General features: G+C 35.2%; 1 protein-coding gene across 1 annotated transcript; it reads right to left on the reverse strand.

Moving 5' to 3' along the window:
* Positions 1–7,002: 7,002 nt before the first annotated feature.
* On the reverse strand, positions 7,003–49,880 carry PPP1R3A (protein phosphatase 1 regulatory subunit 3A). Its single transcript, XM_080818768.1, has 4 exons — positions 48,988–49,880; positions 15,136–15,194; positions 14,899–15,023; positions 7,003–12,979 (listed from the first exon to the last, which is right to left on the reverse strand). The coding sequence occupies exons 1-4, from the start codon at positions 49,773–49,775 to the stop codon at positions 10,598–10,600; spliced, it is 3,354 nt and encodes a 1,117-aa protein (XP_080674894.1). The 5' UTR covers positions 49,776–49,880; the 3' UTR covers positions 7,003–10,597.
* Positions 49,881–72,089: the final 22,209 nt, after the last annotated feature.

Raw genomic sequence — 72,089 nt, forward strand, 5'->3', positions numbered from 1 at the left:
GAATACATACATAGAATAATAATTAAGTTCATAATATAGTAGATTACAGAGGAAGTGTTATCACAGTTCAAATAATTGACAATAAATCATATTCTATGACACTAGTCTAGTGTAATTTGACACCAAAAATCAGAGATCATTAAGTAAATTAAATGTCCTGTTAAATAACACATTCATGTGTTAAATTCCAGTGGGAATTATGGGAAACAGGAAATAATTAGAAGTGAATGGAAAATTTAAAAATATTATATATATATATGCATATATACACACGCATACATGTTTTGAGGTTTAGATAATTATCTCAAGACCAGTTCAATTCAGTTAAAAATGTTAGCTTTATTTTATAGTATTATATGAATCTTTAAGAAAAGGATTAAAAAGAACTAGAAAAGGATTAAAAATAAATGAGGTATACATTCATCTCAAAAAAAAAAAAACCAAAGAGGGGCGCCTGGGTGGCTCAGTGGGTTAAAGCCTCTGTCTTCGGCTCAGGTCATGATCTCAGGGTCCTGGGATCGAGTCCCGCATCGGGCTCTCTGCTCTGGCAGGGAGCCTGCTTCCCCCTCTCTCTCTGCCTGCCTCTCTGCCTACTTGTGATCTCTCTCTCTCTCTGTCAAATAAATAAATAAAATGTTTAAAAACAACAACAACAAAAAAAACAAAGAAAAGGATTAAAAGTAATACAAACTAGTTGTACTAATGTGAGACTTTTTGCAAAATGCATAAAGAATATCAGTATGAAAAAATCAATAATGTTCTTATACACTATTGGTATAACTAACAAAATATCAAACTAATAACTAATAGAACTGGTGAGAGATTTTGGCAAAGTAATTGAATAAGTGACACATAAAAATCAAGTCTTACAATATATTAATAATTTCCCAAAAGAAATATAATAGGAAAAAAATAATTCATTCACAATAGCACCAAAATCCATAAAGTATATAGGAATAAATCTAATAATAAATGGGCAGTGTACTCATGGAGAATATTATAAATAATAGTTGAAAACAAAAAATACACTTTTTATAGAAGGACTCAATATTTTTAAAATGTCAATTCTTCTCTAGTGTACACAGAAAAAAATCCATTAAAAACAATTTTTCATGAAACTTGATAAGCTGATCCTATAATTCAGATGGAAAAGCAAAGAGCCAAGAGTTGTAGAATTTTAAAGAACAAAATATAGGAAATTCACCTCACCCATATAAAGATCTTCTTTGCTCCCCCATATCAATATCTACTATAAATCTATAGAAATTAAGGCATTATAGGAGGACCCTTGTGATGAGAACTGGGTGTTGTATGTAAGTGATGAATCACTAAAATCTATACCTGAAACTAATATTACACTGTATGTTAACTAATTGGAATTTATATAAAAACTGAAACTAATATTACACTATATGTTAACTAATTGGAATTTATATAAAAACTTAGAAAAAAAAGAAATCGGGGCCTTATAGGCCTACAAAAGGAAAAAGAGAGGCAAAAATATATCCACAAAAATATGAAATTGGCGCATTATAGATAACACATTACAAATCCCTACTTACCCTTGAGAACTTGAAAACATTTCCTTTATAGGAAGTCCCCATTACTTTCTGCCTCCAGTTACTGGGATACAATGGATTCCATCTAGAATGAACATTTTATTCAGTTGGAGCCAAATGAATTTCTGTCTCCTAGGAGTTTAGAACTGACATCCAGAAAACTCTAACCAGTTAACTTTTGGACATTTACAATCAGGTTGTAATATTGCTATTGGAGAATTCTATTTTAGGAACCACATATATAGAAGAGTAAGTCAAAAGAGAAAATCCACTGACCAAAACAGAAAAATGAAGTAGACGTGGGGGAGGAGGAGTTGGGAAAACACAAAATCCAAAAGAAACTCCATTTTTGATGGCTTTTCTTGTTCCTATTGATGCCTATTTTCACTCTAGCCCTGGAGTAGTTGTCTTATTTCCTTATGATACATTCTTCTTTTTTTTGTTCCCCCTTAAACTACTTTGAGGGGTTTTGGTTATTTCCAGACAAATCACTTTGAGAGAATGAGATTGACTATTATCAAATTCCCTTTGACTTTAACAATTAAAAAAATGATGCCCAACTTTATAAAATACTAAGATCTCTACACCTTCAACAATAGAACAGCTTTATAGATACATGAAATTGACCCCAGTGATTTTTTTTTTTTTTAATGAGGAGAGAATATATATAGAAAGACCAGTATTCAAAACCTGCTCCTCTATGTCTTATGTGGGCTGAAGTCAGTAAAGGCACAGCTAAAGGCTTTTAAAGCAAGTATGCTAACCTTTTGCCATTCATTCAGCAGGAACATATCTTGTGGTCTTAACTTATGATAGTAGTTCTTTAGGTAGTATTGCATACACACATCTCCTAAGCAGAAGTGAAAGAAATGCTTCCACTTGAATCCATTGCCATTCACTGTCCTAGCACAGCACACCTGTTTTGAAGTGAGACCAAAATTTAAGGTTATTGCAAAGACCAAACTAGATGGAGGGACACTGGTTCTGTCTTCAAATGTCTTCGTCTCTCACTGAGTATCTCAGGTCATTTGTTTATATTTAACTTATTTTGGCTATTATAATGCTATTGGCTTATGTCATGTTTGTTAAATGCCAGTAATATGGTCTAATTTGTTTCCACAAAATTTTTCTTCCTCTTACAGATAATGAGAAGAATGTATACTCATAATATAGCTTCCTACAACATAGACTATTATAATTTTGAGTAACATACAGTGGCTACCATAGCTTTTGTAAAGGCTTCTTTTATCTTGATAATTCTGCTTTGGCTATCATGTATAATGGAGTTATCATATCTTGAGCCCTCTGAATAGGGTACAGGCTATACTGTCTAGTTCCACCGTGTTATAATAATCTTGTGCCAATAATGTAAACGACATCTTTCCAAAGACTTTTGACCAGTGCATTCTTTAAATAAGTCCCTGCTTTTGTCTTTTAATCATTGCTCTCAGCAATACTGAATCAGCAAAAATGTTGCACTTCTTTACCTATGTTGACCAGGGGCTGGTATATCTGAATTATATTCGACAACCCTATGGACAAGAATTTTGTCTGTAGATTATAGAGGTATTCATATTGGATGCTTCCCCTTTTAGTCATGTGACACAGAGTGATTTATACCTACTAGCTAGGATATTTTATTGGATTTTTAGGCAGAACTTGTAATTTTTCAGTCAAGTCATGTGACTTTTGAAAATGAAAATAGTACTATTAATAATTATAGTGAGACATCAGGCAAAAATAAGCACTATACCATTCATATCAAGATGTATCTTCACTGTAGTTATTAAGATTGTAAAACTTAATTCTAATGGGATATTTGGAGGGTCTTATTGTGATTTCCTTGATGCCTAAAACTATAGTGTTAAAAAGATGGCGCATCCCTGAAATCCTGTTTACAGGACCAAACAGTCCTTCCTTTGTGCCACTTCTTTTCCTAAATCTTACCTGTATTATTGAACTGGTCACAAGATTGCAATTGCTGATTTATGTCTCCATCTCCTTTGCTCACTCAGACTAGGTTATGACAGGGGACTGGTGTATTTCTTGGGGCCTGGAAGAGAATCAGTGTATATATATATTTTTTAATTGAGGTCATCTGAATAAATTGGAAAGAACAGAATAGTTTTAGGAACTTTTTTTTTAGGAGCATTAATAAAGATGGGATTATCTGTGGAAAAGATAATGTGTTACATGTAATGTTTTCATATACAATTTAACACCATGTAGCATGTTAGAATATAACTGTGGTTCATACCATAACTTAGTATATCTGAATTGAAGGAGCAACACAATACAATGGTTAAGAGGGTCAGCTCTGGAGAAAGTCTACTGGAGTCTGAACCTAGACTCTGCCACCTACTAGCTGTGTGACCTTGGAAAAACTAGATTCTCATTGTATTTACAGATAGAAATGTATCCATTTCTATCTGTAAATGAGAAGGTAATAGTATGTACTTCTCTCATGAAGTTGTAAACATAAATGAGTTTTTGTACATAAAGGACTTAAAACAGTGCCCAATTATTGTAAATGCTTGAGAGCTGGCTATTGCTTTATTGTTATAATAACTCTTACTATAATAGTTATAGTAAGTGTTATTATCACTACTATTATTATTAAAGATGAACTTCACATGCACAGATCAATAGAGCTATAGATGTAGATATTATACTCAAATATCCAGACTAGCTTGGTACTGAGCAAGAATGATTTTTCATTCACATAATGAAAAATAAATATGTTGCACTTAAATTAAATACTGGTTTAAGGATGGGGATAAGATAAGACAAGGTAGGCCAAATAATTCACATGGGAGAAAATAACTAAGTAAAACTGAAATCTGTAGGATTTATTCCAAATATTGAAGACAGTGAAATGAGGGACTTTGTATGAAGGACATTTATAATCTCTTATCTTTACTTCCTATTTCCCTTTTCAACTTGCAAAGAATAGAAATGTATTTAAAATATTTCCACTTATGTCTGTGAAGGTGGGAAATAAATTATCTTTTCCTTAACCTTTATTCCTTCCTTAGGTAGGAGTCAGAACTTTTTCACTTTAACATGGAGTTTTATGTGCATAACGAAAATGACAATTGAATTTCTCAAAATTCATAGATTAATTGGGAAGAGTCATTTGATGTATAGAAAGCATGATATTAATATCATTTTATAATGTATGTATAAACATTATTTAAATGTGTGATATTTTCATAAATGCTCCATGCTAAAAATATTTTATAAATTGAACATTAAAAGGCTCCTACATGAAACTATTAAAAGTAGAATATGGTTTATTTACGTGTTTAGAAAGAGAATGTCTAACCTCTTAGAGTGATTTTTAAGCACCACCTCTCTGTTGTTTGATATTATGTTTTATAGAGTGTATCTTTAGGAAATTTTAAATCTGTTTCCACTCAGAACCAAATCAATACATGATATTGATGAATTCTACGATATAGTAAATATGTATCTTATTTTACTTTTATGTCTTAAGAGACTAATTTCTGATGATCTCAAGCTGTTACATGACATGATACTACATTTGTAGGCCATACACTGCTTTCCTTTAGACTCTGCTGCAAAAATAGGCATATTTTTGTGTTACAATTTTAATTTCATATCGAATATATAAAATGAGTGTCTTCAAGGGAAGGATAAATCTTCTACATGTTATGTCGTCTGCTTTACTACACATTGTGTTAGTAGACTATGTTCTCTGCCATTCCTGTTATTTGTCAGATGTTGGAATACCCACGTACGTTTATATGTGTGTGTGCCTGTGTGCCTACGTGAGTGTATTTGTGAATATGTATACACAGACTCTTCTATATGTTAATATGGCAAATGTTTTCTTTTAAAAAAAAATCCAGTGACTGTTTTTGCTGGTTGTGCTATTTGCTTAACCCGAAAAGTTGACATGCAGAACAGGTGTGAAATTGAGAGATCAGCCATTTTCAAAGGGCATGGCAGCGGTTGAGAAGATTGAGTTTCTTACACTTTATACCTTGTGATGTTTGTTGGTTTTTAAGCTACTGCACTACTTTATCTGAAAGCAGGTCTTGTTCTATCAATTTTTACTTCGGTGAATTAAGGTATACATTATTATTCTTTTAATATACAATCTGTGTGTTATTTCCCACGAAATAGAATGAAGAGAATGTTTCCTGTGCTAAGAAGAATTCATAAATATAGAAAATCAATTTAATTATTAAGGGAAATGGAGAGAAAGGATTGCTTGTCTCTTTTCCACATCCCAAACCCACTGCATTACTTTGTCTTGTTATTCTCTTTGCCCCTTTCTATGTGGTCTTTGAAAGTTCACTAAACTATCCTAACTTTGTTTTGACTAAGTTTACTCATTTTAAAATCAGACCTCAGAGTATCTTGTCTACATTTTAGAAACAAGATAGGAAGGAGGCATTACTGCAATTCAATTTTATCCATAAGTACTGACTGAGGATTCCTTGTGAGATGATGGAAGGGAAGAAGAAACCGTTGTCCCTGTCCTGAACAAGCAGGCAGTCCAGTTAGGATAATTACTCAAATGCCCACCGCATGCAGGAAGATGAGTGTCAAAAGAGATCTGAAAACAAAGATATCCCACAAACTGAACTAGGAGGAGACTTCAAAAGAATAAGGGTTTGAGGTGTACATAGAAAAAATGTACAGAGTTGGACTGGGAGAGTAAAGATACCTGAAAGTGCCCCAGACAAAGGGGTGTACAAGAGCAGCCACAAAGGAACAGATGTGCATGGCATGTTCTTTTTTTTTTTTTTTTAAGATTTTATTTATTTATTTGACAGACAGATCACAAGTAGACAGAGAAGCAGGCAGAGAGAGAGGGGGAAGCAGGCTCCCTGCCAAGCAGAGAGCCCGAAGCAGGGCTCGACCCCAGAACCCCAGGATCATGACCTGAGCCAAAGGCAGATGCTTTAACCCACTGAGGTGCATGGCATGTTCTAAGGACAACATGACTTGCTTGACTGACAGAGGACTTCAGGCAGAAAGCAGTGGGAAATAAGGGCTTGTGGTTCAGGTGGAGTGTTAAAGATGATGCACTAAACCAAGAGCAGTAACTTGAATAGGCATTGAATGAAATGTGTTGCAAAATCAAATCGTGGAGGCATCTCAGTCAAATAAAATTGATTTACCCATACCACTCTTTATTATCATGAATATAGAGAATTGGATATATTAGGGGAAAACTTAGGGAATTTTTCCTTAAATTTTTACATAATATATTATTTCACTTTGAAAAATGAAGGTGTGGCGCCTGGGTGGCTCAGTCAGTTAAGTGTCCAGCTCTTGATTTCAGCTCAGGTCTTGATTTCAGGGTCATGAGTTGGAGCCCCCGTATCAGGCATTTAAAAAAAAAAAAATGAAGGTAATATATATGTATTTAACAAATACAGAAATGACACAAAACAAAAATGTTGAACTTTTTAAAGAGTCGTTTGTTTAATAAGTTTTTAGCATACTACGATGACGACATTTCATGAAAACACGTGATTGTTCAAAGCTAGGCTAGTGAAAATTTAATTTGCTGTTCAAAGAGGTTCAGATAAAGTTATGGAAATGTATTAATGACCAAACCTATTTTTAACAGATGAAAAGTAGATTATGTTGCTATGATTTTTATTATGAACTATTTCTGAAAATAGAAAAGGCAACTTAATTTAATTAAATAAATAGAAGTAACTTTCTTAGTTGTTCTCTTCACACATGTGTACAACTGTGAAGACACTGGAAAAGCATGGTCTCCCATGTTTCTTTTCATACTTTGTTGTAGAACCAAGTTTGACCCTATTCCTCAGTTCCACAAGAACTGGCTGAGGCAGGGTTCAAAGAACAAAAGACAGTGCGTATTGCATAGTTGAGTTTCTGTATTCACTCTGAAAACTTGAAAGAAAGAGCAGAGATTCTGGTAACAGGAATCAGTGGATGAACTGGCCCTGGGGATGACAGTCCTCCTGCCTGCATCTTTACTAGTTCTCCTGCTAGTTTGTTCTTGTTTTACTTTGTGTGCTTTTTTAATTTATTTATATGCAAAAATTAGCCTAGTACAAAAGACAACAGGCCTCGTGAGGTGAAATAACATTCATGACTGAAAAAAAATTATCAAGAAAGTGCCATGAATGCTATTTGGAAAAATGAAGTAGTTTATATCCCCAAATTGGTCTGGATATTTTTAAGTTTTCCGTTTACCCAGTAGACCAGTTTAAGATAACAAGTAAGAGATGATCCTGTTTCTCTCACAAAACAGTGACACTGTTTCATTATCAAAATATTAGAACTCAGCAGGGAAGCATAACTGCATTAACCCAAAGTTCTTGAATGTTGCAAGGTGAGTTCTTTCACTGACTCATTTCCATTTATGTGGAAAATCTATTGGGATATCGATGACATACAGATGCGATTTTTAAGATAGTTGATTTTACTACCTATACTTGCCAATTAATTTTCAGAATTTTGTTTCTAATAGTCAGAAGCTCAGCAAAATAAAAGGTGATAGTTATTATATCACATTTCTTAGGCACAATAGGAGGCAGATGTGTAATGCAGTTCTCTGTTTATTTTTCTGCCACACCCTCTTTTTGCCCTTAACCCATACTTGGAGGGGGACACAGTGAAGGCATCTATACTTACAAAAATTACCTTGTCATGATGATTCACAGTCGAATCTTTATTAACCAGGGCCTCCCACTTCTTTCTGTGATCCATTTCTCTTGCTCGTCATAATGTTGTGATCAAAATGGGTTGCAAAAATCTATCTCTCCACCTAGCAACACTTTCCTAAGTTCTTACGACTTTATTTCAAATTCTTCGTAAGAAATGTTTGGAAAGTCAGTTAAATCACCCGTTATTTCTTCACTGCATGCAGAGAAATACACAATTAAATATTTTAAATTCTTTGAAACTTCTATTGTCATATTACAAATACATAATGAGAAGGTTTAGTAAGTTAATGTTACCAAAAGTTAAGTAAAAGAAAAAAATTCATTCTTTATGTATAAGGGAATAATTATAGTTCGGGCACCTGTGTTAATAAAGTAATGTAGTGTTCTTTGCATTTATAAGATATGGCATATTGACCGAAACTCTTAAAGGTAGAATGCAAAAACCAAGCCATTAAGATCTGAAGAAATACTAACCTTAACTCTGCTGTAATTTAGACCTGTCAACAAAATTATCAGGATAGCAATTTTAGAGATAATATTCTAGGTATGGCCCTACAGTGTTCCACTTGTATTTAATGAAAATGTGCTTTTTCAAACAATCAAATATTTGCCCTAAGTTCTACTTCAGGATGTTTGTATTTGTTCAACTAAAAACTTAAAGTCAAGCATTCAATTTCAATGGGACTTGAGACGAGCATACAATTAGGGATTTGGAAATAGTTGTGTACCTAATGAAAATTAGGGAAATCATTTACTACCTCATGAAAGTCAGTTTAAATGCTTTGTTCTCATTTTTCATTCCCATAAATGCATGTTTCTTAGAAGCATGGGATGATATATGCAAGTTTTACTCATTGAATTTACCTTTACAGATAAATAGATTATCTTTTCTCTCTTAAGATCATGTTACATGTTCTATGAAGGAAGTTCCTATGAAAAAGAAATCACCCCAATGGACTCCCTCAGTGTTACTCTCTTCCATATTCCTGGCCAAGTCAAAAGTATCAAACTACATACCTATGCATCCTCCCTGAAAACTAACCATTCAGGGTATCAAAGGAAGTACTGTGCCATAGACCAGAGCACGGGATTTTTGCATCTAACAGTCATTTAATAAATGGTTGTTGAAATCTTATATAAAAATCTTTGCATTCCAACTATGTGACCAAAATGATTAGTTCCATTATTTCACATACTTAACCATAGATAATAACAGCAGCTAAAGTCACTGCTATCCGGGATATTCATTTTTCCCTGAGTAGATTTCCAGGTCTACTTATCTGCCCACTAAAACTATGAGTTACCATCTAACAACCTGATGATTATATAACAATCACCAATGATTAGTTCGTCTCTATATGCACCTTGGAAAATAATTCATTGTCTTATAAAAAAAAGATTAAAAAAATTTTTTGAAGACAAAAAATACTACCAAGTAAAACAGCTCATTTGGAAATTTTTTTTTAATTATTACCATTTAATACTTGATGCTTTATAGGTACAAATTCATTCTGAAGCAATGCTTGTGGAACTTTTCATTTAAAATTTCAACTGAATATTTGACATTAAAATTGTTCAGCTATGTTATACTTTCTCTTCTTGTAAGAGAAAAACATTGCTTATCAACAAGCCACCCACAAAATTTTGTAAACTGAGAGATCATCTCCCAATTGTTTCAGTCTTTGTCAGATTTGGCTTATGAGTGCTCTAACTTTGTAGGTATATAGGAGGTAAAATATCTGTGTATAAAGTATTATTCAAGCAAAAAAGGTCTTTCTTTAAGTTTATGCATTTCAATATACGTGGATGTTCTTAAAAATATGAAATCGAAGTTTAAAGATTTGATCTATCAAAATGTGCTGATAAATGATAAGGGATAAATGCAAATTTCATGGTCAATACCAAAAGACAAAAAAAAAAAAAAAAAAGTCCTCTGCCATTGTTCATGTTTTATCTATTTTTTTAAAAACCGAAGAAGGAAAAATACCCTGGGGTGGGGGGAGGGAATTGAAGCTTTACTGCAAAAGAAATGAATGCAAGAAATGGTACTTTAAGTAGTGAAGAGACATGAAGCATTGCAACTTCATAGCCTGCTAAGGAGCAACAGCTGTACCTAATTTCAACTTGACGTGCTTCAGATCTCATATTCATATAGGTATTTAATGATCCAAACATAATGGTCCTATATAGAATAATTACTTATATGAAGGAGCAAACTTCATACGCATTCCTTTTTAAATGATCCTTCAAGAGAAAAACTGCACTGGCTCTTTGAACAATGAATAGTCTCTTTCACCAATCCAAATGTTTGGGGCTAAAAAGCTTATCTTTTACGAGAAAATAATAATAGTGGTGAAGTTACTTCTTTTTGACAGACTCTTTTTGTTTCCCCCCTTCCCAGGATAGCCAGTACAATGAAAAAAGGTAGAATGCCAGGCCAATTATTAAGTCATACTGGTAGATGGTTACAAGAAATATCAGAAACAAAAGGACATAAGGGACTTTAGAGTTGGTATATTTCGAAAGCAGAGATTCGCTGCTTTCAGTTTGACCTTCCTGGGCAGGGAGACTAGCGGAAGTAGAGCTCTCAGATTGCTTGTCACCGGAAGAGCACAGTGATTGTCCAGAGGCTACTCCTTCATTTTCATGCCTTGCCTGTTCCACATTCTCAACAGCTTCGCTGATGAAAATCATTGACCGCAGAGATTTTTCTACACCGTGTTCTCCTTGTTGAAAAATCTGGCTTTTAAATCTTTCTCTGCTACTACATGAGGTCTCTGTTCCTGAACTTTTAGAAACTTCTTCAGGTATAGAACCAAGATGAGGGTGCTTCTCAACACCCTGGATTTCACTTGTTGGATTACAATTATATTCTGATTTAGTAGAAATAGATTGGAGAGTCATGGTAGTAATTATATTTTCTACAGCAATTGCCTGTTCATGAGATGGCACTGAGGTTTTAGCATGGTGATTGGAAACGTGAGAGCCATTCTGAGAAGCTCTGTTAGTGTCTGAGTTTAAAGCAGAATGAATAAAAGCATCTCTATCTGTTTTCTTTAATTCTTGGACCTGTTTATGATCTTTATTTTTTGGAAATGTTTTTTTGTCTTTTGGTAACATTCCCAAATGTAAATCCAGTTCTGATGCTGCTTTTTGATTGCCTGTAACGACCTGTAAGGATTCTTCTACAGATGTGAAATTTCCAATGCCACATTTCTTCCTGTCATGTGTCTTCCCAGGATTGTACATAGATATGGTTTCTTCTTTCTCCATTTCATCTACATGTACATTACAAATACCTAAACGTGATTCCTTTTCAAAATCATTGTCATAAATTACACCTCCTGTATCTCGTTGACAAAGGGTATAATGTGAATCATCATTTCCCCCTTCATGTGGATCAAACGCTGTTTCCTTTACCTCGATGGGCCTGTCACTTCGTGCTGTCTCTTGAGGTACCTTAGCAATTATTGCTTTTTCTCTAGCAGACATGCTTTCTAGAGCACTTTCTGATGTTGTCTTAATTATATAAGCTGTACCTGCTTCTGCTTTCTCAGTAACACCATGATCAGCTAGAGAAGACAGTTCACAGCTCACTGTTTCTTGGCAGGTAAACAATTCTTCCGTAGGAGTAGCTTTCAAACTCCTTGTATTATCTCTTTTTTCCCACATGTCTTCACAATCTGCTTGTTCTTTGATCTGTTCTGTCCTATTTGTCTTACTTTCTCTTGCTTTTCTCTGACTTTCTAGAACATTCCAACTTTGTTTCTGTTGTGCATTCTTACTCTGATCTTCACGATTAATCCAATCTGATTTTTCTTCTTCAACTTGGAAAAGGCAATCATTCCTCAAAACATTTCCACTTCTTGGTGAACAGACTTGGTCACGCATCCCTCCTAAAGTAGTGCCTTCACTAGTCAAGAGATCATGTTCTGGAGTTGTTAACACAGCTTTTTCCCAACTTAGACTTATTTTTGGTGAATGAAACATATCTGCTCTGATTGCCTGGTTGGGAATTGTGGTGTCTTTACTCAGCTGAATGGTTAGGTCTCTGTTGCTAGCTGCTGCCCCTCCCGTGCTGATTTCAGAATGGCCCATCTTCCTTTCTTGGTCGTGTAAGATTGAATGAAAATTTTTGCTTTGTTTTACATTAACACCTAACTGTATTCTTTGCTCCTCCTCCTCAGTCTTACCATTGTCATAACCTTTCTTAGAAGACCCTTTTTCCATTAATTCTTCTGCGTGGAAATCTCCTCTTAAACATTCCCAATCTTTTATTTCAACTTTCTCAGCTCTTCCTTCATGCTTTTTATTAAAGTTGTCTGCAACTAGTTGATCTGAGGAGGGACAAGATATTTGCACTCTGACTCTCCTTTTGGCTGGATTAGCATTATCATCCAGTACTTCTTTGCTGCCAATATGTAATTGCACTAATTCATTACTACTAGTATCTCTCAATGGTGGCTTGATTTCTCCTGTATCTGTAGTAATTTCCTCTGAAGGTTGATGTCTGCACTTATTTTCTGAGGAATATTTTTCACTGCAGTAAAAATCTCCCTTTAAGGAGCTTTCTGCTGATGAACTTGGAGACAAAGACCTTTTAAACAAGTCAGGGTGTACTTCACCATGGATTTGCTTCTTCTCTAACCCCTCAGCTTTATTTGGAAAATTGACCGGATCTATTGCAAATGTATTCTTTTCATCTCTGGAAGCAGTACTTCTTATTAAGCATTGATTTATCTTAAGGGATAAAAAAACAAAACAAAACAGATAATGATCAAATGATTTTAAATATGCAAAATGAATTAGATAGATTTCATTAGTTGGGCTAGCAATTAACTGGTAGATTCCCTTGATTCATTTCATTTGTGGATTTTGTATAAATTCTGAAAGCCGGATGTTTTGGGGGGATCCTTTTAGGCTATGACTTGTGAATGAGATTAATAAGAAAAGGGACCAAAATTAATCACTCTCCTTCCAGCTTCCAAATATCACATTGTATTATTCAACTATTCTTGCTTGTCATTGCACTTTCTCCTCACTTAGGATATACACATTGATAGCTCCATGCTAATCAATTAGAGAGCAGCTTCCTGGGTGCCCCTTGCTGCATTTACACTTGCTGTAGGTGCCCCTATTACAGTTTCTCTTATTAATATGTTTTCTGCAAAGCCTCTGCAAACTATTAATAGCAAAACGTCACTCAAAGAAAAGTGAGGGAGTTAATGTCTCTGCAAATTCTGTTTTAATGACCCTCTGCCAACTGGTACTCAAATGTATTTGAGCTCTTCAGTGATGCCAACTGTCAGGATTTAACAGTGAGATGCCTGTGTTTTTTTTTCCTCCTCATAACTGACATTTGCATGATCTCAATAATTATATGCAAATCTTACGTTTTCCCCTTCTTCTCACATAAGGCTCATGTTACTTGTCAACTGCACAGCTGTCTTGTAAGCCAATGCCTGTGGGTTCCACAGATTTGGTTGTATTTCCATCTATTATAGAGCTTCATTGTTTTATGCATTAACGTCAGCATGGAGCAAATTAGCATCTAAATTACAGCTCCCTGTTCATTTATTGGATGTACAATCTGAGTAACTTCTAAACAAACTTTTATATTTGAGCCTGCTCATTGTAATGAGGTGTATTGGTGAAGCATGTGATTTTTCAGGGCCCTTTCATTATATTCTGTGGTTTGAAAAAAAAAATGGCGATGTTAACTTTCAGCTGGTGAGAATTCTCACAATGGGTGACAACTTTGTAGTTTCTTAAAGTTGGAGCAAAGTAAATTGCATACTTTAGTGATGCAGCTTCCATATCACTATAGAAAAGGTGGAAAATGTGGGGAAAGAGATGAGCTCTATTTCTTTTCTGTTTCAGCACTGACACTTGAAGAGGCAAATGTCATTTTAATCTTGGATGATTATGAATCCATGTATCCTAATGATATGAGCTCCAACCAAATACAGTAAAGGATAAATTGCATTATGTGACTCATTTACTCCCATTTCTTCCTTTGTGATAAAAATGCTATCTAAACCATCCCCCCAAAATTCCAAATAGATTGAATGTTCACCAAGTGTGAAATTTATGATAACAAATTTAATACTAAATTGTACAGTACTGAATTTGTTTCCTGTTTAAAAAATATAGCACAGGCTATTTTCTCCTCATTTGGTAATTTAATACTTCCTAATGATATAGAACTGTGAGATTCTCACAAAGATGGAAGTAAGTTTTTTTAAAAATGCTGTTAAATGCAGGATTCAGACATGAAAAGCTGGACAGACTCTAACAATCATCTAGTCCAACCCTCTCATTTTACAGACGAGTTTATGCTAAGTGTACACTTGTCACAAAGATTAGAAATGCACATCAGGATAGTGCTACCTCTTCTATAATTCCTACAAACTATTACTCAGAGCCGCTGGTGAAGAGATAAGAAATGAATGTCATTAATTTACCACTGCAGAGACCAGAAGCAACATACTGAAATCAAAGTGCCTTGTTGATCAAGCTAGAGATGCAAGGACAAAATAGGCTGTGCTTTCACATTTGCAAATTATATTAGTTGAAACTATTGAAAGGCAGGCATTGCAGCATCTTTGAAGCATAAATGGATTCATTCTCTGTAATACCGTGGCAACCAGAACACTTACCATCAACTCTAATTCTTTTTCATTATGTTCATCATGTTCCCTGTTTACATCTTTTACGTTTTGATTACTGGTTTCCAAGTCTTCCTTGTCCTCATGAGAACAAACAATTGTTGGGATATAGGTATCTGCAAAGTTAATAAATTTGTGTCTGTGTAAGATCGTTATCATTGTAGGTTTTAACAAAAGACACAGATTTTGTTTAAAAATTAAATTAAAAAATCAAATAAAAAATATTACCTGTAATCTTTGAATTCTCAAAGTTATTCTCATCTGATGTTGTTAATGATTCTTCTTTACTGTCAAATTTAAAAGAGAATGTTATAAATGTTTTCTGAGACTACTCTTCTAAGTATTTTTGTACAGGGGAAAATTCAAACAAATAACAAGTCAAATATTATATAACCTTTCATATTTTCTTGCTTGGTATGCTTTTTAAATAAAATTAATCTCTTAGAATAATTCAGTAGTAATTCACTAGTAGTAGAAAAATTTTTAAATAATTTCCACAATGCCATATTTATAAATAAGATTGTGTTGTCTATATTTAAAACTTACATAACCAAAGTAAAAATATATGTAAATGCTGATTATTCCATCATGCATGAATTTAATCTTTGCAAGTGAGAACATTTTTCTCTTGGTTTAAATGATAAAGTTTTATGAGCTGACAGTCCATTTGTGGTCGTGGAAATTGCTTTTTAATGTTCCAATTATTAATTTTTTTGTGTTGCATTTTATTCAAAATTCTTTCAGTTAGGTGGCTATAACATTAACTCTCTCTCTCCAGGAAAGGGGAAAAAAACAAACTAAAAACTGAAAGGCAGGCTAAATTTATACTCAGTTCAAAGACTTGATGTCTGTATTGCCACAAGCTAATTTTACAACCAAGACTTCAGATTGCGCATATGAAAGCATGTATTTTCTTTCTTTAAAATGATTTGGGTTATACTTCCTTTATGATAATTTTCTGCATGGTGATTAAGGAAGACAAATACATTTTTCTTTCAAATGTACTCTATTTGTAGGTATATTTGTGGCTTCGTTAGAATTTAGATTTGTCCATGACACTCAACAAACAGGTCAATCTATTGGAAATGATTGGGCCAGTGTTCACATTTTCTTGTATTGTCTCAGCTGAATTTTCTTATGATGGCTTTTCTCAATGACTTTTTCTCTTTAATAAAATGCATCTAGAAAGTTGGCAATGGCTGATAAAGTTGTGTAATAGAGTCTACTCTTCATTGCATGGATAATGTTGCTCCAAATCCCAGGAAAGCCAATCTTTTTTCAATCATGAGAAAACTGCAAATTCTTCCATCTGGACTAAACAAGAAGGTATTTTATGTATATATTTATAAGTTTTTTATACATATTTTGCATATATTTATAAGTTTATAAGTTTAATTTAACTTTACCAAAAATATTTGGTATTTTCCAGTGGGTCCATGAAGAAAATGTTTCTACATAAATATAACATCACTGGAAAAATATAGTAGTTACATAATTGATACTGAATCTATAAATCTGTATTGTTTAATGAGGCCAATAATTATGCAAAGAATTATTTTTGTGCAATCTAACTGCAAGCTGATGCATTTTTTTCCTTCTCCAAATACATGATATATAGGGACTTAAAAATATATAAACCATCACACACCATTTAGTTGTTCTTGCTTCCTCTTTATCTCCATAACAGTGTTGAAAATCTCATTTGTAGAGGGAAAAACAGCCACTTAAAGCCTTCAGTTTTTGACTTAACCAAAATGCAATAAATCATTTTTCTAATTTAATTCTCTAAGATACTTCAATTTTTAAAAAATGATTGCATCAAAGGAAAATAAACCTGCTTTTAACTAATTTGAGGGACAAAAAATTGGTACTAAAATGTATCTTATTATATTGGAGTCTTATAAAACATGTAAATACATAAAATGGGAGAGAAATCTTAGATTCAGGGATAAATACAAGAAAGAAAAGCTGAAATACATGAAATTTCAATATTATACCAAATATCTATGAAGAAAACTAATAGAAGATGTGTAAGACTCCTACATGTAAAAGAATAAAGTTGTATAAAGAAATAAGAAACCTAGAAAAATTGAGATACATACCATATTCATAGATAGGAAGAAGATATATTAAAGTATTAATTCTCTCCCAAATTGATCTAAGATTCAATCCAATTCTAATCAAAATTCCACAACAGTTTTTGGGGCATCTGGGTGTTTCAGTCTGCTAAGCATCTGCCTTTGGCTCAGGTCATGATCTTGGGGTCCTAGGGAGGAACCCCACATCAGGCTCCCTACTCAATGGGGAAACTGCTTCTCCTTCTCCTTCTACCTCTCTCCATGCTTGGGCTCTCTTGTTTGCTCTCTCTCAAATAAATAAATAAAATCTTTTAAAAATCCACAACAGTTTTTTTTTGTTTCTTTGTTTTGTTTTTTTACAAAATTTGAAAACACTATCTTAAAGAGAAGACTAAAGGACTGAAGATAGATGAAATATTTCTGAGAAGTTGCTATGAGGAGAAACCTGTTCTACCTGATTTCAAGAAATCTTATGAAGTTTTAGTTACTTAAGACTGTTATGCTGATGCACATATCTAGAACTTGGGTATATGGCAAACATGGTATATAACATAGCAGGTAAAAAGAGCTTGTTCAATAAATGGAGATAGGGAAAAGAGCTGCTTCTATGAGAAAAGATGAAATCAGCACAACATATATTCAGAAATCAACTCCAGATGGAATAAGACCTGAAATGTCAAAAACCTTGAAATTCTTTTTTTAAAAAGATTTATTTATGGGGCACCTGGGTGGCTCAGTGGGTTAAAACCTCTGTCTTCAGCTCAGGTCATGATCCCAGGGTTCTGGGATCGAGCCCCACATTGGGCTCTCTGCTCAGCGGGGAGCCTGCTTCCTCCTCTGTCACTCCACCTGCCTCTCTGCCTACTTGTGATCTCTGTCTGTCAAATAAATAAATAAAATCTTTTTTTAAAAAGATTTTTTTTTCAGATATATACATGCATTTTAATTTTAATGTTTGTGGCCAATACTGTGCAAGACCAATGTTTATAGCCTTACATTAACTTCTCCAGCAGGACCCATATGTAGCAGCAGTGTTCATATTGCTTTTATTTCTGCTTGTTAGACTAATAGTATCCTAAAATAATTTAGCCACCTGGAACCATACTTATGCAAAATATAAAAAGAATCTAGATGATTTAATTGTATTCAGTATTTCTGTAATTCTATATTAAAAAATCATAAGAGAACTCACAATGTAATTTTTCCAAAACACAGCTTTTATTATAGCATACCCTAAATTAGATATACTTCTCTCTGTAAACATTGTGCATGTTCATGAAAAGCCTGGTTTCCTGAATAGGTATAATGAACAAATATAAGCAAAGTTGTTCAAGAAATTTACCTTTGAAACTTAAATTAACTATTACCATCTTTGAAACTGAAAAATAACACAGAAATGTTCTGCTATGGAATGTTGAAATATAAACAATCTGAATTTTAAAGTCATTTATTCTTTTGAAAATATATTCCTGTTTTAAACAACCAAAAAAATCTAAGATTCAAATTTGTCCCTATGAATAGGTTAAGCAATACACTAAATCATACTTACTTAGAAGCAACAAAAACATTGGCAGTAATGCAACTAATGTCTAATGAACCCAGAAGTTCAGATAAAATTGGAAGTCTGTGTATCCTCTATAACAAAACATTTCCTTCACTCAGAAAAAAAAAAAAAATCTAGCATCTGATTTAAGTATATAAAGCCAAAATATTCTCTTTGCCAGTGCTCTGTTGAAATGTGAAGTTTATATACAACCAGTTTGATTAAATTGACCAGTAGAGGTTTATTTTTACTCCTATATATTTCTGGTATCTATTTAACAGGTTTTACTTTGATGGAATGCCATTTTGAGTCATGGGATTGTCATTAAGTTACAATTGTCACTGACCTAGTTATCAGAAGTATGGTCAGTATCAACTATTTATTTAGAGAGCACAAACAGGAGGAGGGGCAGAGGAAAAGGGAGAAAAATCCTCAAGGAGACTCTACACTGAGCATGGAGCCCAGCGTGGGGCTCATTCTCACTATGGTAAGATCATGACCTGAGCCAAAACCAAGAGTCTGTCGCTCAACTGGCTGTGCTACCCAGGCACCCCAAAGCCTTGAAATTCTTAATAGAAAATATATGCGGGGGCATCTGGGTGGCTCAGTGGGTTAAAGCCTCTGCCTTCTGCTCAAGTGATGATCTCAAGGTCCTGGGATTTAGCCCCACATCAGGCTCTCTGCTCAGCAGAACCGGCTTCCTCTTCTCTCTCTGCCTGCCTCTATGCCTATTTGTGATCTCTGTCTGTCAAATACATAAATAAAATCTTAAAAAAAAAAAAGAAAATACATTTGAATATCTTACAGACTCAGAGTTGGAAATGTTTTCTTAAATAAGAAGGGAAAAAAGTGACTATAAAAAAAAAGATTGTCAGTTTAACTATGTTGAAATTTAAAACTTGTTCATTAAAAGGCAGATTTATAAGAGAAAAATAAAAATTACAAACTAGTATAAAATGCATGTGTTACATAAAATCAACACAAAAAAGCAAGACCTTTCACTGAAGAGAAACTACATATAGCCAGTAAGCACAGAAAGGGATAGGCAGTATTGTTAGAGAACAGAGAAATGTAAATCAAGACCACAAGGAGATACTATTTTAATATCCATTTAATTGATAAAAATTGCTATCAAGTATACAAACTTGAAACAATCCAAATGCCCACCAACAGGAGAGAGACACAAAACTATGGCATAACATAAAAAGGAATATTATATAGCACTCAAAATCAATAAACCACAGAGACATACAACAATATGGATAAATCTTAGTAATATAGCATTAAATGAATAGTCCCAAAACATTACATCAGAAGATGTTCCTTTTTTATAAGCTAAAAACTACTAAAGTAATTTGAATATATATATATATATATATATATATATATATATATATCTCAAGGAAAACAGAATATACTAAAAAGACATATAAACAAGGAAGCTTGATTTTCAAGATTATGGTTATATCAGGTGGGACAAGTTCGGGTAAGGGATGAGGAAAGGAAGTGATTAGAAGTTGGTTGTTTTGAGGGTAGTTTTTCATGTGCTTATTACATTATTTAAAATATCTAGTTAAATTCTAATTTCAGATAATTTATTAAGACAAATGAGTTGCTCTCTGGCTTAGATTAGAGGATGTCTTTAGATAAATCCCACTCTGAAATTCAAAGTGCCAGTCATATGACCAATTATATCTAAAGAGTATAATTAAAACAACTTTAGAAGAATTGAGGAAAAAAACAAAGCACTTGATGGTTGATGATTGGGCCCAGAACTATACGCAGTTGTCATAGAAAGGCAAAGCACTATTGAATATTTCTAGTCTCCCTTTTATGTTACCTGAGCCTTTTAAGCAAAGAAGTTTCATATTTATTTGTATTCCCAGTGGCTAACAGCGTCTGACCCATACTAGTGGCATAACAAACGCTGTTGAACAAATGCACAGCATCTTTTCTACTCTTACCTTCTCTTTACCTCTTTGTCTTATAATGCTGAAAGTTTCCCCTCTTCCAAAGCTCAGGACAATGTTTTTAATTATGACTTCAAATAATTAAACAACATTCTAAAATCTTATACACTTAGAAATTAAAATGTCAAAAAGATATGTATTTTGTGGAGAAAATTTATTTCCAGCACATCTTAAATCATATAATATAGTCTTTTGTATTATTTAATCATAAGGGTCATTCATTCTTCTAGAAGATATTTTGATCACCCACTCTCATAACTTAATAACAAACACTGGGAAATCAAAGATGAATAAACTATAATGTCTTAATCCCCTTCATTAAACTCCTTAATCCCCTTCACCTATTTAACCCATCTCTAAGCTCACCTCCACTCTGGTAACCACCAGTTTGTTTTTGAGTAGATTTTTTTCTTTTTCTTTTTTTTTCAATTTCTTTTCAGTGTTCCAGAATTCATTGTTTATGCACCACACCCAGTGCTCCATGCAATACATGCCCTTCATAATACCCACCACCAGGCTCACCCACCCCTCCACCCCCTCCCCTCTAAAAGCCTCAGTTTGTTTCTTAGAGTCCGCAGTCTTTCATGGTTTGTCTCCCCCTCCAACTTAAAAGGGCTTAGCATGCTAAGCAGAGTGGGGCTGAATTCTTTATACACTTTTTAACCACTGCAGGGGTTGGTGGGAAAAGGGAGTTCAGTGGGAGAGAGATATGGTCAGATGTCCATTTCAGAACCAATCTCTGGGTGTTCATTTAGGGTCTTCTCTAAGGAGAACCTGGATAGAAGACTACAGTATTTCAGGCGCAAAAATGATGAGGTTTTAAGATGAATGGCAAGGAGGAAAGAGGAGAGGAATCAAATTTGAGTTACAACTTTTGATGCGACAACAATATGATTTGTTGATAAATTCCCTGTAGATAGATTTTTTTAAATGACTTTCTCTGCCTGACCTTGGTTGCATTAATGAGATTTAGAAAACTACTATTTTCACTCCTAAGACCTAAGCAAGGAAGAGTTAAATCTGACAGTTAACTGGGGCCCCTGCACTATAAGTCAGGAAGGTGTTGAGTTAAGCTGCAGTGTGGTTTCTGATCTTTTATGGGCTGGGTGATCTACATCTCAGGTACCCATAAGAAGCACCTTCTTCCTTAATCTCACATGCTTGGAAAGGGAACCCACAAGTTATGCTTAGGTTCCTGGTTTTTATTCTAGTCCTTCACTGGGGAAAAATAAAATGCCTTTCCATCCACACTGTTCACCTCAGTCCATAACATTCTAAGTGGTTATTAGCCAGCCTGCAAGTAGTAGCCTACTAGTTTTGCTAGATTTGGGCATTCTATCTAGATGAATTTCTAAGGAACTAGAGATCAAGCTCATAAAATAACTTTAAGCACCTCTACTGTTCGGGACCCCTGATACCTTGTCCCTCCTTTCTCCCGTGAACACTATAGCTCTTGATATAACAACAGTTCCCCAAAGTTCGCCTTTCATATCAGAAGCACCAGATCTGATCTCTAAGTTTTAAATTAATAGACCTGCACATGGAGGTGAGGAAAGAATGGAGAATGATAGAGTTGAGAAACTCCCAAGATGATTTTGATGTGAGGCCAAATTTGTAAACCCCGATAAAGATGTGATGTATCTCAGTGGACCGAGTCTATCACTGCCCCTTCCCTCGATGATAGGCAGTGGGAAGAATCATTTCTCTGCTTTAGTTGGCCCTCCTGGTCTCAAACCTGGTCACCCTATTCCATGTTAGTTTGCTATGACTTTGTAACTTGCTTTCCTGCTATCTAGAAAACACTTAAGAGTGGAGAGAAATAAAGGCTAATGCAGAGGCATCTAGTTTGAGAATTTAAAAGGATGGAACTAGCATCGCTTGAGATAGAGAATTCAGGAGGAGAAACAAGGTAAAGGAAAGCAATGAGTTTCATTGAGAAAATGTGTTAGGCTTAGAGGCCTTTGGGCTTTTGACCAAATGGGAAGGGAAAATTAGTATTTATTGAATCGAAAAGCCCAGATTTTAATGTTTTTTCCTCTCATAATATCATTGCACAAAGGCTTGCATGTTCTTTACAATTTAAATTTTCCCCCACTTCCAAGAAATGGGACATAACACTGAAATTTTACGTGATGGCCCCAAGTAGATAAAAAATATGTTTTGAGTATATAAAAAAACTAATGGTTTCCAATCGATAATGATCCATATGAAATATAATAGTAACTTAAAATACATAGCAATCAATATTTATTAATTCAGTCAGTCATCATTTAACAAATATTGGAATGCTCACAAATTTCCAAATTTTGTACTAGATCATTGCAATGAATAAGACAGAGTTCCTGCTGTCAAAGGGCTCACAAACCACAGGGGAAGGCAGACAACTAAATAAAGGAATAACCCAGCAGTGTAATAATTGTGTGCTCAGTGGGCGGTAGTATGGGGCATGAAAAGTGCCCAGGAGGGTTTGCCCTTTAATTTGAAAACTAAACAAGAAATAACACTTGTTAGGGAAGAGGGGAGCAGCAATTCTAAGCTTAAGGCATGTACAAATGCCTTATCAGTAAAAAAGTTATTCTAAACTTGTCAAGAAATTCAAGATACAATTCAAGAAGAATGAAAGATTGAAACCCATGGTATTGATTGGTGGTCAGCCAGCTGAAGAGGCATAAACTTTAGTGTGGTTGGTTCACTGACCTTCTATGTGAAAATAACCTGGTACTCATTACAAATACGGCTTTGGAGGCCCAAAGCCAGATCTGAATCAGCATGTCTGGCGTGGGGAGTAGGAATCTGCATTGTTTAGTAGAAGCTCAAAGATGTTCAAGTGTTTGAAAACATCTGATCTAAGTGCTCATTCCTATCAGGGCTATAGGAAAACACTCTAAGAATCCAGGAAGGTAATACAGGAAGTGCCTCTTTATGTCTCTGAATTTTCAGCAATTCACATCCGATTATGAAAGGAGGGCTGCAGTTCTATGCACAAAGGAAAATAATTGTGTATGCATCTCATATACCCATAAAATAAATACACTGAAAAATAGACCAATTTATGTGCCTTGGAGAATAAAATGATGACACATTGATAAGGTAGGAATTGAAATGTATTTGCAACCTAATAAGTTCACAAAAAAAAGAGTAATTTGTGTTTCTGACTCAGCAGTTAATCACTCAAAACTTGAGTCAGTTCTATAGACTCTCTACCTCTGAGCTTCATGTAACTTCAGAAAGTTTACATTACTTTTTATGCCAAACTCCTCCAATTCACAGGATCTCAGATCTATAAGAGGCCTCATACTTGGACAGTCCCAACCCATCATATTACAGAGAGAGAAACTGAAGCCTAGTTAAACAATATGGCAGAATCACACACACACTAACTAGTTTAGTAGCTAAACTAGAACTATATGCAAGTTTCTTGGTTACCATGTCAATGTTGTTTCATAAAGGGTCGGTCCAGAGTGAAAAAGAGCAGAAAGACGGGGATGTAAATCTCATTCTTTCCTATTATTTACCACTTACTAAGCCACTTACTAGCCACGTGACCTCAGACTTAATAACCTCTCTATGCTTCAAGTCGCTCCAAGATATTGCCTCCTCCTTATACAGGGCAATAATTTAGCATAGTTCTCAATACATGGAAGTGTTTAATAAATGTATCATTATTATCACTATTGTTGTTATTATTGTTATTAGTGATGTGTGGTAAACACACTCTACACTACCATGGTACCCACGTGCCATTCTTTTCCTTTCGCTTGCAGTTACCTGTAGTTTTTGATGTTTACCTTATATGCTCTCCTATCTTTAATTTACAAGCTACTTTCAAGGGTAAAATTTGCAACCCATGATAGCATACTTGCTTAGCTCTTTTTACAGTGCCCTTCTCAGAAGACCATCCTCCAAAGAAAAAATCACTAGATCTTTGGTAAAAGTAGCCTTTATTGAAAAATGTCCTCTCCAAATACAGTGTGTACAGGAATGTTAATCCACACTTTACTTACTCAGTGTCAAGATTTAGGCACCATGTTAATACTACTGTACCACTCCAGTTTCTGGGTATGTGGCACTTCTGCTTTTGGAGTTGATTTTAACACTGTTGAAATGTAGTTGTTTTTGTATAAATAATGATATGATTTTCCTAAGGTCTTGCAATACCTTTGTGCTAAAAAGCTCATATGTCTCTTAAGTGAGTGAAACCTCTCCGAGACCTGTCCCACACAATCTGAGTCTGCTGTGATGGAATTACCCAGCCAGTCCGGGTAAATGTCAAGATTGGGTTGTAGGCAGCAAAAGTGTAGCTCTGTTCCACAAGGAATAAAAAGGTTGGCATAGAAAAGGATCATTTCCAAAGCGAGTCATGACTTGTATTTGTGTATCCTTAACACTGCTGCAAGGTGTTCAGCATTGCTCAAAGAGAACCAAACTTGGAATTCTCGGGCACCACCTTTCACTCTGAAACAGCTAAAAAGTAAATAAAAGTTGAACTCCTCAAGCATTTCAGCCTGTCCTCTTTGGTCTCATTTTGTTTCCTCTATCCTCCTCCTTCCTTAAAGAAAGAAAGGAAAAAATGGAGAGCTTTTAAATTAGAAAAAATAGTACCTCTTTGCGATTTTTTAAGACACTTAAAAAGAATACATTAGCCTTGGCATTGGCACTGACAAATTGCTACTTCTAGAAAGACTGAAAAGGCTTTCCTAGAATAATAATTACATCTTGTATACTATTTATTTTCATAATTTTATGGTGATATTTTCCTGAAAATTCACCTTCTATTTTTTTTTAAGCCACTTCTGAATTAGAGGATGGAAGAAAACAAAAGCTTATACTCAACAAGAAGTAATGTTGATAATACATTAACTACTGGAGCTACTACAATACCAGTAGTCTTCTCTTGATCAGGAGTAAAACCAAAAACAGAAGCGAAATATTTGATCAAAAGACAGAGAAATAAAGAGATAAATTTCTAATTGTGAGCAGAAGTATCTAAGGAAAAAAATTTAATGACATGATGCAGAAGGAATTTAGATTGAAAAGACAAATTACATTCAGTTCCTTGATGATAAAGAAAGGATAATAAAATAAAGACTGCTCTGCATTATTAACAGGGATTGAAAGAAGCAAGAAATAATCTCAGAGAAAAACAGCAACATTTTTAAATGGCTTTATATTCCCTTCAACGCTGAATCTGGAGACTAATAACTAATATGGTAAGGAACATGGTTTTTCGGGCATCACATTTCCTTATCTTCAAAGTGAAGGTTCTGGATTAGATTAAGGATATCAAATACAATACCCTCATGCTGGCCTCTCTCTCTAGCACTCATGGCAAGCACTGATAACAGATCAAGGAATTTTCTTGCGGAGACCAGATTCAATTCTATGAACCTTCTCCACACAGCCAGGCGGCCACTACCCATCAACCCTTTTATTGCTCAAATTAGAATGAATTTGCCCTTCTTAGTTTTGCTATGAAATAACATGTCTTCCAGTTTTAGAGTTCTATATTTATATAAATAATAGGGGTATCTATGAATATAATTTGAAATGTTTAATTTGGAATTTTCTTAAACTATTTTTTTTTAAATAAAATGCTAGAAAAATCAGTACAAATAGCTGCTAAATTAAAATTTCAATATAGTCAAGAATAAACTTGGTAAAATCTTATGGTCAGCATTATCAGTTCAAACTGATAGAAGTCCTAGCTGCACAGTTTGTGAGCTGATCCTGTATTATTTGTAGTAAAGATTACAGAATCATTTGCTTCCAATTCATCTTACTTATGTTCAGGTAAAACTTTTCAAATAACAGAACATTACGCAAATCACAACTGGTTGGATAAACAAATGTATTGGATAATACCTATCATATAAGTTCATTTATTACTTGTAAAATGTAATCATAAACCATGGCAAACCACAAGCCCCTTGAGTAAACTCTAGCGAACAGCTCAAGCATTCAAGGAACTAAGCACATGCCACATTAGGGACCAGATGGTTTTATTGAGTCATTTTCCTGTTTTCCATAAAGCTGAATTACTACATTTCTAAAAATCTTTTCTATTTCTCAATTAGAGCATTGCCCATTGCCTTGGTGCTTGATCTTGAAAACATACTGAAAACAATGGTACTATGCCTTCTCAATAAAGGAAATTTCAATAACTGAAAAACATACCTTTGTTGAAGAATCCTTTGGTAAGTTTCTTTTCCAAAGTTTCTTCATTTCGTGACTTGGTTGCCTACTAAGGATTGCCCATTCAAATCTGCCTTGCCATGTCAGAGTGCTGGATGCTATTTTTTCTTGCTCACCTGACCGTATAGGAATCAGGACCAAAAAAAGACTATTTAGATTTAGTTCTGTGATTGAATCTGGGCAGCATGTGCCATTTTGTGACAATGTGTATTTCCTAAAGAGGTACTACATTGTGAGCATCCAGTGAAGAATTAAGTATCCTCCTGGAGGTCCAAGTATGAACCAAAAACTGGAGGTTGCTTTGGGAGGGGATATAATTATAAGCAGAATCCATTAATTTTAAGTGAAGAAGACTTCTAGGTAAACCTGGCTCAAGGGATACTCTGCCACAATCTGTCCGTTATATTCCATTGAGAGAGAAATGTGAATGTTTTTAAACAGTGAGTACTGGAAAAACTCAAGAATACATAACAGAGGGATATCAGAAAAAGTTCTTAAACTTATTGGCCCCAAAGTCTTATTTTACTTGAGTTCTTAAAGGAAGTAATTGTCACCCATAGAGTAGGTGGGTGACAAGAAACTAGTGATTGTTCAGCTGAGAGTCCTGCTACTTCAGAAGTCTGACATCCTTATTCTCCAGAGTTCCCCTGCAAAGTAGCTGCTTAGAGTTTTATACCATCTCCATCTTCCAAAAATTACCAGAGTATTGTCATGTGTATTTTTTTCCCAAGAATACGAAGTTGCAGGCATTCTTTTTTTCATAATGATGTTGATTTATCTGTGGTTGTGTAAAAAGTTACTATCACAGAGTTACAACTACTGAGCAAGCTAATTGAAATTACAGAAACTCTGATTAAACACATTTTCTTTGTGGAATCTACATGTAAGTATTGCTAAGCTATTTGGTTTGTTAAGTACTGAGCTTTGACATACAACCTCCTTAGCACTTGTGTTACATAATTGTTTTGAAACTGTCTTAAGAAAAAATAATTTAAAATGTAAATTGATATATCCAGTGTATTTTGGGAGGGCTTAGGAGGCAGAGTCAACACAAAGGAGCAAGAGACTTCCAGACTTTGAAATCAAATCATTCAAGAAGTGACCCTCTCAGAAAAAATTTTTGCCAAATGGAGGGTGACTGGTATGAGATCAGTAGCTGCTTACCTGAGCATCTTTGCCCTCAATTGTACCTCAAAATAGCAATGTTTACAACTGGCTGTTCGTTTGTTTTTTGTTTTTTGTTTTTTTTAATGGGTATCAAAGTGCTAGGAAACTTCTCCAACTTTTTCCCCCAGCTTCTACCCATTCCTGTCTCTTGACAAAGAATTTCAAGCATGTGTCGATACTCCTTCCTTCATCTGGAAAATAAATCAGGTGAGATGGTGTGTAATTCAGTAGAAATACTGGAAGAACAATTCTTCAGTATTTTTTTTATAGGAGATCATAGATTTTATGTTTGCCAAAAAAGCACCAGATATTTTAAATATAATAATTGGGACCAGCGAAAGTCAAGGAGTACCAAAGCAAGCTAGAAAAGTCAAAATAGTGCCTTCCTGCAAACCTTGAATTGTTAAATTTAAAAGTTACAAAGTCATTTTTTAGGTCATTTCTTTATTGCTTTGAAATTAATGTATGTCTGCTATTTGCTCTTTATTTTTAATTTTTTATGTATTAGCTGCTGTGTTAGTTCTAATGAGTGTTTATGATATGAAATCTATTCTAATTCATTTCCATGTTTAAGTAATTCAGTTTCACAAACATATTTCCAAACTAGCTATTCTACTTATGCTAATGACAGCATAAATTGATATATCAGGGAAAAGAGAAATATGGTAAATTGGGTTGGATGGTTTATGTTAAAATCCAAATAAGAATCCTATTATCCAACTGGATTTGTATTTAACTGCATTTGAGAAGTTTCCTAGGCAGAGGAGTAAGACTTAAAGCATTATTTCTGAATTTAATGCTTTTGTGAACTTACGTCACACATTAAAATCATCTTAATGCACCTTTTTGTCAATTCTCCACAATAGTGTTACAAAAGGAAGGGAGGAGAGGATACATTTAAAAAGCAAATGAAAAAGAACTCAATGGGAGCCTATTAGGCTACCTGTTGATGAGCATGTAAGAGAGTCATTAATATGCGGCTCATTGACATGATAGGCCATAATGACTCCTCCAGGGACGGTTCAGTCTATTGTGTCAGAGACTAGTTAGGGATTCATTAACGGGAAGACTCATGACTTCTTAATATGCAAATTATTAATGCAATGCACTGAGGCATCCCTCACAAATGTCCACATTTTGCATTACATGTCTTTTTTGCCACCCTTCACCCACACCTTTTGTGAACTGTCTTCTTTTTCCCATCCTCTGTTGCAGATCTCTTCACAAAAGATTCCATACTCCTGCGGAATCTACCACTTTACATTCAAAGACCCTTCAGCCCACATTTCTGGGATTTAATGCAGGTTCACATATACAAACCCCTTGAACATTCTGAATAAATCAGTAAAAATTCAGCATAAAATCTGATTTAATATATTTCTCCAATGTCAAATCAGTTTTTGGCTAAAGGCAGGGCAGCATGAACAAAGTGGTTGTTTTTAAGAAATGAGACTCTGAAACATGAATAGTATCATTTATACTGAAGGTGGGAGGGGAAAGAGAAAAAGAGAGTTGAGAAAAGCCCAACAGAGAAGGCACGAGAAAAAAAAATTTTTAATTAAACGAGGTAGGAAGAGTAACTATTCATACCAATGTAATACATTAAATGAAGAAATGAATTTAAGCCACTCAATGTCTGGCATACAGCAAGCAATCAGTAATTAGTAGCTGTTATTATTATATTGGCATTTTGAACTTTGCACAAAGATGAAGTTAATATCCTCATTTCCTATTGAAACGATAAGAAAAATGTTATTGAGTGAAATTTGTTCCATTTTTAAATTAGAATATCATAAAGAGGGGATCAATTTTTAACAAAATTTCTTTATTTCTATAGCAGAATTAGCTACAACATTCATGGAGAGGTACTCAGGTATCCTTTGAAGCTTATCCACATTTCATGTATAGAAACTACATTTTAATACAATCTTTCATGTGGGACTTTATATACTACCTATATTCATTTTCTTGCTACTCTATTATTCTAACCTTGTCTAAAACACAATACCTTCTTTGCTAAGTTTCAGGAGAAACAAACTCTATTTCTAATTTCCATTAGCCCTCAACTCTGTAGTAGACCTACAAGTCTATTTATCATAAAATCCACATCTCCATGCAAAATCAGTAATGTTTTTTAAAGCTAACAACTTTATCCAATAATGATATATATGCCATAAAACTCATCCACTTTAAGTGTACAATACAATAATTTTTAGTGTATTTAGTGTATTTTCAGAATCATGCAGCCATCACCAAAATGTAATCTTAAAACATTCCCACTACCCCAAAAAGAAGCCTCATGTCCCTTAGAATCACACCTCATTTCTCACCCCCAGCCTTAGAGACACTAATCTTCCTGTCCCTATATATTTGCCTAATCTGGACATTTCATACAAGTGGAATTATGCACTATGTGTCCTTTCATGTCTGGCTTCTTCCACAGAGCATAATGTTTTGAGGCTCGTCAATGTTGAGGCATGTATCAATACTTTCTTTTTATTGTTTAATAGTATTCCATTATATATATATAACACACTTTGCTTATTCATTCATCAGTCGGGCATTTGGATTATTCCACCTTTTCCTGTTTGTGAATAGTACTTCTGTAAACATTTACATTTGTGTGGACCTTGGGTAGAAACCTAGGTGTGAAATTGCTGGGCTATGGTAATCCCATATTTCACATATTGAGAAATTGTCATATTATTTTCCTAGAAAATGGCTGCATCATTTTATAATCCCACCATTAATGCATGAGGGTTTTAATTTCTTCAAGTTCTCACCAATGTTTGCTATTACTTCTTATTGATCATAATTATTCTAGTGCACGTGAAGTGATACCTCATTGTGGTTTTGATTTGCATATTCCTAATGATGTTGAGTATTGTTTTATGTGCTTATAGGTCATTAAAATAGCTTCTTTAGAGAAACATCTATTCAGATGCTTAGCTTATTTTAAAATTGAGTTCTCTATTATTGAGTTGTAAGAATTCTTCTGGTTATAAGTCACTTAATGATACATGATTCGTAAATATTTTCTCCACTATGTGGATTGTCTCTTTTTTTTAACAATTTACTTATTTATTTGAGATAGAGAGAAAGAGAGAGAGAGAGAGCACAGCAGGGGGAGGAGCAGTGGGAGAGGGATAAGCAGACCCCCTGTTGAGTGGGAGCCTGATTCAGAGCTGGATCCCAGGACCCCAAGATCATGACCTGAGCTGAAGTCAGATGCTTAACCGACTGAGCCATCCAGGTGCCCCCTATATAGACTTCGTTTGATTAAATTTCTTTAAATAGGAGATAATATTTTTAACAAAAATAATCTTTATTAATACAATTATCACAAGCACCTAATTATACTTCACAATCTTCTAATGTTAATTTCAAATACTAAATGCTAGAAAATGTCCAATGTTTATGTTCTACATAAGCATTGGACACTTATGTAGGTTCTACACTGAAGTAGATATAAGCAGATTCAGAAATGCTGCAAACACGTACATTCGAGGAAAGAAGTCCACCTGATTTAGGAAGCTCACAGTACAAACATTATCCTATTTTTCTCTGGAGCCTACAGCTGGACGAGTTAGAGTAATTAGGGAGGAGCTCATCTGTGCCAAGATTACTATCCCAGTTGAGGGCCTTTAGATCCCTGATTAAATAGAGCGAAGTTTATTCCAGGAAATCCCAAGTAGATAAAGTGAGAAGGGCTCAATAAGATAAACCTATGGTTGGAGATCAAAACAAGAGCAATAGGGTACTTGGGAAGGACTAGTTGAGACCCAGATATGAACCAAAAGGCAAGGAGACTTTTGACTGAAGACACTGGGCCACAGACTGGGGCTGCAGAAGGACTCCGGTACAAAAGCCAAATTCTGCTGAGACCCAGCTACATTGCCAAAGATGAGGATCTCTGCCACACCCTTAGCAAGGCAACAACAGACTTTGCAGTCAACACTCTGAAGAATACTTCTATCAAGTGGGCTTAAAGGACTCAGTCCTTCTATTGCACATCATGCTAATTCAGAATAATGTTAGACAAAACTCAGTGTGTATTCATTCAACAAATATTTAATATTTGCTAGGCATCGGACGCCTAGCGTCCCTTGAGCGACTGCCTCTGGCTCAAGTCATGATCCCAGCGTCCTGGGATAGAGTCCCACATCGGGCTCCTTGTTCAGCAGGGAGCCTGCTTCTCCCTCTGCCTCTGCCTGCCACTCTGTCTGCCTGTGTTCGCTCTCTCTGACAAATAAATAAATAAAATCTTAAAAAAATATTTGCTAGGCATTATACTAGAGTTAAACCACGAGCACAAGCCAAGATTAAACAAACTCTGCCTTCATAAAGTTTGCAGTCTAAAGAACTACAAATACAAACCAGCAGTTTAAAAATCACAATTGTACTATTCAGAGCTGGGGAAGCATGAGGTCCTACAGCAAAAAATACTAGGAGCACTACCCCAAACTCAAGGAAGGGAGGAAGCCCAGGAAGGCATTTAGACTTCGTTCTAAATGACAATTAACTTTACCCTTAATGTTCCCACTCTTGCTTAACCCTCTCACCATACCTACAAAAGCGTAATTTCATTTAGTTTTACTAACTTTCTTTTTGTTTAAATAGTATTACTCTTTTGATATGTACTAAAACTAATGATTTCCAGTTTTTAAAAATAATTATAATTCAGAACACCTGTGTTTGGGTCTTATTGTTTACACCAGTTATTCTCAACCCTGGGGTACATCAGAATCACCTGGAGAGTTTTTTTTTAAAATACCTATGCCTGAGCCCTGCCCCAGACCAATTCAGTTAGTCTTTGTAGTAGGGCCTGCATATGGGTGCCTTATTTTTCCTTTTCCTGGGTGGAGTCAAGCTTGAGAAACATCGGTTTACACCACTATACTACCCTGGCTTTTACTCTATGAAGGTAAGGGTAGTGGGAAATTAAGTCCTTCAGTAAAAATACTCTGCTATTAAGTTTCCATGCGGTGGGGAGAGAAGAAGATATACGTAATGAAATAGGCTGGCATTAATGTAAATTTTACTCAAATTGTACTTCTGCTACTGTTAAGTCTATAAAACAATTAATTTTTATTCATCATGGGGATTACCCACCCATACTTCAGTGCATTTAAATTTACTTATTTTTAACTGAAAAGAAACCTACATGCTGTTTAGGATAAGAGACATTCATCATTTCTACTTTAACAGCTATATAGCTCATTATAAAACTGATAGTGTTTGTAAAGATTTAGACCTGAACTAGTAAAACGTTTTCCAGTTGTACTATGTGGCAAATTGTCCAAACAATTACTGCAGATGCAAACACCATAAAGTGTATAGCAAAGGACACTGGTCGGTTAGATCCTATAAAAGAACAATTAGAGTCTTGAGGTAAAAATAATAGAAATGGGATGACAGTCACTGAAAAAGGCAGAAATTGCAATATAATAGTTTAAATGTAAGTTTGTGGATAATGCTGATAGCTTGATGTATTTGGGGTTTATCATGTGTTAAGAGAATGTTTCATACAAAAATACCACAACCTGGTCTTCATTTTTCCTGATTTGATATGTAAGTGAAGGCACTTGCTATCTTTGAGGATCAGCATTTTACACCAGTTTGCTTCATTTATATGTATATAGAGTTGATTTTATGAAAAAAAATTCTTTTTACATGTCTCAATTTACATAAGCTTATTCCATATGTATAATACTAATAGCCTAGAGCCAGGATAATCAAAATAGTTGAAAATAAAAATAATGATAGGTACAACTATTTAGTGCTTTTTAACTCCAATAACTCAAATGTTGAATTCCTTCTTTGATTAACTGTAGTACAACTCCATCTTCACTAAAACAAAATTGCAAGGCAGTATGCCGGTGGAAAAAAATGGACCTAGAAAGATAGGAAATGAAACTCTGGGAAGCCAGAGAGCAGCCAGAAAAAGGAGAAAGGGATCCTTAACAGGTTTGGTGTCAAAGAGAAATGGTTTTCCTGCCTTTCCTGCATGAGACCATATGGCTAGTTAGTGACTGGTATGCCCAAGAAGTCTATAGGAGGCATAAGGAGCATGGGAATCTAATGCAAACAGAGGGGAAAGGCCCATCACTTGAAACTGCTTCAAGTGTTGCCCTTGTGACTTTGTTCAGCATGGAGCCCTGTTCTCCCAGATGTCTTCATGACTGACTCTCTTCATGTCTCTGATCAACTGTCATTTTCTCAGTGATGTTCAATCTCTACTCATCCTTCTTGTCTGGTATTGCATTTTATACTCTCAATTGCACTTGCCATTTTCTGGCATAACATTTATTCTTTAAGTTAATTACTTATTAGTTTTCCCTCCCATTAGAATACCAGCTAACCAAGGAAAGAGATTGTCATTTATTCACTAGTGTATCCCCAGTGTTTAGAACAGTACCTGACACATAGTATATACTCAATAACACTTCTTGAATGCATGAAGACACTTTTGTCATTTCTCCAGTCACGCTTGGTTTTTGGTTTTTTTGTTTATTCTCTGTCAATGCACAAGCTAAAGGGCACAATAAGAGATTTGCCACTGGTACCTTGATGATTTTTTTTCTTTGAAGTTAACTAAGACCCATACTTTCTCAATCTTGAGGGCATTGGTATTATAGAAGGAAGCATACTAGTGTAATTTTCATGTACCCATCCACAAGGATAAACATTGGGATGCCTGGATTAATCTTTCTCACTAAGTTAAAACATAAACCTTCGATTTTAAAGGAAGAATTTGGATCAACTAATTGCAAAAGGAAATTTTCCCTGAACATGACCAGAGTAGTAAAATGAATCACTCACGAAATAGGTATAAGAATACCTAAAAATGTGTGCCGTCACACACACCTGCTTTTTATATTAAAGGTGACCTATAGCAAAATTAAATAACTAATATTGATAATGAGGAAAGAATAAAATCTGTAGGGGCACCTGTGTGCCTCAGTCATTAAGCATCTGCCTTCGGCTCAGGTCATGATCCCGGGGTCCTGAGACTGAGCCTCACATTGGGCTCCCTGCTCAGTAGGAAGCCTGCTTCTCCTTTCCCACTGCCCCTGCTTGTGTTCCCTCTCTCACTCTCTTTCCCTCTGTCAAATAAATAAATAAATATCTTTTTTTTTAAAAAAAGCTTTAATAAAAATAAATAAAATTCAAAAAGAATAAGACCTGCATTTAACCATTCCAAATACAGAAAGAGACAGTAAAAAATGGTTAAAAATGGGGCACCTGGGTGGTTCAGTGGGTTAAAGCCTCTGCCTTTGGCTCGGGATCGAGCTCCTCATCGGGCTTTCTGCTGGGCAGGGAGCCTGCCTCCCCCTCTCTCTCTGCCGGCCTCTCTGCCTACTTGTGATCTCTGTCTGTCAAATAAATAAATAAAATCTTTTTTAAAAAGTGTTTAAAAACCCAGAAAAGGTTTCTAAGCCATGAGACTCCCAAAACACAAGCAGAAGTACAATGGTGTTCATAAGTGCCATAAGTAGTTTTTCAAGGCAATAAAGAATCTTTCATAAAACATGATTAGTGGAAAAGTATGTTAGGAGAGAAACATCAGGGAAATTATGCTCAACATTTACAATCACATCAATCCCATTTCTTATAGTTAGCAACCTAGTTCATACTTTTCATTAATTTACTCTGAAAATTTTCTGAATTAATATAACTAAAATACTACTTTATCCTTGAACAGGGAGACTGAAGTTCAAATTTCAGCCTAGCAAGAGTGTACAGTTCTTTTCCATCTTTGTTTTTCAAGTTTGACTTCCACAATTATGTCTGTTCTAGGTGATCTGATTGACTAATAAAATCCCCAAGTTGTCCTTTGCACTGCCATTCCACACATATTTTTTACACTCTGTAAATACTCCCCTGCTTCTTCTCCACCTACCCAAGTTTTACCATTTCAAGGTTAAGTTCCGTTCTTCTGTGATGCTCTTCCTAATGAGGGCAGCCTGCAGAAAAGTCCTTTCTTGAATGCCTATTGCTCTGTATCTCCTACGATGTTCTCTGAGTATGTGTCCTTCTGTTGGCACACGTTACACTGATAGCTAACTTTTCATGTCTATAAATATATTCCTTAACCAAATTCATGCTTGAAGATAGAAGCTACCTAGAAGTGTCCTACACAAAATAAGAACCCTATTATTTCTTTATGAATAAGTGTCTTATTGAGGCATTATGGTTCAGAGCCATAGGAGATTAGAGAATTTAAATCACAAACCCAGTTTCTCCTCTTAAATATTTTCTGGACTTGATCAAATAAATCCCCGTTGCCTAAATTTCTTCTTATGTCAGATGGGGCTGGTGTTGCTTACTATAATGTATAAAGGTGAGCTAATGAGAAATAACTTTTTATCATTTAAGAAAGGATGATAGATTTAAACCACGTATTCCTTAAGCTTATATAATTTAAAGTTTCTAAATAAAAGAACAAGGTAACATTAAAGTAGTAAATATCATAGAATTATAGTTGTCAAAAAGGTTTAGTCCTACATGACATGCAAGTTCCTCCTAGTTTGGCAACCAAGTTCTAACTAATGTAACAGATCCTTAGATACCAAATTAGATGAATGAAAGGAATTTCATACCTTAAGTGGTCAAGGAATTCTCTAGGAATTGGAGAAACACACACACACACACACACGCACCCCTGGCCTTTATAATCATGACAACATAATTTTAAAAAGGATTTCCAAGGGGCGCCTGGATGGCTCAGTGGGTTAAAGCCTCTGCCTTTGGCTCAGGTCATGATCTCAGGGTCCTGGGATCGAGCCCCGCATCGGGCTCTCTGCTCAGCGAGGAGCCTGCTTCCCTTCCTCTCTCTCTCTCTCTGCCTGCCTCTCTGCCTACTTGTGATCTCTATCTGATAAATAAAATCTTAAAAAAAAAAGAAAAAAGGATTTCTAAAAAATTAATTTTCTTAGAGGTTACAATTAATCACAGACAAGCACATTCTATTGTACTAAAAAAAAAAATAACCCCCCATTTCTCAGCAGCTAAACCTTACCCAGAAAACATTTACTTCAGTCTCACAAATAACATTTTCATTAGGAACCCATCTCCACTTGTTTATTGAAAATTAATTGGAAAACAACAAATTTAAATGGTAAAACTTTAATTTCCAGACAACTTCATTTAAAAACTTCTTAGAAAGTAAAAAAAAAAAAAAAAAAAAAAAGTAATAATCTATTTACAAACGCTATGCCTTACCTACCTCAATAATACATTTTTACTTTGGGTTGTAACTTTAGGTTTTATACTCTAAAGTTCTTTAGGATATTAGGAAAATTATAGTAAAACTCTTAATGAAAACAGTGAGATGTTAGTTGAGGGTGGTAGTGTAAGAATTAATTGCTATTCAGTATATGGGAGGATCTTATTTTTGCCATAAGAAATATAATTATTTATGCTAATTTCCTAAAATACGTTTGTTTCCCAATTTTTACTGCCATAAGAAGAAAAATAATATAATTTTCGAAGTTTTAAAATTTTTTTAAATTAGAACATTATAATGTCTGATGACAGTACTACATCAGTTTGAGTTTAACATTTTCACAAGATATTTTGAACGTATTTTATATCCTGCAAAATCAGCAATTAGCTCCAAACTAGAAAGTTACCATTGCTTAAAGTTTTCAAAAGTTAAAGCTCTGGCCTATAAGAATCAATGTAACTGGACCCCGCTGTTATATAGTTTTAAAACATAAGTATACAGGAATATGGGAAGTCTTCATATTCTTCCTGCAACTCTTCCTTAAATCTAAAATTATATCCAAAAAAAATTGTAAACAGTATTCATTAGAGTGTAGCAGATCCATCACACTACCTTTTTGTAAGTTTTAAGGTTCAACATTTAAACACATTGCATTACTCCTCTTAAATACTTTTGTTTTTTTGTTTCCTGGAAGGGAAGACCAAAAATACAATCTCAAGACAGAGTTGACAGTACTGTATGACATAAAAAAGTTTAGATTTAGGTACACAGGAGGGATCTGGTAGGGGCAAAAGGCCCAGTCGAGAGAAGACATTAAGATAAAAAGAAAAGCAGATAAGACAGCAGGCAAGCCCAGAATCCACAGGTGTCATAATCAGGGAACACCATATAAGCAGCAGTAGCACTACTATGAATACTGGCTGTGATCCTGGCCCTGGCAGAAAGGAAGGATGAATGGCTCTGTTCTGATCAGTAGACATACAATATCTGCGTTTGGTCTTTCATTATTCAGCCTGTTAGATTCTTCTGGCTCTGGTTCCACTGGTCTGAACTGTTGTATGTAGAAAGCCAAAGGCTAACCAGTGAATATTTATTCTATTTGAGATGTTAAGATTACTTGTTATTACTTCAAAGTAATATTATGGTGACTCCATGAATCAGCTCTTTAGAAGACTTAGGATAGAAGGAAAGACAATAATGAGAGCATCCCATCGTAGGCTATGTTAATTTATTTCTCAATTTGATCTCTTGTTGATACCTTGATAACTGAAAGTAACCATCTAAATTTAGATTATCGGGACGCCTGGGTGTCTCAGTTGGTTAAGCGGCTGCCTTCGGCTCAGGTCATGATCCCAGGGTCTTGGGATCGAGTCCCACATCGGGCTCCTTGCTCAGCGGGGAGCCTGCTTCTCCCTCTGCCTCTGCCTGCCTCTCTGTCTGCCTGTGCTCACTCTCTCTGACGAATGAATAAATAAAATCTTTAAAAAAAAAAAACGAAATCTAAATTTAGATTATCTATAAGATGTTAGAATGGTTAATGTGTTCATTTCTATATTTAATTTTGAGTCAATTTAGACAATAAATACATGGTTATTGCAGAGACAAATTTCCTTTTTCTCTGTTTTTATGTTATGTAAATATAGTCTTTCTATATTTTATTCTATTTTTAATTTTTAAAGTAATTTTTATTTTTGATCCAATGAACAATCATTACTTCATGGCTATAGAATATAATGTGGGTATAGAATTCATATGAACCAGTAAAAGAGAAATCAGTTATTATGTTGAAGATTTTATTTACATTGCAGGGAGAATGACTATGATTTTAAACAAAATATAGAATAAAGGAAGAAGAGTTAGGATTTGAGGAGAGATGTAACTTTGGTGTGAGACATTAAGGGAATTAACTTGCCACCTGGATATCCAGATGGAGATGTCCAGAAGACATCTGATTTTTAAAGATTGTGAAAACAATAAAAGCACTCATCATTAAAACTATAACAAGTATAATTCATTCTTCAATTATTCAGAAGGTGCTTTTGAATTTTACTAGGCCTCGGGGTTATAAATGAAAAAACCAGTTGCCTTTAATATTAATTTTGAGAGCTTTTTATATGCAAATACTTTTATTAGTTACAGTGGGGAATAATGTTTAGACAAATACATCATTCCTGGCCTCAAGGAACTTGCAGACCAGTTGGGAAGATGAGACACACATAGGTTTTTTAAAGTGCAGAGAAAGGCCACCACTATAAATAATACCTTCGTAAACATTTTGACTAAACAGATAATAGAGGGCCATATGATGGAAGTCCTCTTCCTTCCAGACATATGAATATCTGATGTTAAATGTTAATTTATTTGCCTATAGATTAATTGCATCAGATGCAAACATGGTAAACAGCAATGCTTTCATTTAAGGAAAGCTATTTTATTTTGTACCCTTGAAGTAACTATTCCGTGAGAAAATATTGCCAGAAATATTGTAATTTAAAGGAAGAATGACAAAGCAATATAAGGACAAAGGCAATCCCATAATATGGATAAATCGGGAATAGGACAAGGAGCCTTGTTGAACTACATGAGTTTAACGAGATTTGTAAACAAATGTCTTAAATGTCCCTACAACTAGTATTACCTAAAAACTTGGTTTGCCAAAGTTAGCTTTAAATGAGATATTATTAATACAGAAAATAGAAAATATTAGAAAATATAAGAACTATCTGAACAATGCGTTTCTTATGTGTATTACACACACATACACATGCACACAAATGAGATAAGGTTTAAGTAAAAAGCTGATATATACAGATGTGTGTGTAGTTTTTCCACACAAAAAGGTAATGCATTAAGAATAATTCAAATATAAATGAGCAGTATTACTTAACTAGTCCCTAGGTTCAATTTACTAAATAAATTATGAACTGGATTGGCTTCCCAGTTCTCTGCACATATTCATTGATTAGAACAAATAGCTTTTAGTTAAAACTGTATACACACACAGGTTCAAGAAATTTAACATATATTCAGGTGAATTCTGCTTGTGGTTACTATATTAAACTTTACAAAATGATATAATTAGAACCAATTTAAGTTTCAGCTGATCTATATTACATTTGATTTTTACAAATTTATTCAAGATTTCTTCAGTGTCTCATACAGTTAACATTCTTGAGTGAAATTTTATTAAAAATTAGTTATCTAAAAAATAAAAATAAAAAAGTAAAAATTAGATATCTAGAATATAGTGTACATAGCTATTCTAAATTATTCATTATTTGTCTAAGAATTTTAAAAATTCTAATGGCTATCTTTTTAGGTAGAATTGAGAAATAAACTGAGTAATCTTCTCAAATATTTTGAATTTTGTAATTTCTCTTCCCTCGGCCCCATAGAAAGTACAGTAATAACAACAATCCCTCCAGTACTCAGAACTCAAAACTAATGATGGCAGGATTGGGAGAGCTCTTTAGCTAGTCTGCTATTCCCTGCAGCCCCTGGAATGTTAGTGCCCACAGTGCACAGTCTTTGTAATAGTCATGTCATTCCCCCGTTCAGAGAATCTAGTTGGCGGTGAGTTTTTTTCCTCTCTCACTTTTGCATTAAATAATACAAACTAATTTATTAGCTTACTAGTTAGAACCCCAGGGCAAAAATCTAAAGTTATTAGGTTGGTTTACCTGAAAAATAGAAACAGTCACAAAAACAATATGATTCTGCTTAACCTTGTAAGGATAGGGACTCCAACATTTAATTCAACTGAGAATCAGAGTAAACAAATGACAAGATTAAAGACATAGAACAATATGAATGGCTACATAAAAGACCTAGAATTCCTGACAGAATACATTACTGAAGAACACGATCTTCCTAGAAGATGATTCAAAAGAGAATATATAACCATTTGGCTTGGGTAGTTTTTAAAATAATTCTGCCTCAAAGCAAAAAAACAGAATTAAATGGTATTTTCTACAACAATGATTTATTGAAAATGATTCAGAAATCAATTGTTGTATTAACACTGGAAACAACGATTGAACTTTATTTACACCAAACACAATAGTCTTATACACCCATTAGAATATGTATGAAGATTACATTTTTTTACTGCATATAAATGTGCTTTTTAAAATCTGTGTGATATTTCTATTGGCAAATACCCAGAAGATTTAAGTTATAACAATACATTTTAAAATCTTCTGTAAGTATTTATCCTCAAAAGGAGGTACTAGTAAGATGTGAGTATTTTTCCTAGCTTCATTTCATTGTATGTCTTATGAAGCTAACATTTACCTGCACAATTTTTTGTGATTTTTAATTGTGTGAAGACATCCACAGTAATTTTCAGGAATGAAAGTAAGCTTAGGGTTTTTCCTTACAGAGTTAGTCTATTTGATTTGTATCATGGCTTAAATCTGTAAAACAAATCAGAATACCATCAGTGTCAAATGGGTTATAAAATCTGTTTCACATAATTAAGAAAGGAATCTACTATTTAGCATGCTTTACGAATACAAATTTGGGGGATATTTTATCTTTTGGTAAGTAAAGGGGTAAGTAAAATTCAAGTCCACAACCACACATAGAGTAATCATTGTCTTATGATGGTAGCATTCATTTCTCTTTGTGGCTTGAATAGCACTTAAATGCAACACAGACAGACCATTTTCAGACCCCCTCTCCTCACCTGAGGGGGAAGGAGTAGCAAAATTACGTAAGAAAGCTTTGTTTAATGTACAACTGATCTCTGTCACCAAGCAATGCCATAAAACAGTACAATTTAGGAATTACTATTTTGTCATAAAATCTTTAAATAGCAGAATGATATGATTAAGGCTTCAAAACCAGTTATTACTTAGATAATAACACCATACCATTTATCCAAGTATAACTATTTGAGAAGCAGAATAAAAACCTGAAAAGATTAGAGACATATGTCCTGAGAAGCTTTTTCTTTTTTATATAGTGGTGAGGCACAGAGAATCCTTTAAAACAAAGGAATGACTGAAATGCGCTGGTGTATAATATATTTTCTTAGAGGAAAAGAGTTATGTAAAATTCAATTTCATCTTACAGGTATAAAGTGATGGTACGGTGAAGTTGTGTGCAACTATCTCATTTATTTAGTCCAAAAGAACTATTTTAAGAACTATCTTAAGAAACATGTTATAGTTTTTTTTTAAAGTAGTGTTCAACTTATGAACAGGCAATGTTCCAAAATTTTTTGTAATCCAGAAATTGCTGGAATTTGGGAATTATTTTCCCTATAGCAGCAATGGCATAACTTTCTCTGGTAATCTTGTTGACTCTACAATACAACTAATTTTGAAACTTTTTTTTAGCCTGGGTCCTGGCAGCAGAAATGATACTGTGGAAATAAAGCATTCTTCCATTAATTTTGTGTGTAGGACTAGTCATATAGAAGATTTTTAAAAGCAATATTTATCACCAATGCCATTATGAATATCTATGAAGTATCAGCAACTGGGAAAGATGCTTATATATATTAGCTGATGTAGTTCTCATAGCACTTCTGCCAAGTAGAAATTATTAACCCTATTTTGGCCTTTGTAAAGATGACACAAAATATAATTTATCTAAGTTGACACAGTTAGTAATTAATTAGACTGACAGCCCAGATCTGCCCCAATTTAAAGGGTGTGCTGTTTCCATTATGCCTCATTGTTTATGGAATCCACCTTTTCCCCTAAACACACACACACACACACACAAACATTCACACACACTCCAGACCCCCAGAGTCCTCATACTTCTATGGAACCCTTACTGCAAACTCTGTACTCAAACCTGGTTTTATCCCGTAGTGCTCTCTCCTCTAAAATTATCCATTTCCATTGGGTCAATCCAATCTTAAAGCCCCTATGTGCAACCAACCTTCATCGGATGTAAGATAAAGATAGCCCCTGCCATCCTGAATGTGTCTGCATTTAAGGAAGGGGAGAGAGAGAGAGAGAGGGAGAGAGAGAGTGAGGGAGAGAGAGAGTGAGTGTGTGTGTATACATGTATATAAAAATGTCAGGCATGGTTTCAAAGTGAAGTGTCAGAGCATAGAAGACAGCATAAGTCTGTCAGTTTACTAAGCAGTCAGGCCCACCTCAGATGTCTTCTCCTGAGGTCATTTATCCTGCATTATTCCTCTTGGGGTTTGGGGGTAAAAACTTAGAACGGAGACAAGAGTCACAGTCAGCAAAGTTGGAAGAAGTTGAAAAACTAAGTGTCCCAGTTCATAATCTTTCTTTTTTTCTTTCTTTCTTTTCTTTTCTTTCTTTTTTTTTTTTTTTTTTTTTTCCCCTAGAGCCTTACTGGCTCAGAGTGCTTGGGCCCTATAAGAAATTTTTACAGGCTTGGGGCGTCTGGGTGGCTCAGTCTCTTAAGTGTCTGCCTTCGGCTCAGGTAATGATCCCAGGGTCCTGGGTTTGAGCCCCACATTGGGCTTTCCTGCTCAGCAGGGAGCCTACTTCTCCCTCTATTTCTGCTGCTCCCCCTGCTGGTGCGCTCTTTCTCACTGTCAAATAAATAAATAAAATCTAAAAATAACAATAAATAATAATGATAATTTTTACAGTCTTGCAGATGGGCTTCCGGTGGGAAGTTAAAGTTAAAGTTGGAGATCCAGAGAATCCATGTAAGGAATAGGATCCATAGTGATTCCCTTCAGCCAGAGCTTGAGAAACACCCTGAATGATGAGACTCTCTTGTTTCCCTTCTCTTAGAAAAAGTTACAAAACTACGCCAAGGAGTCTAGGCTTCTAGGGGTATGGATTTATAGAAAACCAGGAAGCCGCAAAGCCCTGGTAGATCTCCAAGGAAACTAAGCTTCTTGGCTCCTTGCTGTCAACCAGCTGGCAGCTTCCAAACGGTCCTCTTGACAGGTCCTGTGCAGCTGCATTTTATGTTTCCATATGCCCTTGCCAGAGGTCCCCACCTTAAGCAGACCTGGCTTCCACAATTAGTACGGACTCACAACAAGTTAGTTATGGAATACATTAACTCCTAAAGGCCTCATGGGGCTATTTACACCTCTTTGGACTATTTCCAGGATCCCAGATTATACTGTAAGTGTAAATTAAGGAAGTCTCACAATCCAATGGCTCTGACTGGAACATGCAACATTACCATATCTTATGCTTCATTTTCCAATGCTTTTCTTGGCCTCATTTTAGCAATTTTTATACCACCCTGAAAGGTAAACTCTCTGTAATCTTAAAATCATGCTTTAGAATGTATTTCTCTCTTTTCCCTTCTTGAATATGCCTGGTTCTATTTCTCAGGTACAAAAATTGAAGACTGATCAATTTTCTCCTTTGGCATTGAAGTCTTTCAGGAATTTATTTGCATTCACCTGGCCAAGTTATAAATACCATCCAACACCTATATCATGCCATTTCTTTATTTAAAATAATAAATTGGTTTCACTTAATAAAATACAAAACCAGATGAAGTCAGTCTGTGTACCCAACGGTTGGAAACATACATTTAGCAGCTGGTGAGGGAAAAAAAGATCACTCCCCTAGCCCATGCACGAGATCAGTTATAGATCACATATTCTAGAAAACCTGAAACATAATGTAAATGGTTCTTATTTTAATTTTTATCCATGGCTTCCATTGTATATCCAAAGTACTGGAGTTGATGTTCTTTCTCTGTCCCTTTCTCTGCTCTCAGTCCCTGTGAGGACTTTTTCCTTGGGACCTCTCTTCATCTTCACAGGGTCATATTTCCAGCCATGTTTCTCATGGATACTGGTGCCTAACAACACACAGGTCCTTAATAAACACTTGTTGGATGAGTTTTGGAACCTGAACAAGGTAGACTATGATATCTGGAAAAATAATGCAAGTCCAAGAATCAGAAATCAGTTAGCTGAACAAGGTTTGATAACGATTATGGCAATTATAGGTGGTTTTTGATGACTACTTCATACGTGCCCAGCACTGCACTAAAAGCTTTAAGAATATCTAATTTTATGTTAATTGAGTCATCACAATATCAGGCATCATTACCCCTATTTTAAAGATGAATAAACTGAGGCGTTGAGAAGTAAAGTAGGATGTCCACAATCACATAGCTATAAGTATATATTTTACTGGGATTAATATACAAGTCTGTTCAATGCCAAACTTCATGCCTTTTTTATCCCTTCCCATCTGGTCCTCCGTTTTATAATCTAGTAAGTGTGAAATATTTAATAGTCATTAAGATAACCAGTTTTAAGACGTTTCAGATATAAGGTGACATACATCTCAAGAAAAGGTAGAATTTAATTAGTTTTGCTAATTGATTAAAGTCCTGCAAGAGATCAAAAAGTGGCTCTCCAATGCTAAAAACTTAGGAACCTTGGAAAGAAAAAAGAAGGAGACTCTGGGGAGGGTTGAGCCTTTTTAGGGTTTTGGGGATCCATCTAAAGCTAAAGTTAGCCTTGTCTTTTTTATACTGGTTAACATTTACTGACAATTTACTATGTTCCAGATACTGTACCAAAAGTTTATATGTATTATTTCGTAGACATCTCAGCCAACCCTATAAGATAGTACAATTGTTAGTCCTAACTAACAGATGAAGAAACCAAGCTGAACTTGCCCAAATTCATACCGTTAGCATGGTGGAACTTTGACCCAAAGCCAAATATGTTTAACTTTGAAGCCCATAATTTTAACTGCTTTTGAATGCTATTTTTAGCTTATTTATTCATGTACATTTAAGGTAATTCATATTAATGACATTTATTTCTTTTGGTCATTTATTTTGAAATAAAGCCCATGGGATGAGGATCAGAAATCTGCTTAGTTTGTTTGCTAGCACATACACCTGTGCCCTGTGTGTGGTGACACTTATCGAGTATCTCCTGATGCGTGCCTTTTGGTGCAATTAAATACCTCTGGGTCACTCTCAGTCACATGCCTACAAGTAACAAACTCTGCATTCCTCTCCCTAGTCTAGATATTTATTTCTGTCAAAGTGGATGGATTAACAAACATAAAAGAAAATAGACAACCTCATCAATGTAGAGATTTACAAACTCTGACCTGAAAAAAATCTCCTTAGAAAAAGTGTAGTGCCTAGGGTGATTGATATAACAGAAATCTTACCTCACTAAATGTGTTCACATAGTTCATTCTGAACTTATTAGAAGGGATTATTGACACTTTCAGAAGATAAAATCTCTAGGACCCCAATAGCAAATTAACTTTGGTATTAAGAGGAATTCAAGTTAGATGTTACTGTCTACATTAGGACAGCTTATTTTCACTTTAACTCTGAGTTATATAACACATTATTGTTAATTACTTGCATGTACGAAGCAAAAATCCATATAAATTTCTCTTCTGTATTTATCTGTTGGAAGAAGCGACCTCCAAATTAAGCTATGGAGGAAGTGTGGAACACTCAAAAAAGACCCATTTAAATCATGTAACTCTTTGGAGGGAGGAGGATATTTTAGAAGCTATAATTTTTTGATCAAATAAGTATTAGTTCACATTTATTTTAGCCAAGTATACGTTTTGTAAAATAACACTAATAAGGTGTGCTATTTTTCCCTAACTAAATTCTTCACAATGAAATCCAACTGCAATATTCATTTAGAAATTTGATAATGCTCTCTTGTGTGAGTTTTAGGAATATTTGAAACCCCATTGCATATAAATTATATCATGGAAAAGCTGTATAAATATTCTATTACGGCACATGCTGTTCTAAGGATCTGTCAGGATTTCCTTTATACACTCCATTTTGAGTGGTATATAAATCAGATGTAAAAATTCATGTTGGACTGAAACTCAGCACAAAAGGCCTCCTCCAGAGGCAAATGCTTTTTTCAAAATGTGGTTTGAATTATGTTGGTCATTTTTAAGTTATAGAAGTGCAGAAAATGTATTTGTGGTTTTGAAGGAGAGAGATTTTTTCCATTTTTATAACTCATTAGGAAACTTTACAGGCCTTTAGACCATTTTGTGGTTTAGTTCTTCTCAGGTTTTTCCCCAAAGCAATATTAAAACTTGAATGGTGTCCGCTATGAATCCAGTGATTACTGTTCTGAATACAAATGTCTGTATGGATACATATAGTTATACATATCTTACAATAGAAGAAGTTCCACTAATATCATGAGTTGGGTAGAAGATGAGGCCTATCAGTGCCCATTTTTGCTCTTGGTATCAAGTCAACTTTGGCCTATCAAAGGAATCCTGTTTTTACCATAGCTCAGTATGTATTGCTTGTATTTTAAAGCTGCATCTTTAACTTCAGAACAGTCCTCTGAGTTAAACACTCCTTCTATTAGCTCTTTGACAATAGGCTGTGACTTTTCAAAATTTTGCTTTTCTCTAGCAGAGAGAATAAGTTGCAACATGTTTAATAGATATTCACTGATGATCATCTCTTTGTAAAATATTTAATGTGAATGTGTATATAAATTAAATAATGTTGAGTTTATTTTGCCTATATAGCTAACATGTTGCTGAGTAATTTCATAAACATCTAAGTTATTATTTTAGCACATGTAGAGATTATGGTTGTATTATTCTCTTAATAGCATCAGTTAAGATCTGAGAAAGTTTTATTTGGACTAAAAGTTGGCAAAATTCACAAAGTTGAGTAACCCAATCTTTCAAAAAACTTTAAAGGGTAATGAAAATAGAAATATTTTATATGACTGAATTGCTTCCACCTATGTTATATTTAGTTCATTAATGCATTAGACTAACACACTTAGTAGTTACTATTTACTGTCCTATAATAGATCAAGGCACTAAAGCATAAAGAGGCTAAAATTTTTTCAATGTCATCCCTTATGTTTTGATTAAATTCTTCTTAGAATCTCAGAGTCTTGATTCGTAATACAGTTCCCTCTTCATCATATTACAGTATTTCTGATACAGTTGCTAGAATCTTTAGGTCTAGTAACAGGATGGATCACCCACAGGACAATCCAACCTTTGCCTGTGACTTGTGGAGCAATGTGGACTTCCCACTGAGACATTTTGAGGAGCAGAAGGGATCTATCTCCTCCTGGATGTTTTATCTGCTAACCCAGTGTCATGGAAATTAGCCAACTCTACAATAGAAAGGGCTGAATGCAGTTTTCTTTATTATTTTTTTTATATTAACAGGAGAGCAGGGTTACTAATGAGGAATCATATCCCAAATCTCTAATCTATAAAGCTGAATATACTTACTTCTATTTGGGTCATTTTTTTAAATTCTGCTCCATTTGCTTTTACTAACTTATACTACTTTGTGTTCTATAATGTTATATTTGGTTATAATTATAAAATTTTACATGTAATTTATACATTTATATATATTATTTATACATTCATATACTTTTGTCTTTCTCTTGGTTTGTCATTAAAGTCATACATCTTATGATTTACCTTAACATGTACTCCAAACAGCCCTATATGACTCGATCATTAAGAAGTTTGGGGGAAGCTTATGAATTTCTGAGCACTAAGAGCATTTTGCAACACAGTTTTATGCTAATCAGAAATATTTTGAAATACACCACAGACCTTTAAAACCCACTGAAAATAAATATACTATAAATGTCAAAGTGAAGTTATACATGTTAAGAATCTAGATTCCATGATTTGAACTTAACAATTCATAAGTCATTAGGCAAGCCATCTGTACATTGTGCTCCCCTCCTCCCCCATCTACTATATTATACCCATACTTTTCCTTGCATTTGGAGGAGAGCTAACATGGTGCTATTATTTGAATAGCACTGACCTTGTTAAAGCCTAGCACCATTGTTTTGTGTATAATGAGCAGTATATTTTTAAACAGAATGGCTATTTCTTACAACACATGAAATAAGAATGACATAAAAAGACTTTAAGATTATGAGGAGTAAAGAATGTTAAGAGAGATTCTCACCTTGATTTTACCTTTAAACAGCCTTTTATTTGTCTGTTAGGAACTTCTTCCCGTGGTTTTACAGGTTCCGGCTCTTGTTCTTTCTTTTGACAAATCAGTATATAATTTGTGCCATTATTATTTGACCAAAATGTGCCAACAGAAGTTTCATAACGTATGCAAAACTCAACTTTACTGCCATCTTTTTGATAAGGGGGAACCAATAAAATCTTAAAGGAGAACTGGTCAGTTTCACCATCACATGAATTTGGGACATATTCTGCTAAAATGTCATAATGTGTCTGCCAGTCATCCAAGGACATTCTCACATATACTAACTTCTCAAAAGAAATATTCAAAACTCGAATAATGCCCTTCATACTTGTAGACCCAGGAGGATACTCAGTTGACTCGAGTATTGCTTTCTGTACTTGAAGTTGCTGCATAAGATCTTCTTTTGAAGAAGGCAAATTAAATAGTGGAGACAAAACATATTCTTCTGTGTGAAAAATGTCCTTCCTTAAGTCAAAACCAGTTGAAACACTCGGTAAATCCCAGCAATCAAATTCTTTGACAGACACAAGATTGAATCCAAAAGTGTCGGCGAATGAAACTCTTCTTGCACCTGCAGATGGAGTGTCCAGGTATATATCTTCAGAAGAATCAGAACCTCGTCTACTAGGTTGAGGGGAGAAGCCAGGTTTGAAAGTAGTTTTAACTTCCTCATCTTCAGAAAGAGAATCAGATAAATTAGGAACTTCTAAAAAGTTATCTTTGCTAATCTGTCTAGGTTCTTCAGAAGGCTCCATTGGGCTCTCTGATATCAAATAAGGGAAGACTGTACAACTAGTAGAGGCTGATATTTGAGATACTGAGGCTTAAAATAAGTATTATGTTACAGTTGACATTGCAGAAAGGAGTCATCTCTATAAATAGGTCCCATGGCGTGTAAACTATGCTAGCTTGCCTCCAAAGGCCTTTAATATGATAGCATCCATGTTACTTTCACAAGTATGTTTCAGAGTTAACTCTCAGTTTTTAAAGTTGCATCTGTTTGAGGTGATTTCCAAAAAGACATTTTAAATAATTTTTTGCTGTGTTGAAAAATCTGAATTTAGAATTTTAAAAAATTGTTTTAACCAGTTGATCTTAAAAACAAAAACATGGACCACTTATTTGAAAAGAAAATAAAAGTAGCATCCCATACTAATACATAGTTTTGAGCTAAATCAATCCATTGAAGCAGACAAGGACAGATAGGAGAACAGAAGAACATTTGTAGAATGGGGGAAAATCCAGTGCCTGATAATGATAGCTACTATGTAACAGGGGCTGACAATGTAAAATGTGAACTATAAAAGTGTTAGATAAAGGTTCTAGGAGTCTTGAAGAAACATGATTTAGAAGAAGAAGTTATCATTTGAAATAAACCATGAAGGGTAGGTAGAATATAGACATGCAGGGCTGGAATGAGGTGGATTTTCCAGGTGGAAGAAATGGCCTGAGCCAAGGCCTAGAACAAATAGTTAGTCAAATCTGTTATTTTAAACATTAGTAAGTTCCTTTTAATTAACTTATGGAAAAATATATACAAGTAATGTGTTATTGACTTGAAAATATAGAGGGCAATGGTAGGCCTGGCCCAGGAGTGAAATATTTATGTAGAATAAAATGTTCATCTCTAGCAAACTGCCATTTTATGCCCACAAAACAGAAGTTAATACCATGACATCTTGGAGTTTGATGTGAGTTTTAAAGTGTGAGCCACCCTGTGTAGACCACTGTATTTTTTGTGTTAATGTAAAATCCACTGGGGAGATGACAATCAGGTAAATACCTATAAAAAAATTGTAAACAGACATGTGCTTTGACCCTGAAATATTCCAGCTAGAAATTTACTCTATCAGTATATGTATAAAAAGATAAATATAGATATATGTTCACAACAGAATTGACTATTTTAAAAACTTTAGAAACTACTCAGTAATCAACCCACAGGAAACTGGATAAATAATATGACACCCATACAATAAAATGTTATATAGTCATTAAAAAGGCTAACGTAGCACTTTATTTATTGACGCAGAAAGATAACCAAGATAAAAGGCTAAGTGAAGAAAGAAAATGTGCACAAATATGTGCCTAGAAAATTCCTGGAAAGACACAGAAGAAATTGTTAGCAGTGGTTAACTCTGATCGTAGAGTCTTGAGGTCATAGGGGAAGGGAGATTCCTATTCTTCATTCAATTAATTAAACTGTGAAAGGTGATTAATTTTTTTAAAAAAAGAGAGCTGCCTAACAGCATTTCTTTAAAATTACAACTTTGTAAATACATTTTAACTTATTGGACAATTTGAATTGCATAAAATCATGGCCCAGGAAATTATTATTTAAAATTAAAAATGAGTGGGGTCTAGAATAAGGAAATAAAATTTGGGCTTTACATCATTCATACAGCAAGAATGAGTGGTGACCTCATGTATTGTTCAAGAGTGGAAAATGGCTATCCCTTATGAAGTTAATGACCGTGAGCCTTGAGTAACCACATCCCAAGGTACCTAAAATATATCATTAGGTATTCAAGGACATTAGTAACAAAATACCTTAAAGAATTAGTCAATAATTCATACAGTCATGTAAATAATAGAAGAATGAAAATTTACAGATACAATGATGTACCAAAGTAATCTAACTATTCATGGGTTATGAGCTGAGGCATAGAGCTAAAGCCCTCTGGAGTTGTATTCTGTCTCTGACACTTACTAGCTGGATGATGTTCAGAATTCTGCTCAAATTTTTTAACCCCCATCTTCTTTCATTGTTAAAATGCGATATTAACAATTAAATGAGCTGCACGTTAAAAGTAGCACAAAATCAACAGTAGCAGTGGCAGGCATTATTTTTACTTCTAAATATGTTTGGGAATGGCTGATTTCTAAGACACATCAATAGGTGGACAATAGACTATAGAAAGTCCACATATATCATATTAAGTGATGATCTGTAATTTGATTTTTTTTTTCAAAGACTCTAGTAGGGAACACTTAACTTTATAAGACATAAAACAGCTCTACATTAGAAAATAGCCCTGTTATTTGAACTGAAGTTTTCTCTTCTTAATGTGTCTTTACACAGCACTACTCCCTTGATTTGTAGTAATCACTGCCTCTCTTTCGCAGTTTATAACCTTTGCATAATTGTAGACAGTTGAATAGTCCCTCTTAGTCACCATTTAGCAAAAGCCCAGTGATTTCATCTTTTTTTATCTCTTCTCACATGTCTGTCCTCCAGCGCTTTTTATCATTTTGTTACTCCACTATGGCCTCCTTCCAGCTTACCTATATTATTCTGTTAATGATCTACCCCCCAGGTGAACACAGTATCACGGATCCAGTGTCTCTGGAGCATGTAAAGAAACAATACTGGTTCCAGCCTCGTGACTTGGTGTTTGTATTCAGTTAAAATTCACATCACCTTGCTTGTTTTCCATATCATAGATCAGACCATCATCCCATTTTCTCATATTCACCACTACTTCAATTGTAAAAATGACTTGTACCATACTTTTCTTCAATTTTTTAGACATACTTTTTTTTTTTTTTTTAACTAGGAAAAAGAACTAGGGCTAAGAACTAGGGCTTTTCTTTTCCTTAACAAACTATAGCTCAAGTTTTCACATACTCCACTTCTTTGTGTTAATCAAAGATTATCAAAGGTAACTTTAATGTAAAGGACTGTATCAGTCATGATCTCGGTAAATGGGAAATCAACATCATGCTCAAAATAAGATAATTCCTTCCAGAAGGGTTTATTTACAAGGATCTATTTATAAAGTATAAATGCACAAAAGCCTTGAGGACTAGTGCAGTAAACTAGGGCCCAGGCACATCAGTGTTGTTACCATCCTTCAAGGGATGAGGGAAGGGATAATCATCTGAACCTGAAAGCAAAGAGTGCCATGAGCTCCCTACTGGCTAAAGAGGATCAGTGATCTTTGGTCAAGGGACACAGCCAACCAAATATGACCTTGCCAGGAGAGATCCAGGAACAAAAATACATTGAACTTACTCTTCTTTCCTGTGATGTCCTACTAGGGCATACATTGGCCAGAGGCTACAGGGACTATAACAATTCATTCAGGTCAGCTTCCTGGTATAGAGAGCAGGATGGAGAAGGGTGAAAAAAAAGTGGCAAGTGGATTTGGAGGAGCAAACAAAGATTTCAGAGATTAAAAGTTTACTACTTGTTTATTGTTATATGCTTATACATTATGTTTAAACATATAATTTAAAGTATGCATATGTGTTCCTCTTGCATAATACATATTCTATCTCAATGCCAGCTGACTTCCTATTACCTGGTGTTTTATTGTCACGGTGAGAAAAGTTGAAATATCTAGCATTTGTAAACTGATCCAGTGGAAGTAATAAATAAGAAATATTGAGTTTATCCACAGATGACTAAGAAAGAAATAATCGTTTTTGAGATTAATTATAACATCACTTTGTTTCCCTTGTTGGCAAAGTCTTTGCAACCTAAACTCAAGAAATATTTTGTCAGAAGAGATCCCGGAAGAGTGGTTTTTAAACAAGGATACATATCAAAATCGTTGAGAGGTGTTCAAAGTACACAGGCTAGGTGTGTCATCAGCTCTACTGAATAAAACTTCCAGGTTGATGATACTGCACAAGTGATTCTAGTAAGGATTGAAGATGCACAATCTACGTGTCTTTTGGCTGTAGCATCAAGGAGTCAGGGACCTAGGTTCTCATTAGAATTATAGCTATCATCCCTCAAGTATTATGTGGTTTATCTTGGGGGTTTTGTCTTGTCTTCTTTTGTTGTTTGCTGGTTGGTTTTGGTTTGTTTGTTTGTTTCTTTTTGAGAGAGAGAGAAAGAGAGAACATGCCCACAAGTGGGGGTGGGGGAGGCAGAGGGAGAAGGAGAGAGAATCTTAAGCAGGCTCCACACTGAGCCAATGTGGGGCTCCATGTCACTACCCTGAGATCACAACCTGAGCCAAAATCAAGAGTCAGACACTTAATCAACTGAGCCACCCAGGTACCCCTATGGTTTTTGGTCTTTTGTTTTTGTTTTTGTTTTTTTGCACAAGTACAGGTTGGTTTTTTGTGTTTTTTTTTTAAGATTTTATTTGTTTATTTGACAGAGAGAGAGATCATAAGTAGGCGGAGAGGCAGGCAGAGAGAGAGGAGGAAGCAGGCTCCCCGCTGAGCAGAGAGCCTGATGCGGGGCTCGATCCCAGGACCCTGAGATCATGACCTGAGCTGAAGGCAGAGGCTTAACCCACTGAGCCACCCAGGCGCCCCTGTTTTTGTTTTTGTTTTTATAGAGTCTATAAAATACTTTCATAAAAATTGACATAAAAATTTAGTAGAGGTATAGAGTAACAGAACTTTAAGGCACTTAGCAATCATTTAGGCTGATCCCCTCACTTTCACAGAAGAAAACTGAAATCTGAAACAATGATGGCCCCATCATTTAGTAAGTGAGCTGGGACTTGAACTCAGCCCTCTCTTGCTTTGAGTCCAGTGTTCTCCATATTATCACATATACTCACCAACTTTTAGCTTTAGAATTCAAAATTAACAAAGTAATCATTTTTTTTGAAAAATAGTCATTAAAATTCATTTGTTCTAAATCCAGTTTATTTTTTTAAATCAATTAACTTTTGTGAACTTTCTTTTTTCCATTTGATGAAAGATCTCCAGAGTGTCCAGATAATTTTTCTTCATGACAGAGTCACTCAACCTTTTTTAACCTTTGCTGCCTTTGGTAAATATAGTATCTTACACTGTCCTCTCTCTCCCTCAGAGACTCTGCTGTACTCCTATTTGGGAATTACTGATATAAATTATAAAAATGAATTATATGATCTTTTTATGACTAATATTGATACTTAGTATTTTAAAGGACTATTAGTTAAAGGACACCGCTTCAAACATAGTCTGAGACACAGGTTGGCTCATCAGATGCCAATTACTGGAAAAAATCCTCTGCAAGGATGCATATATCTACCAATAGAGGATGCACAGATAAATCAGTAGAAAGTGGAAATTTTGCCAGGTGAAGATAAATTTTTAAAGGTATGTGTCATTTATCCATGCAGAGATGAATGATTCAGTGTAGGTGATTGATCATGTTATAGCAGAAGATGTTTGTCACCAAAAGCAGCATCCTCATTCTTTAGCTTAATTTACAAAAGAAAAACTAGTATAATATTCAAGCACCGAGTGCTTATTTTATATGGATTAAATAATGTGCTTTAAACTCCTTGGATTGAAATAAAAATGTATAAATACAGAGTTAAAGAAACCTAGGTTTCAAAGTTTACTAAGGAAGCAAGCATCAAGGTTAAACCCTGCATTTTACAAATAAAACACTGAAATCTAAGGGGTGAATTGGATTCTTACCTCGGGGTGTGGATGAATCCAGCATTAGTCCTAGAAGGAAAATAAATTAAAAGTTTCTCAAAGGCAAGCACAATCTAGTAATATCTTAATAAATTTTTAATTGACCTTTATGGGGCTTCTGCCATTTGGGTTACTTAATATGGGCAAAATTTAGCATTACCTATGGATTTTTCCCAAAGTTCCCAAAGTTCCAAATTTATGCAATGCTTGGCACAGTTTTGGGTAAAGATGTGTACTTAATACCTCAGTAACAACTTACAGAATCTTAAGTTGAATTCGTTGTGCTGGTTATGGTCCTAATAGTGTTTAATATTACAACGAAGCCAGCAACACTGTCAGCTTTACTTCACTGTAGCTGTCTCAACTTGTTTACCAGGCTAGGAGCTTGGAACCTGTGGTATATTGACCTTGCGGGGTAAGCAGATGGAAAACAAAGGATCTGAAAATTCTCTAAAATTATATGTTAAATTTTTGCATGTCTACATTTAACTGTGTTGAGTATACAAAATTTACTTCCTGGGTCTCCGAACCAAAGTTTTAAGAATGATTGATATCCGCAAATGATGATTTGACAATCAGGAGGATGCCGTCCTGTGAATTACAAGTAGAATATGTGCCAGTGTGTCCTTTTCATGCACCTCAAGTTCAGCACAAACTGAATCAGTACCCATTATAAAAATCTCTTTGCTGTGTAATATGAAAAATACATGATGATGTTTATATGAACACACACACACATTATGCCTAGCTAATCTGTCTATATAGGTGAGAAATAAATAGAACTTGCTTAATTTTTCATAAGGCAGTCCTGGTACAGTGAATAAATACATTTAGCATCATTTTAAATTTTCTTATGGCAAATCATCTTTTACCAATAGAGCAGTCAACTGTTTTGGATATTTTTAGATTTTTCTTAAGAATAAAAAAGAAATCTAGGCATAATCTCTTGCTTAACCCAGTAGCTTCGTCATCTATATTTTTAAATCCTATAACAAAGAGCTGTGAAATATGTAAGGAAGTGAGAAATATATATGTTCTTCCAGGTGGAATCAGCTTGAAATTTTAAATGATTTACTCACTGATGATCAGTGTTTGGAAAGCTATTTGGTAAAACACATTTGGGAGCTTATGTTTGTTCATTATAAGGTTAAAATTGTATCTCCTAGAGTAGGAAAGTTCCCTGGAAGTCATTCTGTCCACCTCCACCCTTTACAGACTCCCTTCTAAGATTTATTAATAGGAATGTTTCTATCTTTATCTTAGATAAATTTAGTAATAGCAAACTCATTGCTTCATAAGGCAGCACATTTCACTTTGAAAAAAACTAATAAAGAGTTCTTTGTCATTTTGTGCCACGGTATAACTTACATTAGTTTTTGTTTTTTATTTTTATTTTTATTTTTATTTTGGAAGCAGCATTTGATATTCTCAGAAAAACTTACTGTGCTAATCAAAATCTTCATAAAAATTATGTCAACTGAAGCAAAACATTTAAAGTATTACATTCATGCAGAAAAGTTCACAAATCATTAGTGTACAGCTCATTGAATTTTTCCCAAAGTGAGCTTAACCATTTAACCACCAACTAGTCCAAAAAAATAGATTACCAGTGCTCCAGTCAGAAATCCATCTCCTATCCATTCCCAATAGCTAGTTTTCAAAGGTAACCACTATTGTGACTTCTCACACCACTGGTAAATTTTCTGTTTTATGAGCTTAAGTTAAATGCAACCAAATTCTTTCTTCACAGCTAGTTAGTAAAGGATGAAATCAGTCCCAAAGCTAGTACCTTTATCTACTCAGCACTTTATGGTAAATTCACTTCAATAAAATCCACTGGGAAGAAAGTAGCACATTATGAAAAGATCACTTGAGTCAAAATTCTATTTAAAATATGGTTCATACATTGTCATTCATGTGACTTTGGACAAGTATTTGACTTTTCTAAAGAATCCTCATTTTCTTTATATACGTGTAAAGCACAAATAATAACAGTAATATTATGAATATTAAATGAGATATCTTTTTTAAAGGTCAAGCACAGTGCCTAGCAAACAGCAGGTGTTCAGTTCACAATAGCATACACTGAAATGGAAAAATAAGGTATTGGTTTAAGTTTGTGTAAAATATTACATTTTTCAAAGCATAAACTCATTAGATATTATTGCTTTTGTAATAAATCCTTCTCTTTCTGCTTGTGTAACTTCCTCTTAAAGACAATAACTTACAGTGTTCACTTTGCACTTGAGTAACCACAGAAGAGAAAGAAGAGTTGTAATTGTTGTATCTTTTTCCATTGGAGATGTCAACTCCCAATCTTTCTGTCTCCCACCCCCAAATCCCATCAGTCCATCTGAAAAACATTCACCCAAACCATACCACAATAACCGAAAAGAACATAAAAAGTTCCTGAAGACCGAAAGAGTAAACAGGCAGGGATAGGAAGGATCTGATACAACTCTTTCTACACTTTTGGAATTTAAACTTCTTTTAATTTGCTAATTCCCTCAGAAAGGTTAAATATAAATTCTTTCACATCCCTAGCTCCCACAGAATGAGAATGTGATTTCTAGTCATGTTCTCTCATTAAAATAAAATTTCAATATCATAAAACAATTAGATGATCCCCAAGGTCCTTTTTAATTTGCTAATTCTGACTCTTATGCCCCATGAAGTTTATTGCAATGTGCTTAAACTTTGTGTTGAATTGTGCCTGTTTGTTCATTGTGTGAGTAGATGTGTGTGTTGGGACAGACACTATTGATTGACTTCCCAAACTTCCATTTTATAAGGTTGACTTCAGTAAATATTTATTAATACTCTTACCCTGTGCCAGGATGGATAAGAAAGTGCCCTTGCCTCCAAGGGGACCACAATTTATCACAGAAAGTGTAACTTAACTTCTCCATTGTGAATTAGACAAATTTTTTAGGATACAATAGTTAGTGTTCATCCTTTTACTTCCTTTAAAGTTTATCAGTTTGTAACTTTCCTTTAATTTTAAAAAATTTTAGCTGATAGCTTTCCACACATTTGGGTAATTTGTGTACATTACATATACATCTGGCTGAACCACACTAGACAGCTGTAGTGAATGACATTTCACTCTTAACAGGCAATCTGCATGCCCAAGAAACAGACCATGAAGACAAAATATTGTAGTTATTACTAAATTCAGATCAGACAGCATTATTGGGTTTATTCATTACTTGCAAACTATTGCAGGATTGGCTCAAAATTTCAGCTTAATTTTCTGTACTATTTTCATAGAATGAAGTAAATAAGAGCTAGCTTTTGAAGAGCTGGATTAGAATTTATATGGTATCATGTCTCCCACAGCTCCAAGAGCCCAGCCTTACCAGAAGATGTTTGTATACTAGAACATATATAAGCTGGAAAGGATTCTAGAAACTCTATAAACCCTCTGCTACATTTTATTGTAAAAGAAGCATGTCTACAAGGAAGAAGGGAGTTTTTCCCCCACCTCTTATTAAAGTACCAGCAGCATAAGCAAAGCTAGCATTTGGTCAGCTGGCTCACACTTTAGTGGTCTTCCCCCTCAAACTCTTTAAGTAGTTTGGTTTGGTATTTTTAAAAAGTGCTGCCTCTGCCACTCCTGAAGGTGTCCTGAACATAAGCAGCTGAACCCTTCTTTTCTAAGTATTTTTATTGCATCCATATGTAAGGCTGGGATGGTACTTAAAATCTAACTCTGAGGATCAGTCAAGTCCCCTAAAAGGGTGTGGTATCTCTCCTCTTTATCCAAGCAATCACCCCAGGATCTTTATCACACTCCATGATGGTGAGAAAGTCTAAAGGTGATTCCTCACTTGGTAAAGGAGTCCTATTTCACTGATCATTTCTCTGCTTATCCTCACTCGAAGGTGATTTCTCCACTGCCTACCTGGATTCTAGAGAAGAGTGCTCTGTATCTTTCTGAATAACCTCTTTAAAAGAACAACTGAACAGGTTTTAATATATTAACAGTCACCATAGAAGGTCTCATATAAATGAAGTTGCTTATCATACTCATTTATATAAGAAGCCCATCATGGTTTATGTAGACTTACTTGAAAAAAACCTTAAAGAACAGTAGAGCACAAAAGAAAAGAGACTTATGAATCCATGAAAAAGTAGACTAACATTAGAACATTTTCAAGTATAGTTTCACATAAAATATAAAGATGTGAGGGAAATGATCCATTAAAAACCAGTATCAGGGAATTAGAACCATTAGAGGAGATGTGATAAATACATACTGTCACTGCTTCCCTCTGGTTGCAAAAATTTTAAATTTAGGAATGGCCTATTTCCTTTCCCCAGGAGAGTAATCAGAATTTAAACTGGGGGGTGGTGAGGTGCCTCATAAGGTTTCCTACCCAGAACTTTCCCAGACATGGAGAAAGAGGTCAACTATATGTGCCAGCCTGCTTGGATGGTGATATTTTCTTTCACCCTTTAAACACTGAAAATTATGGCCACCGTAGGAAAGAATTAGGATTAACCATCTTATACAATTATAGGTTAAGTCTTCTGAGCATAGGTGAGGTGAAAAATAGAATATGAATAAAGTTCATCTGCCCAGTCTAAAATGCAGGAGTGGCATAGCGATCTCTGTATCTAAGGCTCAAATTATTACAATTAACATAGTATACATGGTCTGTGGCCTGACACTACAAATTTCAAAAAGGAAACCAGAATTTACAGAGTAATTTTCTTCTGCTCCATGTGTCCAGGCATCACTCAATCACCCTCTACTGAAAGTTGGAGTTTGGAGGCCAGGTGGGTGAATTTACTTTCCACACCATCCCTATGAGCTTTTGTCTAAATTATCTGGCTATACAAAAGATCAGCTTGAAACTTATTGCTCACCTCTTATCTATTCAATGGTTTGATGGAACAGCAAGGAATATCGTTAAAGACAATGAGGCATCAACTCCTTTAATTATTCTCTCTTAAGAATCTGCCATTTCAGACCATCTATTTCAGATTTGGAATCGTGACATTTTAACCTCTTCTTGATTAAAGGTTTCTATCTCCATCTCAAAGAATGCTTACTTATATGTGGTTTCTCACAAATGGCTTAACCTTTCTGCATCTCGGTTTCATCCCTTATAAAATAGAGATAATTACAGGGAGTTCTATTTGCCCAGCATGTGGCAGGCATGCTCCACGCATGGACTCCCCATAAGGTCTTCATATGGAGCTCGAAATATGTCATAAGAACAAAGACAGAACCAAAAATAGAATTGGGACTAAAAGCAAGGCAGGGCATCAGGCATAGGGGAGTTGAATGTTAGTGTTCGAGAGTCCTTTAGTCCTTTGGTCCTTTGGTATCCTTCTGCCTTTTACATGTTGCATTCACCTGCCTAAATGATTATAAAGACATCATGGATAATAAGCAAATAGAACTTTACAACTAGAATAAATTAAAACTCTCAAAATGTCTCATTAGGCTTACAAGTATTATAGTACTTTCCCTTTTCTCCTTAACAGTTACAGAAACAAAGTTGGGAATTTTGGATGTGATTTTAGTTTTCAGTCATTCTCCCAAGGGAGACAAAAGATATGGGATACTGATACTTTTTTTCAATTTAATTTTTTTTCAGTGTTCCAAAATTCATTGTTTATGCACCACACACAGTGCTCCATGCAATACGTGCCCTCCTTAATACCCACCACCAGGCTCACCCATCCTCCCACCCCCCTCCCTTCCAAAACCCTCAGTTTGTTTCTTAGAGTCCACAGTCCCCAAGGATACAGATGTAGTGAAAAGAAGGGAGACCGATACTTTAATGAAGAAGTGAATTACTATCCCATGATTTCTCCATTAAGAATAAAAAACAGCCTGCACTTGGAGAAGGGTTTGTATACAGTTTTTAGAAATTTTAGTTTTGAATGGCATTTATGTTTCCATTTTTTAATTATACAATTTTTGTTTTGTAATTGGTAAGTGCAAAGTTATAGGCAATTTTCTCATCAATCATTAGTGACTACTGGTTTTAATCTATATTGGCAAATGTTTTGGAAATGTTTCTCATATGATGTAGATAATAAGTAGTAAATCGCCATAATTATGCAGCCTTGAAGAATTTTCTTGGTATTAGAACTATGTAGAGCTGTTAAGTAGCATGCTATCAAAATGTGGTCCATAATCAGATATTAATTCAATAGTATTGATAAAAACTGAGGAACATTTGTATGACTTCATGTTTTTTGACCACAGTATTCACTATTAGCAAATTGTTGGCAGCCATAAAGTGTCCCTTTTATGACTTACCTCTAGTTGAATAGAAAGCCTTACAATTTTATTTTTTTTAAGATTTTATTTATTTACTGGACAGAGAGAGAGAGAGATCACAAGTAGACAGAGAGGCAGGCAGAGAGAGAGAGGAGGAAGCAGGCTCCACAGTGAGCAGAGAGACCGACACGGGGCTCGATCCCAGGACCCCAGGACCGCGGCCCTAGCTGAAGGCAGAGGCTCAACCCATTGAGTCACCCAGGCGCCCTACAATTATTTTTAAAATACAGGTACTTAAGCCAAAATATTTTCACATGGTAATATCTCCTTGTCTTGGATTAAAAAGCAGGACCCAGGCAAAACAAGAGACTTGATTCTATGTCAATAAATTATGACTTTCTCTTTCAATAAGTGATTAAATGGAATGTTTTCATTCATTTTATGTGAAGGAAGTTGAATGGAAAGAAGTTCACTAGATTATTATTGATTTACCTATTATTTTTAACAGACCTAGAAAATCAGATCCTGATAGAATTTTGACAGGGAGAAACTATTTGCCAATAAATAAATCCTAGTGTGAAGTTAATTTATTCTTTAGTTTGGTTGCTGAGACAAAATTCTGATATCTTTAAATTTCCTTCTAAATACAGTAGTTCTTTGTGATAGTAGACTTGTAGTTAATATAGTTCCGTTTTGGATTATTATCTTCTAACAAAAATGGATAAAGGCCTTCTATGTAAGTTGCAGCTCTTTGAAGGTATACTACTACTTTCAGATTTGATTGTGAGCATTTGTTTATTCTGATTTCATTATTCTTTCTTGGCCAAGTAATCTTTTGTCTTTATTTCTTTCTTGTATCAAAGCTACTAGCAAATGGGTAATAGCATTAGGGTCTACATGTATAAAGGTATCACATAATGGGGAAAGTAGCTGATCATTTCTGCAGCCTTTTCCAGTTAGCCCCGAACAGGCTCTGACTGAATTTTAGTAAAATTAGAACTTTAGTAAGAGTAGTCTGCTTAACTCTGATCAAAAGAGAGCACAGAGTCTAATCATGAAAGGCTGCCTCCCCTGTATCTCCTTGAGTGTTGCCAAGTGTTCATAACTCCCCTTATCATGCACACATAATCCCAATTTTTTCCCTGAGGTGGAGATAAGAAAAATAGATTTCCATGTACATAAAAGTTAATAGCAAGATAAATATTGTCCAAAATTTTTTAAAGAGTAAAATCATTTATTTTGAAGCAAAGGTCTATAACTACTCTTAGAAACCTTACAGTGGTGTCAAATGCTTGTAAAATAATTTATTTATCTTTCTTTAAAGATGTATTTATTTGAGAGAAAGAGAGCATGAAAGGGGAGAGGTACAGGGAGAGGAAGAGGGAGAGAGTCTCAAACAGACTCCATGCTGAACATGAGCCTGACATGCAGCTTGATTTCATGCCCCTGAGATCATGACCTAAGGTGAAATCAAGACTCAGCCACTTAACTGACTGTGCCACCCAGATGCCCCCTTTTAAAATAATTTAAACTAAATAAATACTATAGGAAAACTCCATTATCTTTAAAACAATGATCAATAAACTAACTTCTCCAGTGGGAATGGTAAGGCAACATGGAGCTATTTCACAGTGAACTAAATAAAAAACATTAAAACAAGGCTATTCTTATATTTAATTATTAAAACAATTAATTTGACATAATATAACTCAGAATTATTTATAGTAATTATTTCACACTTACACTTTCATTTAGTCATAACTATAGATAAGAGCCGGTCATCTTTCCCCCATTAAAATCGTATTCCTGACCTATTATCAATACATATAGAATATAGGAGTTATTTTTTAGCTACCAGTGATCGCTTTGACCTCATTTTAAAACACCTCCCTTCATTTGTCCTTAACAAGGGCCTAGATGAATGACTACAATTCAAGGCAAAATCTCTGGCTAGACACTCAAGAGCCAGAATAGCAAAGATGTTTGGTTCTCATACCAAGCATAACTGGCAGATGGTAGCTCCCGGGAGCACTGTGTTTAGAAAAATTGTAGGTCGAAGTTCAACTCAGTAGGAAAAATGTTTTGGTAGAGTCTTGAATGAGAACAAGAAGCAGGGAGTGAGCTCTGAATAGGTGCTTGTTATTATGGATTTCATTAATATTTCTTCAGCACCCACTATGTGTAGGATTCGGAACATCACTGCAAGAGGTACTGAGCTAAATGAGCTACTGCCCTTGACTTCAAGAAGGCAGCACCGTGAGGGAGGAAGAATGCCACTGATGAATGTTACATATGAGGAGCACAGACAAAGTTCTTATCGGGAATTTAGGGGAGAGAATTTTAATTCAAAGGATTATTTTAAGATTCATGGAGGAAATGGTAAAAGATTTCACAAATACTGTTTTGAGGTGAAGAATGAGTCTTATACCACTTCCTGAATGCATCAAAAGCCTGCAAGTTTACCAAATTAATCCAAGTATTAAAATTGAAATTTGGCTAGTAATTATAGCTCAGCATAATGGAAACTTGCCCAAACTTCTATTTATTTAACTATTCTATGGTACTCTAGATTTTATTTTTCATTTTTTGTTTTTGATTCCACAACCAGACTGAATAGTATGTTTTCTTTACTTCCCCCTCTAAACTGCTAGACTTCCAACAGACGATCAAGGGTTAAGGATTTAATTGATATTTTGAATCTGTCAAGAACCACTCATTTGGACTCTTGAGCCTCTTGGTCCTATTTCAAGAGCAGCCTGCCCCATATAAGCCATAATACAGTTTGTAAATTGTCCAACTTAGCTGTTCAGCTGCCGTAGTCTAAAGTTTAAAAATATGTAAGTGGGTCAGTTCTAAAATTAATTCAGCCTAACTTTGCCTGAAAACACTAAGAATATTACCCATCATGAGGGCCAAAATATCACCCCCAAGCAGACAGAAACAATCCCTAGAGAACAAGTGCCCAGGATGATGGCTCTGTGACATGCTCACTCTACTGCCACGTCTGCAGCCCTTGATTATAACCCAGGGTGCTCTGATCCTGCTGGTCAGACAGGAGAGGTGCTGGTTTTAGCTGATATCCAAATGAAAGTAGGTTGATCAGTGAAATGTTAACAATCATAACTAACATTCATTGGGCACGTATAATTTACTAGACATGCATTTAATCTTCTAGTAATTAAAAAAGGCATTATTATTTCTACTTTACATATTTAGAAATTGTATCTGGATAAGAGGGTAGCTGGAAGTTGAACACAAATCTCAAAGGTCTGTGCCTTTTCTCACCACATTACATTACACTGTGTATGTATTACTTTCCTTTGTATCTACTCATCATTTATTAAGCAATACTGTCAGTCACCATGCCAGGGATTCAGAATATAATGACAAGGTCCCTATTTACAGATAACTGATACAGTGACGGAGACTGCTATGGACAGAATTATGTCCCCTCCAAATTTGTATGTTGAAGACCTAACCCTCAATGTGACTGTATTTAGAGATAGGGTCTTTAAGGAGGCAATTAAGATTAAATGAGGTCATAAGAGTGGCCCTAATCCAGTAGGATTGGTGTCCTTATAAGAAGAGCAAGGGGCACTAGGAGTGTGCATGCACGGAGAAATCATTATGTGAAAATACAGTGAGAAACAGCCATCTAAAAACCGAAAAGAACGTTCTCAGTACAAACCAACCCTGCTGACACCTTGATCTCAGACTTCCAGCCTCCATAATTGTGCAAAAATAAATTTCCGTTGTTTAAGTCACCCAGTCTATAGTATGCTTTTAGGGCAGCCCTAGCAGGCTAATAGAGAGACAGAGACATCATTTTCTAAAAAAGAATATGAAAAACACTAATAGATGGACAAATATATGGGAAGAATAAATTTGAACGTACTTTAATAAAAATATGAAGATGTCACAAAATTAAATTCCTAGAGAATATACAGTTTCTTTATTTTTGTCTAAAGCTAATCTTGTCCTCAACAGGCCTCTGTGGTTTGTTGGGAAAAGCATTAATTAATTGTCCAATCCATTTTAAAACTTAGACCAATATGACAATAGAAATATGTTTGGGTCATATTCAGCAATTCTGGTAAATTTTTAGTCTCTCAGATTTCTTACTCTTTGTACCACCTTCCAGGTTCTTCTCCAACATGACATCTGGCTGTGGGGGAAGGGCGGCGGACGTGGGGCATTCCTTTGATGGGGTTGTCTGGCTCCTCCAGATCCCAGTGATGCTCCTTTATTGCCTAGTTTCTGGGTGCTCTGTGGTCCTCCCATGCTGAAATCTGAATAAGAAAATGGTGAACCATTCTTTTGGCGTCTCCACTGTGCACATTGCTCCCCTAGCAGGTTCAGCCTCACTTTTGCTCGGATTGCTGCTATAAACACTAAGCTGAGTATCCCATTCAGTACCAGCCTAGGTGGTCCACTCACAGAAATACTTCACACTGCCAAGTCTTGGCAAGTCTCCAATCAGACTCTCAGCTACCCAGGGGGCCTATAATACACAGGAAAGGGTAAGAGTGAATTGGAAAAATAAAATTTCAGGCTGTGCCTTCAAAATTACTCTGTTATGGCTGAGCCCCAGCCAGGATGGTACAAAAAAAAGTATGAGAACCCCTCCACCCAGAGTCTTAATTGAGCAAGGCCTTACTCTTTGCAGTGATATCTTTAGTCATGGAAGGGAGATATCTGTTCATCATATTCTCTCGTTCTCTCTTTTCTTGTCACATTTTCTAGGATTAGAAAAGGACAGATTTTTTTTCTCCTTCCTCTTCCTGTTTAGAAAACTTACATAAAAATCTATGGACCACGTCCCTAAGTCTGTGTTAATGATAGACATAATGGAATTTGGAAACTCTTCTATCACTGAAATCCAGACTATTGCCTTGCCATACATTCTACTCTTGAATACTAATTACTACTTCTGTCTTTTTCTTTTCATTCCTTTTGGAAGAGATCCTAACCTATGTTGAAGCAGAAAGATCTCTTCAATGGACTAGAGCTCACAAAGGCAAAAGAGTAAGCCACGGTAATAATATTCAACATATAGATCCCATTAAATATTTGCCATGTAGCTAAAGGTGAATGATTGATTCTGACCTAAAAATTATGCTTCCCAGAAGAGATAACATTTGAGCTGAATCTAAAAGGAAAAATGGATCATTTGCTAAAATATTTTTAGGATTGGCTCAGTTTAAAAATGCATAACCAGTGGTTCTTTTCTAAAGTGGGCATGCTTTTGTAATACCAGAAAATACCAACAAGATAACTTGAGAATTGTGAATCATACCCAATAAATACAAAGAAAGCCAAAACTCTTCCATTAGTTCACACATATTAATACACCTATTACATCCTAGGAATTGTACCAGATGTTACCAAAAATGAGAAGATGCACTCCCTACTATCAAGCAACACATGAGCTTATTATTAAAAATGTTTAACTTGCAGTAGGGCATATACATCTTAGAAGAAAAGAAGAGTTATCACCATTAAGTGGTATAAAAATAATTTTCCAAGTGCTGGAAATCAAACATTTCATGGTAAAATCAGGACTAATCCTTACACTAGTGTCCCACCTATCTAGCTGTGTAGAGGGTCCACTGGCAGCATAGATAACACCTTGCTTGCATTCCATAAGAAGAAAGATGCTAAAAGATTATAACCAAATATGTGTACAAGAATGCTTATTGAAAGATTATAGGTAGGAGAGGATATTTTGACATAAATGATTACTATTGAAATTATGCTTTCAACGATCACTAAGACTCAATTGAATGTTCTATAGAAATTTTGAAGTTTATAAGACAGAAGTTACATACTAATTATTCTTTAATTTTATAGCACTCTAGGAAAAGTTTACAAAATATAATTCTGAAAACATAATGTATAATTGTTCTCCATTCATAGAATAAGGAGTCTCCTCTTTTTCCCTAACCCATGATCTAATTTTTATGTAAAAATCATGTTATTAAACACAAAATAATATCATATGAGTGTAAGTGAGGCAGGGAGTAAAATCACCTTACGTAGTAAGCATGTTATGACTAAATACATCTATTGTCTTTGATTAACTGTGTCAGTAAAGTATTAAAATTATCATCTATAAGCACTTTTAAACTGATGATATTTTATAAGTTCTAACATTACTGAAAATGGTGGGCACAAGATTGAATTTCAGAAACACATAAAGCTATACTTCTGTTATACTTCTGTTCTGTTCTGTTGACCCTGTAATTTTAGGGCAAAATTACTTATCATATACACAATCCAACAGTAAGTAAAAGTAGAACTTCCTCCTTAAAAAAATTTGTATCCTGCAGTCTTCAATATCCTTAATGAAAATGGAGTCTAGAAATGTATACATTAGACATACAATGGTGGCTTCAAAATTCTACATATGTGGAGCTTTAGGGCAGAAATCCATTAAGCCAGGCGTCTTGTATTGAAGCTATATTTATAGAGCAAATACACTGCTCTCTAGTTCATTGACTATAGAGAGCAAATACTTTGTTCTGCATTTTATTGACTATAGGTGGTCAATAAAATATCAATTTTTAAAATACCAATATCTTATAAAATTTTATTTGGACTTCATATAAATGTAAGAAAGTATACATTTTTTCACAGGAAAAAATTACCATTCTTTTTATTTAAGACAGGATTTAAAATACGGTTGAGAATTTACATGTTTTTCCCTCCCCAAGCCATTCAATGGCATTGTCATTGAGGATACATAAAAATCACATGTGCCTAACTCCCATATATTTCTAATGCTAACTCTCTTCTAAACTCAGGAGTTATATATTTACCTTCAGTCTCAAAGGCATATTAAACTTACTGTGTCCAAATCTATATTATGTTTATAACTTACTACACTCTCCTCAAACATTTTTCTCTCCCAGATTTTCTATTTTAGTTGATGGCACTAGCAGCAAAGCAGGCATCAGACCTAATTCATTCTTAATTCTTTTCTTGGCCCTATCTTCAATTATTAATTCCTTCCGTATCCCATATGGAGACATCAGCATCCATTCAATGATTCAGGCCAGGAATGTGCAGCAGATTCATTCCAATACCCCATGTATCTAGCTAGAGTGAAAATGATAGTAGCAATGTAGATAGTATAGTACTCCCTCACCCCAATGCAATCAATTACCAGGGCCAGTAGATGCTACCATCTCAAAAGTGTCTTGAACTTTTTACTTTTTACTTTTTTTTTTTTACTTTTTTTTTTTTTTTTTTTACCAACTTTCAGGTGGTAGAGAGGTCATCAAGCTAAGCTATGTGTGAACTTGTATACTTGGAAGGTTCAAGTATTCAAGTTCACACAACTTGAATACTTTTTTTTTTTAGATTTTTTTTTTTTAATTTATTTGACAGAGATCACAAGTAGGTAGAGAGGCAGGCAGAGAGAGAGGAAGGGAAACAGACTCCCCGCTGAGCAGAGAGCCCGATGTGGGGCTCGATCCCAGGACCCTGAGATCATGACCTGAGCCGAAGGCAGAGGCTTTAACCCACTGAGCCACCCAGGCGCCCCAACTTGAATACTTTAATTTCATAGCAGAAGAGCATGCAGAAGGCAGAACTGGAACACTATCCATGTAACCCAATTGGAAATATGAGAAACAAAAAGGTCCTGGCAGTGAATCACAAGGCAAAACCTCAGTCCCTAAAATTAGGTATAACACCTGAATGAATCAAGAATAGATGACAACACGGGACACCTGGGTGGTTCAGTTGGTTAAGCCGCTGCCTTCGGCTCAGGTCGTGATCCCAGAGTCCTGGGATCGAGTCCCGAATCGGGCTCCTTGCTTGGCAGGGAGCCCGCTTCTCTCACTGCCTCTGCCTGCCTCTCTGCCTGCTTGTGTGTACTCTCTCTCTCTCTCTCTCTCTCTCTCTCTCTGGCAAATAAATAAAATCTTTAAAAAAAAAAAAGTCTTTAAGAATAGACGACAACAATGTGAGACTCTGTGCTATGAGACTAGGATCTTATAAGTTTCTCCTGACTAGGGACAACATTAGTTAAAGGATCAGAGACAGAACCGAACAAATATTTATGCATATATATATATATATATATATATAACATAAATGTATTCATAGATGCATACTTAAAAAAAATTCACAATATACAACACTACACAAAGTTGCAGAAGCAACCAGTTACTGGTCTTCTTCAATGCATAAGCTCCAAAGTCCAAATTTCTAGGTTCCATTTACCTTCATCTCTACTGTATTGTGTTGGAAGAGTGATCTATGTACTCTGAGCCTCGTCTGTAGAATAAAGATTATACCGCCTACCCCATAAGATTGTTGAGAGGTTTAAATAACTTCAGGGGAGTTAAGAATAAATTTTACTATTACCGTTATTATGCATCATAACATCGCACAGCATAATCTTTACCTAGAACTAATTTCCTTTAGCCTAACGGTCTACTCTGTTTTTTTTTCTCATTGCCCTACAGATAACACCCAAATCTGCATCTCAAATCCAAAGAGCTCACCTGTGCCTTACTTACCTTTACTCTTCATTTGAATGTTTCCACTTGAATGGGCTTTCATACATTTCACACATCTGAAACTTAGTACTTCATCTTCTCTTAGTTACTGTACACATCCATAACCTCAGCAATACCCGAGAATCTGGGATAAAGAGACTCCAAAGAGATGGAGGACAGTGACCTTCCCCTTATGGTAAAGTAACCCTAGTCTTCTCAACTAGATTGTAAGCTCCTTAAACACTTAGGATGATTCTTCTTTTTACTGTTGTGAGGCAGGTTGCCTGCTGAGAGATGAAATTTGTATGTTTGGGTGGGGAAAAGGGACAATGGTTCTCTCATTGTCACAGCTGAGAGCTTTGCCACAGAATGCCCTTTTTTCCTCGAACAGGTCCTCCTCCCAAGATTTTCCCTCAGAAGACAATTCACCATGGAGTCTCTGAGGGCAGTCTCCCTTGGTAAAGCAGGCAAACAATACACTATCTAGAGAAAAATATTTGAGAGTTTTAGAAGGAAACACTACCTGCTCTGAGGGGTTTGTACCCAGGTAGGTTTCAGATTCTGGAACTAACCTTAACTCAGCATTCCTGAGATCAGCCAGCACATTGGAAATGCCAGCAAAGCTGGAAGTAGAGTTCTAAACCTCAAGAAGAAAGTGACATTGTCTTCCCTTGAAGAGATTGAACCCGAGATCTGGAACAGCTGTTATCATTGCTCGGCCAGAAGAGGGCCAGGCATGAGGGCAGCACCATGTGACAAGAAGAAGCAATTCTAGAGTCCTGAGCTAGTATCTCCATCCCACACACATACAAGTGTGTGCATCTGGTGCCCAACACAGGTGTTCGGGGAGGAGGGATAGGACTAGCCGTAGAGAGAAGTAGGAGTTGGTTAGGAAAATATTTGCCATAAAACAGATGATAAATGAGGACCCCATCTAAGGTGAGGGTGGTGTGGCTGATCACAAAGCTGGCAGGTAGAGACTGATTCTGCCAGAAGAGCAAGGGATCTGGGAATGAGAGTAGTAGAGTCACAAGGGCTGGCAGAAGAATCAATCTCCGAGATGGTAAAATTGAGTCAAATGGTGAACAGAGGGAGATGAAGAGGTGGGCTAAGAGGAGAAGAGATTTCTAGAAGATTGCTTAGGAGAACAATAATTTGAGTGAATCATGGAAGGCCCGAGTGACAAATTGGGTGGGAAGACAATGGAGGGGCTGCTCTCTGCACGCTCATTTGAAAAGAGGCAAGACTGATATTAAACAAAACTATTAATGAAAGAATGCCAGTGTTTCATCTTTCCTTTTGGAAAGCCTCTTTCCTTTAATATCCACGAGTTTGCCCAGTGCCTTTGGCTGTTTCCTCTGAAGGATCTTCTCTCCAGATATCTGATGGCTCGTTCTCCAGGTTCCTTCAATCTTCACCGTAAAATAGCCCTCTTATCAAAGTTGCAACCTCCTCCCTGGGAAGAGCGTCCATGCTTGCGCTGGCGCCCGCGCGCGCGCGCACACACACACACACACACACACACACACACACACACACCCCTTATTGCCCCTCCCTGCTTTTCTCCTGAGCACATATCAATATTTAACGCACTGCACATTCTTTTCATTTCTCAGTTTATTGTCTGTGTTTCCTGTTAGAATTTAAGGTCCCTGAGGACAGGGATTTTTGTCTGTTTTATTAACTCTCTAGGCCCAGAACCAAGAATAGTGCCTATTACATTATTACATGGGCTCATTAAATATTTGTTGAATGAATAATCAATAAGTTAGATGGGTTATTCATTGTCACAATGGCTGGCCTCCTTCACTAGGGATATGCATGTTCACAAGCCACCACCAGGGAATTTCTGCCAGTAACCACCGTCTTAAATGATTCTTGAATCATTGCTCCAATCTGTTGAAAATTATCTGTCCCATTTTCCATTTTCTTGGAACTTTTCC

This window comes from Martes martes (genome assembly GCF_963455335.1).
Source record: "Martes martes genome assembly, chromosome: 11".
NCBI classification, from domain to species: Eukaryota; Metazoa; Chordata; class Mammalia; order Carnivora; family Mustelidae; genus Martes; species Martes martes.

Excerpts from the sequence above, each read along its gene's own strand:
- PPP1R3A (XM_080818768.1), bottom strand. The coding sequence starts at position 49,775 with ATGGAGCCTTCTGAAGAACCTAGACAGATTAGCAAAGATAACTTTTTA. Across the intron at positions 15,195-48,987 it reads TGTTTAAAGGTAAAATCAAG|TAAAGAAGAATCATTAACAA; the intron begins GTGAGAATCTCT and ends TAAATTTGACAG. Across the intron at positions 12,980-14,898 it reads AAAAAGAATTAGAGTTGATG|ATAAATCAATGCTTAATAAG; the intron begins GTAAGTGTTCTG and ends TTATCCCTTAAG.